The sequence below is a fragment of the Thermobia domestica genome, chromosome 5 (genome assembly GCF_964235325.1).
Source record: "Thermobia domestica chromosome 5, izTheDome1.hap1.1, whole genome shotgun sequence".
In the NCBI taxonomy this organism is placed as follows: domain Eukaryota; kingdom Metazoa; phylum Arthropoda; class Insecta; order Zygentoma; family Lepismatidae; genus Thermobia; species Thermobia domestica.
This window is the reverse complement of record NC_137458.1, coordinates 242,806,139-242,878,227: the sequence shown is the minus strand read 5'-3', so window position 1 is coordinate 242,878,227 and position 72,089 is coordinate 242,806,139. Positions and strand designations below refer to the sequence as shown.

Below are 72,089 nucleotides of genomic sequence, written 5' to 3'. Positions count from 1 at the left end.
GAATTATGCTCTCTGTTTTGTTTAGCACTAAAGATCAGTGTATTATTTCTAAAGAAAGAAATTATTTTAGTTATATATAATTCCAGGAATAAAAATGATGGAAGCCAATATGCTGACCACAAACAAAATAGCTGAAATCCATCTCGTTGGCCGTAGCTCTTTATGGACTATAATTGAAGAGAACTCAATTGAATTTTCAGCTGTAAAACTATTCCTTGTTCTTATTAATCAACAAATCTAGAGCGATGTGGAAATCACACCTAATCCTGGATCCTACCCTGTATATATATACAGGGATTTTCGGAGGGGGTGCACCAAATAACAGTCAGTACATTCCAATTAAATTTGAGTTTTTTGTAGTGTGAATTAGGAATTGCCCTGTAAATGCTCAGTGTCTGCTCTCGATGAATCCTCTTCCTTCAACTTTCAGAAAATTGACAGAAACTGTTGATTTCGCAAAACTCACTGCTAGCTTTTCACTTTCGGTAGTGTATATTTACAATGAAGGAGAGTGCACGTGCACCTTTGCACCCCCTAAGTCCGGCCCTGTATATCTGTATATATATATACAAGGTGTGTTCAAAAAGTATCGAGCTATCGATTGGCAAAATTACATTTATTGATTTGGAAATCCGAAATAGTAATCCCCTTCAAAGCATCTCCTTGGTAATGCACACACTTCTCCCAGCGTTTCCGACATTGTTAGACACACTTTTGGAACACAATTTTTGAAATGGTGAATAACCATGCCTTCGCATTCCACATGATGTCTTCTCTTGACTCAAATCGGGTCCCATTCAGTGGCATTTTCAGCTTGGGAAATAAACAAAAGTCACACGGAGTCATGTCGGGTGAGTAGGAAGCCTGACGATACAGGAATGTTGTATTTGGCGATGAAAGCCTGAATCAAATTTCGCGGACACTCCCCTAATGCCCTAATTCTTGTTCAAAATTGAATACACCGATCCTATTGAATGGTTTCCGTTTGAGTAGTTGAATGGCTCCGAGATTTTCGCAAAAATTGATGCAATCGCTGCTCAAGTTTTTCTGTCATTTTACAAAAACTAAAATCCGACGACCGCTCACTACACGTCTTCACTCATTGGCCGACAGACAACGAATGACGCTTTCTGCGAGCGGGAAAAAATGTACGACTCTGCATCGATGTTCCATCTACATCTATACTGAAGAAAGTCCCCGCGCTTCATTGGTTTACTTGGGAAAGAAATAAGGTTCCATACTTTTTGAACACACCCCGTATATATATATATATATATATATATATATATATATATATATATATATATATATATATATATATATATATATATATATATATATATGTGTGTGTGTGTGTGTGTGTGTGTGTGTGTGTGTGTGTGTGTGTGTGTGTGTGTGTGTGTGTGTGTGTGTGTGTGTGTTTGTATTGCTCTTGTCCTACCTGATAAATGAAGAAAATGCGACGAACATCCGAACACTGTCAGGAATTGTGTATGAACCTAATGAGCCATGGAACAAGGTGCAGCAGAATTCAAATGTTGCTAATAGTCGTATGTTTCAAGCTGTGAAAGAACGTAGTTTTATTTTCTTCTTTTTATTAAGTTTTATGGTATTTCTATAGTGTCTTGTGTGAACTGCAAAGAGAAGGATAATACACTTATTGATTCTATTAGGGATTGAACCTTTAAAACCTTTAAAAAGCGATGTGGTAGGAAGGTACGCACATCAGTTTCATGTCGAAAAACATGCACTTTCTTTTGTGACGGATAATACATTCTATCTTGTTCAAATTGTTTGAATGTTGCACGGAACCTAAAAATACTCCTCAAAACTGCGATGCCGTAAGGAGATACGATGCCTAATCCATAGAAATCAGACAACTTCCTTGTGAATCTAGTCGTGGATAAATTGTTGACAAGTCTGAATTAAGACTAGAAATGAATTGTGATGAAATTCTTTAATTGCTGTTTGTCTACATTCTGTTAATATCGTAATTCAACTGTGAATAATAATATTTAAGGTTCTTTCTGATTTATTGACATCTGTTCCACGAACAGAAGTCGTTACTCTACAAAATAGGATGGCAAATAAATAACGAATGGATGAGTTTCGTACAAATAAATAACCTTGAATTACCACAAAAAGGTAACTTTATGTCTTATATACCATTTTTTTCAAAAGAAGATTCACGATTCTAATAAACATTTTAAATTTTCGTTGAATAAAATAACTGAAATGTAAAACGAAGTTACGGTGTGTACATTTTAAACCATTAAAGGTAAAGAAGAAATACCAAAGCTAGGTTTTAGATGGATCTTTCTTTTAATTTTGTATATAACTATGTTTAAAAAGTGAAAATTTTTAATTGCAAATGTATGATATATCACTACAAAGCACGGAGTTAAGTCAGCATAAGTCATGTTTCTAACTTACAGTTACAGTAAAATGAGAGAGAAAATTCTCGGTGTTTAATTAAAAGTTTCATGTAGAGAAAATACCCACCATGAAATCTTATCTACTATTCACAAAAGGAAAGAAAGAAGGAAAGTGCAGCTCATTGTGCCATTGTGGGAAGAAGGTTTAAAAAAAGAAGTAATTTTGCAAGAGATAGAAAAATGTTAATACGAAGAAAGGAAAACGTAAGGCGAAGAGGCTCTGATTTATTAAATTCTTTAACAACATTCTTTCAGTTATTTTGTTGACAAAAGGAGAATCTTAGATATTATCATATTATCAAAAGGTTAAACTTCTCCTTTAACACAAAGAACTTTGCAAAAGGATATTGCATTTCCTTGGGTGGAATCCTCCTTATATGTTGTCACTTAGGAACGTTGGATTTTTTTAGTATTTATTATTAGTTGTATATATAAATTAGATAGATTTGAGTTTAGCTTTTCATTCAGCAGCAGGGCTATATGAGAGGTAGACCCACAGCTTAAAGTGGAATCCGAACCACATGACCTCCCACCCGGAATCTAACCCGAGTTTCCCACGTCAAAGGCGCATATGCTATCCAGATAGCCACGAGGAAGCTCAGTAACATTTGAAGACTTTGAGAGACCGTGGTGGCTCAGTGGTAAAGCGTTCACATCTGGTGCATGGGGTCCTTGTTTCGATCCCAGCTCGCACCAAGTAAGCTTTGTTGTGAACAAACACTCAGAATGACCACCGCTTGTACGTTCGTACTATCATAAATCTAGTATCTTTTATAATATTTTAGTGCTCTAGTACGTTCATCAACAAATCTAGTATTTTTCTCCCCCTCTTCTTTTAGCATAAATACATTTGGGAAAGAAAAAGGAATGTCATGAAAATTTGGCAATGTACGAAAATTTCACTGTTCTTATTAACTTTTTTCTGCCTTTTCTTAACAGTGGTGTTTAGAAAAGTGAAAGTATTACATAGATGAACTTCGGTCGCTGAATCTAACGAGAAGGAATTCTGGTAGAGCGTAGTTGTTCCTCGCTTGGTAATTCATAGGGCTCGGAAAACGAGATAATAGACCTAGTGCTTCTTTATGAATCGCAATCAACAATATTACATATTTGGTGATCCGTTTAAACAATAAGCTATTAAGGAATTAAATTTAGATTTTCTCAATAAGCCCATTTTATGATATTTCTTGTTTTCTCCCGGCATCCTCTATATTTGTCGTACTTGTGTTACTTTAATTGTTTTACAGTGAGGTATAATACGCTATAATACGACAATTAAGCAGGGATTCTGCCAAGATTTTTAGTTTGGGGGTGTAAAGTCAAAATTGGAGAGTGTAAGTAATTTGCAAGGTTTGTATCGAATTTTGACTGTAAAAAAAATAATAAAATTAAGGTTATTTCAAGAATGTGAAGGTCACTTCACCCAGAGCAGAGAGGGAGCTGTCGGAAACCTTCTAATACGATATTATATCCTAAAATGTCATAAATATGGTGAAACAGGAGCAGATGAAATTTTAGTACTTTCTCCCCAGATCTAGTACTTTTTTTCTGCATAGGTTAGTACGAAATATTTCTGCTGGGTGGTCACACTGCAAACATTGTGTGCGTGGGTTTTCTCTGGGTTCTCCCGTTTCCTCCTCCTTTCTTTATCCACCATTTCCTTCATTTCTCATCATCAGAGCCTCCTTTAGCTTACCTGACGTAAAATTTAAAGATTTCATTTCATTTCATGAAACTGTAAGATATTTTTTCAACAAATTCTATTAATTAGTAGGTGTCGAGCAAAAATAGCCAATTTACAATGCACCGTCGGGCAGGACAAAATAGTTGGGGTGTCAAGTAAATTAAAAATAAATAAACGGTAAACTTAGAACGATGAAAATTTAAGACATAGGCTTATATATAAAATATCCTACTTTGTAAATATTTGTTCTATTCCACATATCCTGCTTCTTGTTTCATGAATCTAGGCCAATTACAGCCTGGATAACGAATATTTCGACCCCCCAAACAAGGGACGTAAGTGTAAAAAGCCAGCTTTACAAGAGAGAGAAAACAAGAAAAGTACTTAAGTTTAAACCATAGTTATCCACAAAATAAAAATTTCTAATATCTCAGAAACGGTTAAGAATTTAGTTGTGCCACTTTGTGAAATGATAACGCACGTTATAGTGTGCTTGTAAGAGACGTATCTCAAAATCGTATTTTTTTAGTTACATCACCGTATTTGGAGGATCGATTTAATAGTCTCTTTGAAATCTTTTTTTTTTTTTTTTTCGAAAAATCTGGCTGATACCAACTCTTTTCCTGCAAAATGAACTTTAAAACCAAGTGTTTAGCTCTTGTTTGTTTCAGTGTCTGATGAAGGCAAGCTAGTTGGCGAAACTGTTACACATTTATTATTTTTAAATAAGGTTGTTTCTTTCAGTGATTTGTATTTGTAGTTTAGATTATTTAAGATAGCAAAGCTAGTATGAACCAGTTATTTATTCCTTTTTTGTTGGGTAATGGTTTCTTTTTTTTTTAAGGAATAACCCGAAAATTTAAATTTCACGGCGAAAGGGTTAAATGAAAAGTCTGAATACCAAATTTCATGTCTCTGATCTTAAGAAATTTCGAGGTATTGCCACTTCATTTTAACAACTGGAGCCTTCACTCTTTATCTTCTCGTCCTTTTTCTTCGCATTGTAGGGGAAACATCAGATATTGTTTTTTTTTTAAAAAAAAAAGTCTGATCATTTTAAATGAAAAGTCTAAATACCAAATTTCTAATCTATATCTAATCTTAAATGATTTCGAGATATGATCTTCTGTTCAATTCATTCAAGATGTCAAGAGAATATACATCCACAACTCGCTACACTCTACCAAAACCGGAAGTGGTTGAAACTTACAACTACTTCCGGTTTCAATAATGATTTCTATAGATCAAAGACGTTTCCAGAAGCAGTCCTTTGTAATCGATTAGGCTTTCCTAGAGTAGAGAGTAGATTTATCTTCTCAATTAATCTCATATTCAAACCGGAAGTGGTTCAAATTAACAAGTTTTTGGTTTCAATCTTTATCGCCATAGAACAGAAACAGTATGGCATAGTGTGTAATGGCTTTCTGATATGGATTCAGTGTCTCGAGGAATAGGTTCTATCTTTCATCTTATTAATTAATTGCAGCCAGTAGTTATAAAGTGATGCAACTGAAATACGAAGTGATGTAACTGAAAAAAATACGATTTTGAGATACGCCTTCTACAAGCACACTATAACGTGCGTTATCATTTCACAAAGTGGCATAACTAAATTCTTAACCGTTTCTGAGATATAAGAAATTTTTATTTTGTGTATAACCATGGTTTAAACGTAAGTGCTTTTCTTGTTTTCTCTCTCTTGTAAAGCTGGCTTTTTACACTTACGTTCCTTATTTGGAGAGTCGAAATATTCGTTATCCAGGCTGTAATTGGCCTAGATTCATGACACAAGAAGCAGGACATGTGGAATTAAACAAATATGTACTACTTCAAATTTGAGTATTGAATTCCCATAGTTTAGAAGCCTACCGTGGTTTCACACTATGAAACGAAACTCGCTCGTAGATTTATGTACTTATGAATGAAATAATATGCTATTCACTACAGCGAAATTAAACTACTGCTAATTTGAGTTTTTCTGCAATATCTTCAAAACAAATAAAAATATTCGAAAAGCAGAAACGTAGTGAACTAGACAATATGATTTTGAATGTGACACCGTTATCACAACTCATCTATCTGCTCTCGATTTGCAACTATAGATATATTTATATTAGCATTTTTTGCGGGTTCTGTAAATAGCGGTATATCAAAAGCAGATAGGAAAATTGTGATAAAGGCATCACATGCAAAATCGTATTGTCTAGTTCACTACATTTCTGCTTTTCAAATATTTTTGTTTGTTTTGAAGATATTGCAGAAAAACTCTAAAATTAGAGGTAGTTTAATTTCGCTGTAGTGAAGACCCTTAAGTGGCAGATTGCATCTTTTGTTCTTTGTTTTCTGCTGACGCTGACACACATACTTCTAGAACTGATGAACACAAATCTAACATTGATGGTCATACTACTTATAAAATGACTATCAAGGCTATCTGAAGGTATTTTTAATTGGATTGGGGAGCTTTAATCGGACATTCTCTTCATGAGATCCACTGTGCGTAGGTGAGATTTAAGGGTTTTTAAAATAAAGGAAAACAAGGAAAACCACTAAATACTTCCTTTATAACAATGTATTTTCCCTTCTGCTTGCACGATCAAGATACATTATCATCAGGATTTGCTTGCTCTTTGCAAAATTACTTTTAAGCGCACAACCGCTAGAAACCCACATGGAGGAACTTTGTAGGAGAATGACCTCTGATGCTAACCTGTGGAAACATACACAAACTTCTCAACTCCTGTGGCAGTCGCTACGCAGACAGTAGAGGTCATAAAGGTCATAAAGAGGTCTCAACACAAACATCACTCATTTCCTCCGACTATATATATATGTATCTTTTTCTCCTAATGCATTATATATATTCCTGCAACTTTAGTATTAACCAAGAGCAGTTTCGTGTTATAAATCAACACATGCATTTTGTGGTACGATTATTCCAACAAACATTGAAACAAAGAAGTGTTATCAAATTTATATATTAAAAAATTCTCATAATAAAAATAATATTTTAATATAACAAGGCAAAAAAACATTCAGATATATATATATATATATATATATATATATATATATATATATATATATATATTCAAAAATGTTCATTTGTAACTAACCTGAATTTTAGTTTTATCTCTGCTAAAGAGAATTATATATATATTCTCCTCGAACTATTGTCAGCGAAAAGTATGAGTGGGAGAAATGACATTATTAACTGCATTGAAAGTTTATTTCCATTGTTTACTTTCCTAGGAAATCTCGAGTCGAATAGCTGGATAATGTTAGCTAGTCTCAATTCGATCGTAGCCTGGTGTTTGAGGAAAACTATGAAAATTCCCAGCCACACCTGACATCTGACATCAACAATTTGATTTCCTTTGTGTTTTACTAATAGTTTTACAGTCATATTACTACTAAGAGAAATAAGTGTTCGTATTTAAAAAGTGAAATTGAAAATTGCTGTAATTTGTTGCCTTTACAAATGGATAATGTTAGAAATAGCGTTAAGACTTCATCTAAAAATTTTCTCATTAGAAAGATGTAGATTTTATTGACCTAAAAATTATAGTAAACAAAATGAAATTATTTTTTTTTTTCAAAAGTGGTCTTTAAATTAATGAAATATAGCCTTAAATTGGACAAAAATCTTATTAACAGAGTCGGATTAAGGGAGGCTTAGAGGGGACTGTAGACCCTGGCCTCAACTCTGATCAAAATCTCAACTGACTGTCTAAAAAGAATCATACAAGATACAATCATCATTATGAGATAAAATGTGATCAAAAATATGAAACAAATTTCTTTGTTTGCTACATCCACTGTCTTAATAAATTAGTTTTGGAAAAGAAGATCGAAGATAGTGTATGAGAATCGTGATTCATATTTTCTCGTTGAATAGACCTGTTCTGCGGTCTCATATGGTTATAGAATATCCGATCCATTCCCGTTCTGCCTAAAGGCCCTCTAGCACTTTGTAGAAAATATTTTCAATGATCTTATCTTTAATCTTTCGACACAGGGAATTTTATGCGGTGAGGATTTTTTTTTTTTTTTTTAGAGAAATGCAACACCGAAATCCTTCACTTCTTGTGTGTTTTTATGTAGTTCACTTTGTGGTGGACAAACACCGTGTGCGTGGGTTTTCTCGGGGTTCTCCCGTTTCCTCCCACTTTCTTCATTCCACCATTTCATTCATTACTCATTATCACCGTCTCCTTTAGCCTAACCGGCATAACCGTGGGACGTAAAACTCAAAGATTTCATTTCATTTTTTATGTAGTTCAGAACTCATGCATATAAATAATGGCTGTAGTAACGAGAGGGGGGGGGAGCAAAATCCAAGAAAAGTTCTGACCGCACGGACAAAATGCAAGGGACTTATATTGAATGTACCAGTGCATACCCTATATGATATTTTTTTCTTTGAACTATCATGGTATATATTCTAAATTGTTATCTCTAATTTTTCAATTTATTTATAAAACATTTTCCTTCTTTTTTTACTGAAAACCCAATAAAACGTAAAAATGTTATAATAAAAGCATAGATTGGCTTTCAATACTCTCACACACATCCATATGAAAAGTTCTGGGTACTCCTATTTATTATACATTTAATACATTTGAAATACGTTCAGCATATTACTGTATTACTGAAGACCATTTATTTTAATTATGAAAAGTGTGAGGTTATCTGATTTTTTTTTTAAATTTCGTTCTTACGGTGTAGCATACAACTGTCTTTTATTTTGAGTGTTGTATAAATATTTATTTTAATTCTGACATACTGATCAAGACTTCTTTTTAGCAAAGTTCAAAATGTGAAATATATACTTACTATAACCGTTTTACGTGTTTTATTGGATTTTCATTATATTTATAAAAAAAAGTCATTTAAATCAAGGGAAGAATTACAGATAATATTTTAGGTACATGACAGTTGAAGAAAAAGATAATCATTCTTTTATTAGGTTGCGCCTATGATTCTGTCCCTTGAATTTTATTCATTTTGTCAGAATTTTCCTTGGGTTTTGTCCTCTTGGATTTTGTCCTGCATTCGTAATTGTTTAATAATTCTAACAGATTCTGTAAGAAGAATAACTGTAGCTTGAAGTTTCATAATAAATTTTAGATGTTACTCTATTTGTTATCGGAAAAATACCTATGGTACAGTTCCTTAGGAGAGTTCCTCACCGTTGGTGCCAGTAGTTGAGTGTTGAAACTTTTGTCAAATAGGATAAATACTATTCTGTTTGTTACTTGGAAATTATGTGTTATGAATCGTCCCGTAACATTACCACCCTTATAGAATTATATCTTAAACGTCCCAAGATTTTCGCCAAAGCTACTCTCTTTAGTATTGCAGGGCAGCATTCCAACGCATCACGTGTTCTAGCCAATTGTCAGATGCCAGCTTTTCTTAACTGTACAGTACTAACAAATAAAAGGCTGATCCATGGACATAGTTTCTGTCTACTCTATTGTCATGTTTGTAGGGGATAAAGAAATAAACAAAATGCCGTGGTTGAATCAATCGTACACTCAAGTATAATGATAGTGTACGAGTGCCAAAGCAAAATAAACATTTGTTATACACAAAATTTTTCCATTTCTGAAATTGTTTCGTTTCATCATACAGAGTAAGATAAAAGTTGCTTTTCCACAAACAATTAGAAACGAAAGCAAACATAATTTATTACACATGTTTTTAATAATATTTTTTGAAGTTGAGAAAATTTTACATGATACACAACTCACAACGTTGAAGCAGTGAATTTCCGGATGACAAAATTACCTATTTTTCGATTAGAATCCAATCTTTGAAACAGCAGCTCGATCAACTGATGTAAATCCTTTCTGCAATTCGTGACCACAAGTTATGTCTATCGTGATGGCCCAGAGCATTAAATCAAGGATGTTAGGTTGCATAATGTGGCCCATTTTGTCAAGTGTTTACAGATTGTGCTCAGTAAGTACGCCAGAAATTTTTACTTGTGGGGGCTGTTCAAAATAAAAGGGGGGTACTCTCAGATTAGTAATATACATTTTTAAACAAACTCAAAGAAAACAGTATATTTTGTTGTGCAACTTTTGCAATACTACTACTACTACTACTACTACTACTACTACTACTACTACTACTACTAATAATAATAATAATAATAATAATAATAATAATAATAATAATAATAATAATAATAATAATAATAATAATATCAGCTCTTCGCAGTGGTAGGTTCAATAAAGGAAGTTCACACATTTGAGCATTTATTATTATTAAACTAAGTAATACAGTGAAACCTCTCAAAACGGACATCGGTGGAACACGATTATTTGTCCATAAATGAGAGGTGTCCCTAAAAGGAAGGGTTCTCTCTCATAACACCACACCACACATATTTATGGCATGGAAGAATAAAAAAAGTTTGTCCTCTTATGGAGGTGCCAACACTATTTTACCCAGTAATTACATATGAATTGATTACATACGAATTATTGTAATCATTTTGCAAAATTCGCCATTATTTCAATTTATTCACCCCCAGCAAGTTTTAGTTGGTATTTTTAAAAAATATATTAATTGGGAAAAAATTCCCTCGTCCCATGCTGAAATCACATTCGTTTAGTAATTAATACTGTACATAGTTGCAATTTCATTATTTTAATGTTCTAACCCTGTTGTTAACGTTAATGGTTGTAATATTATTTGATCTCTTAATCTTCGCTCCTGCCCCTTCCTGGCTACGTTATTGGCTCTGAATATCTTTCATAAGAAAATTATTCATTGATTTGTTTTCCAGAAATCCAGTTTTTCAATTTACAAATATTTTGTATCTTTCTGTTTTGTCTTTTTCTTAATATAGCCTAATTTTAATAATCCGCTCAATAATTTTACGTGAATAAAAATATAGCTACTTTACAAAAAATTAAGCTAGCGACAAATGCGTTCCTGCATAACACCAAACTCAGTCTAAAATATATATATATAATTCTTACTTCGATTTATCTCTTCATTTCTAGAAACGTTTTGACTACACCATTCTAACTTCCATCCATTGATACACCACTAGCGTATTTTCAGCGCGTATTTTCGGTCCGTAAAATGATGTCGTAAATTTCGGTCCGTAAGTTGGTCCATACACCTAGCGTAAAAGAAGAAGACAAAGAAGCGGTCATTTTTCGCTCTTCCTCTTGCCTGTTGTTTGAGCACATAGTCGTTTTCCAGTTTACTCAAGTTGCTTGAACAAGATTATCTATCTAAGGCCATGGTTTTAAGTGCAGGTGCTATAAACATTGTGTTGTTAAGTAAAAGAATAAAAAGAAAGCATAGAAGAAACAGACTGGGAGCCACGCCGAAGAGGATTAAAAATTCTTATCTATATTACGTCCAAGCAGCTCAATCCATTTGGCCTATTTTTGGTACAATCTTAGATCATTTACTTAGTGATCTGAGATCACTAAATATTTATATAAATCGTACTTCGAAGGAGGAGGACACAGGACAGGGAAAAAGTTATATTCAATTTTTTACGCTGTAGATTGCAAACATTTAAATTTCTAAACAGACACAATGAAGATTTAATACAATTTGAACGAATTTGATATGTGGTTTCCTCCGAAATAAGCCTATTGTTTGGAACTGCAGTTTACAAAGAATAAGGGAGTAAAGGAGTATTCCGATAGTTGAATAATTGATTGATTTTCTTGTTATACAATGTTTTAGACTGTTGACATTGGCCGTTAAAAAGTGGGCTACTGAATGATAAATTCAATTTAAAGAAAATATGATTTATTAATGGTTGCAGCTTTCGTTTTTTTTTTTTTTTTTTTTCTTTCTTACAAAATTAACGAAGAATATAGTAGTAACAAATAGAATAAATTATCCCCTCACGGGATACCAATTTTTACTACCTTATCCACAGCTCAAAAATAGGCCAGAAAGGAAAAACAAGACTTATACAACTACCTCTAGCCCCATTCTTTAGAAATAGTTTGATCCTTGTTAGCTCGGCTGTTGTAAGTTGAAGGGATCCTCCCCGCTACTTCCATCTACCTTTTTTTTATTACGAAGTTTATCTTGCCATTTAGTTTTTATCTAGTTGTTAAAAATCATTTAAATATTTATTTATTGAAAGGTTGGGTGTTAGCGGACTTAGGTAATTTCATCACCGGAATTTTCGTCACCGGTAATTTTGTCACCAAAATATTAGCATGTAGGTTATTTTGTCACCGGAATTTTCGACATAGTAATTTCGTCACTTGTAATTTTGTCACCAAAATATTAGCATGCAGGAAATTTTGTCATGGTCATTTTTTCACCTTTGTTGAACTAAGTAGAGACAAAGTAAATGACCGAAACAGCTGACCTTATCTTAATCAAAGTTGGAAAACAATTCAGTTGGTGTTCGACTCTGGAAAATCAAAGTTTCGGATACTCAAAGCAATAACAAACAGCAGTAAAATAACATAATATCAGTTTCAGCAAATGTTAAAAGCACAGGCAAAATGGGCCAGTAATGGATTTATATATCACTATTTACAAATAGTAAGTTTTGGCAATATTAAAATTTCAGAACAGAAAATTAGCAAACAAAATAAAACTTGTATTAATGCAATAAATGGTTTACATGTTCATTTTCTTCTATTCATAACATTATAGGAAACAACAAGCATTTTTTTTCAAACATTTAGTTCCAGGTTATACGTTACGCACAAAGACTAGAACTATTTCTGAAAAATCTGAAACACTCTTCTAGTTTGCTGTTTGGGTGGTTGCCTCACAGCATTTTGATGCAGCACAGCTGAAACCGTTGCTTCAACTTGTTGAATTTCATGAATAAGCTTCCAAATAGTTGCGTGGGACATTCCTACTAGATGATGAAACTTCTAGTTCCACAATTCACAAATATTATTTATCCTAGAATTGCTGTTAAAGGTAGCTTGGCGAACATTCCAATTGTCTGGGGGATATAGACGGGGCACATTACTCAAACAAATATTCCCAAACCGAGCTTTAACACGGCGATACGTGTTAGACACGTAAGTGCTATCAAAATAGTCCAGAAGTTCCAGCTCTTCGTCCGAAGTCACTTGTATTAATCGATGCACATCTGCTATTGGAAGAAATGCAAATCTGTTTATTTTCTCGCAAAATAGACGAAAATTTTCATTGCTCTTGTACCGTTCTAAGAGTCCAAGCTCTTGGACCTTCCTCCATGTTGACTGAGTCAGGTGAAAAAAGTAACGCTATAAACGAGTTGAATCTCCAAAAGTTGCATTTACAGTCAGCATTTACGCTATATCAAAATCCATTACCATAGTTACAGGTCCGGATAGTCACTAAATTCACTGCACTGATGCACCACCGCACGAAACAGTTCTTCATATGAATTTTGTGTCTTGGTCTACATTAGGGCGTATATCTAGTAAAGGAAGTCTCACCTCAAATAACATACACTTTTTTTTTTTTTTTTTTTTTTTTTTGAGCCATTGAAAAGTTGACGTTTACCATCCATGTTTCACTTTTTAATAGCTTCATAAGACTATATTTAAAGGACACATCCAGAAATATTTATACGTTTTTCTTCCTTTATAGAAATTTGTTCTCTTCACATATATCCAATAACAATTTGCCAATGTTTACTCAGAGTTGAAATATAATATAATTCTTTTAATAGCTCCTAAAAAAAGGCCACTCTTTTCAAATGACTCTGTTAACTTGGAAGGTCCAAGAGTTTGGGCTCAGAGAACGGTACTAGAACGATGAAAATTTTCGTCTATTCTGCGGGAAAATTAACCGATTTGCGTATATTCCCATATTTGTTTGCTATTTTCTGTTCTGAAATTTTGATATTCACGAAATTTAATATTTGTAAATAGTGAATAATGAACCCATTAGTGCCGCATGTTGCCTGTGCTTTTAACATTTGCTCAAACAGACATTATTTTCTTCTACTGGTGCTTGTTCTTGCGTCGAGTACCAGAAACTTCAATTTTGCAGAGTTCAACACCAACTGAATTGTTTTCTAAGTTTTATTAAACTAACGTAAGCTGTTTGATCGTTTGCTTTGTCTCTACTTAATTCAACAAAGGTGAAGAAATAACCGTGACAAAATTTCCTATATGACAATATTTCTGTGATAGAATTACTGGAAACTTTTATCTCTTGTCTCAAATACGATATCTAAAATATGTAACTCTTTATTTAATATTAATAATCTATTTTGATTATGCTGCATAGTTTTGCTTCAGTTGAAGATTAAAGAAAATAATTTCAAAAACTTTTTCGAGTTCATTCATTGTACTTGTATTATGTTCTAAAAGACACTGGTGATGAAATTATCGTGACATTATTTTCGGTGACGAAATTACCTATATGGTAATATTTTGGTGACAAAATTACCGGTGACGAAATTACCGTGACGAATTTTCCGGTGACAAAATTACCGCCGCCCGGTGTTAGCATGCGGGGTCAGGTTAAATTCAGTTCTACTCTGGTTTTCGTTTATTGCCAGTTTATCACTGTTTATTTTCATGTTTTCTTTAAATGTAGTCTTTACTAATTTACTGTATTAAAAAAATGTTTTAAACACTTAATGACTTTTTCTTCGTTCTTGCTGTCGGGTATGTGACATGAGGGTAAAATCCACCCGAACTTGAGGGTTTTCACATATACATACAAATCAATTGAGTAGTAGTAAGGGCGAACTCAACATCGGATAATTTTCTTTAAATTCAAGTGATAAGTTTCTAAACTTAATACTTTTATCAGATTTCCAAGGGAAGGTTTTCGAATTTTCTTCCTATCCCCCAAAATAAAGGAAGTTCACTGATAGATGAAAATAAAAAGACAAATGCAATTTTATCGAAAATGACTCGAACGATTCTGCTCATACATCAATATTTCATTACCACTTTTATTATCTGGCATAAGTTATTTCTGTGGTAAAAATACAAAAAGGTTAGTTTACTCTTGCCTGTGAGTTTTTTCGAGATATTTTCTCAAACACGAGTCAGTTAATTTTGTTCGTAATAATTTATAAATAAATGGTTTATTAATAACCGGACAATATGACATAACTAATTTTTCCTGAGAAGATCCACAACGGGTAGTTTACTCTTGAAGGAGATTTTTTTTCGAATTTCTGAAAAACGCCTAGGTGATAGTTCATATTTCATAAATAAATGTTTAATTAATAGCCTGCAGTATGGAAACATCCACACGAAGCAGTCGTGAAGATGAAATGAAATCTTTAAGTTTTACGTCCCACGGTTATGCCGGTTAGAATGAGAAATGAATGAAATGGTGGAATGAAGAAAGTGGGAAACAGGAGAACCCCGAGAAAACCCACGAGTACGGTGTTTGTCCACCACAAAGTCCACATGGCGCGAGCTGGGATTGAACCAGGGACCCCAAGCACCGGAGGTGAACGCTTTACCACTGAGCCACCGCGCCCCCTAGTCTTGAAGGTGAGTTTCTACTATGTTCAATATGTAATGTCTATGAAAAATATACACTATTAAGTAGCAGATCGCGTCAATTATGTCAATTCTCCTAATAATGATGCATATACTACTTACAAACATAGTAAAACGATTGAGTTGTTCGTGAAATAAATTATTTAAATGACAAGTATTGAGTGTTACATAATATTTTATGGCAATATATTTTAAGTTGGCATTTATCTAGGGAGGTTTGATAGTACTCCCAACACTGAGATTGAGAAATGCTTTAATAAGTTAACATAAATTTATGAGCGTATTTCCTGTAAATGGGTGTAATTTGCAATGATCTCTTTTGGGCTTACATCTATTGTACTTTTCAGGTAAGTGTTCGTAAACATGTCCCCATCATGATGAGATATAATACAATGTTGAAAAATATTCAACATGGCTGGTACCTCGAATTGAACCAGAACTTTTACGGCTGGGAAGCAACCACACACAAAAAAAGCTGTACAACGATTTGCTATTTGACTTAGTATGTAAGGATTAATGGTGAAATAGGATTATTATTAGATTTAAATATTTGCACAAACTGAGGTTTGGAATAATATACGAAGAAAGAAACATTATATCTCGTTTTTTATTAATTCTTTTTTTACGAGTAATGTCAAGATCGCGTGAAAAAATAGTTACTTTCTGAACCTATTTCGCTATAAATTCTTGTCAAGTTGAGAAAGTACTTAAAATAACAAGCAGCACATTGTCAAAATGGCAAGAATCGTCATCGAATTTCGATATTCAAACTCAATTATTTGCTCCGTGTTATCAGGGAAATATCGGATACTATCTTGTTCAAGGTCAGGATTACTACTACTTAAACTTACTTCGTAGGTAGCTATAGCTTTAATGCTGGTGATGCTTTCTTCGAATAATTTTTTCAGGGAAGCGTCGGATAAAAAAAAATGGATTAGTTGGTGAAGGAGTGTCCTGCACAATAGTGAAATGTAATTTATCTTTGTTATTGGGATCAAGTTTATTTGTGTTCGGCCGGAGGGAACCAAGTTCCTGAGAGTATGACTGGAAGAAACATTGTTGCTGGTTGCGGTAACCTTATCTTTCACTTTTCTTTTCTTCTCTTTTCTTTCTTTCTTTTTCTTTTTTCGTTTTGGTAAATAGCATGACATCATTTATTTGTTTATTTATAACAGGTTTCAGATACAGCACTAGGTCATTTTACTCTGAAACATTTTAACAATTTGATAACAATTTAATAACAATTTGAGGTCAAGATGGTACAAGACAACATCGACATTACAAAAATAGCTTATTTATAGATGATCTGAAAGTATACTCACTTGAAAAAACGTCTACAGTTTCTGGTAACTGATTATAGGTACTGATAATTTTGTTTAGAAGGGAACTTTGGACAATATTAACTCTCACCGCTCGAGTGTAAAAGAGATCACCAGACCGTGTTGTTCTAGCGGGTACGCGAAAATTGATCTGACTTAACAACTGTTCATATATGTGGCCATTTACAATTTTTTGCAAAAATGTTAGGTCAGAAATTTTGTTTCTCACTAGGAAAGGTTTGATATTGAGGGATTTTAAAACGTTATTTTTTAGAAGTGTTCGGAGGTGAGGTACTCGGTAGGATACAATGCCTAAAAAAAAATTAATTACGGAATTTAATTTTTTAAATGAGTAGGACAGGCCATAGACCAGATAGGAGAACAATACTCAATAGTAGGAGCAACATATGATTTATAGATAATTTTCAATTCGGCAAAAATTGGTCAAATGCTATTGACAGTCATATTTTTTTTTTAAATATCACAACAGAGGGCCACAGCGGCTCAGTGCTAAAGCACTTATCTCTGGTGCGTGGGGTCCCTGGTTCAATCCCCGTGCAAATAAGTTTGTGTGGGCAACATCATGTCCGTGGGTTTTCTCAGGGTACTCTCGTTTCCTCCCACATTTCATCCCACCACTTCTCTCATCATCATTCACTTGCCTTAATTATTGTATCCTTTAGTCTAAAGGGCATAATCGTCGGAAGTTAAACTCAAAGATTTTATTTCAGGGCACAACATGGGTAATTCTGAAGGTGTGACTTCATCTTTATATGCGCCTTTACATGTGTGGAAAAAAAAAAAACAAATGTCCAAATATTAAATTAAATCTTAAATTCCTAGTCGAAAGGCATCAGGTTCGATAAGTTTAGCGAGCCTATATGAGAAGTAGAACCCGAACCGCATAAGCTCCCGCCTAGAATCGAACAGGGCGCCCCGCACAGAGGACGCGTACGCTGACTATATAGCAACGCAGGAGCTCTCATAATTTGCGAATTCAGATTAGGAAGTATTGGATTTAAATACCTTTTTCTCTGTGCACTCAAAATTAATTATGAATTTTAATTAGGAAATAATGTATCGTTTTGTGCAATAGGAAATATTAGTTTAGCCAATGTTAACTTGAGAGCCGCATCACAAGCGCATTAATACATGTCGGCGCGCGAACCTTTTCACAGGGAAGCCTTTGTATGTGTGTGTGTGTGTTTTGGTTTGGCTCTCAATCGCCAGGGTTTCAACTGGTGCTGTTCTGAGTTTCAGCTGATTTGCGCGGAGCGATGATTTCTCGTCCTTTTCCTGCCGCTTACGAAAAATATTTTTCTTAGTTTATTTGTTTTAATAATTCATGAAGACACGACAATAGTAATAAATGTATTGGAAATTCGCAATTCATGTATTTGCAATCCTCACAATTAAAACCCGAGAGCATGAAAACTATTTTGCTTATTCATTTCAATTGATTAAAGCAAGAAAGGATAAGAAATGAAGTTATTCTCATATAGGCCCTATCTACCTGGAAATGGTCAATCATAAACAGAAACATACGAGCAGCCACCCTCCCATACAATAAATTAAAAATACGATTTCTTTTTTCCCTAAAAGCACAGCAACTCTACATTGACACTGAGTAAACCACAGCGAACCGGCAACAATCATATTAACAATTTCTTCAATAGTTGTGTCTGCATATTTTTCTCTCAGTCGAGCGTACAAATTGTTGGCAATTTACTTTGCTTGACTTTAAAGAGGTTTCCCTTCCTCGTGTTTGCGATAATACTGAGAAGATGATAATTCGGATTCATTCATGATTTCAATTTCGCGCTTAATACTGTCCATGGTTTCAGTTTCACTACACCCACGTACCCACACTAACGCACGCACGAAGACGATATTTGGCAGAGCAGTGTTACTCTTTGCACAAAAGTTACAGAAGTTACATGTGAGTCCCGTTCTTTGTTTTGTTTCATTTATCAGCAGGCATAGAAGTTTCTTACGGGGTAGCAACTCTAATTCATATATCATATAAAAATATTAAGCCATTTCCTATCCATTGTGGACGATTTCTAACATTGATCAATTAACTAATTTTACTGGTCCTCTGCTTTTGTTATAAGATTTTTCAAGTTTATAATCTTGCAACACTTGCAAGAGACTCGCATCTTAGCTGCCGGCTTTTCACTCCTTTCTTTTCTTCTCTCTTTCCGATTCTGAGTCGTGACGTCATTTTCATAACCCTTTACTAATAAATGTAGTATCATTTATTTTAAATATTGTTTCTGTATTGACATTTTTATATACTTGAACTCATTTAGCTCTTTGAATTGATCTCCTAAGTAATGTTTTACTTGTGTAACGGGAGGAACTATGTAATGTGCGCGGAGTCGCCTGAATTGAAGCTGTGTATCTCGGCTATCAGGATAAGGTCGCGGCAAGTATAGATAGGTATGATGATTTCTGGTGAGTCTACCAGCAAACCTCAGCAACGCTTCGCGAGGACAACACAAGAACAGGTTTTCTCTTCTGAAAACAATAAGACCAGACCGGGGAGAAGGCCGTGGAAAGGGCAAGAGACCACCTGCTGCTCGAAAACCCTTTCATCTGAGCCGTCTTTACGCGCCGTATTTACGCTCGAAGTTAAAAGCAGCCAGACTTTTCCAGCGTATAAAAATTCGGTACGTAAACGTACGCCAGGTCCCATACACTAACGTATTGACAGCTGCTAACAAGACTAACGCATGAAATTTTATGGCTACGGCGGAAAAATACGTCAGTGTATGGCCGGTGTAGCACTTACCAACTGAATCTGGTATATGTTTATATTGTCACATTTTTCCTTATTGAGGAGGAGGTAGGTGAATGACCTCTCAAGACGTTGCCAATTTCAGTCAACTGCATCTGTCCACCAATCTCTTTTCTCGGAAACGACCGCGGAGTCCAGGAGGGTAGGTATGAGCGGGTCTGTTTTATCAATTGTTTTGATCGAAACACCGCCCGAAACAATGAGGTCATGTGGTTCTCGAAGCCGTACATGAGAACGAGATCGCTTCGCATTTTGAAGTGAAATAAATAAATAAGAATATTGCTTTCTTTCCTAAACGCTAAACCTTTTTTTAACTTGATGTAATAAATAACCTATATGATACTGATTGATATAATTGGATTTGGGGGAGTATTCCTTTTCCATCCAGGGGTGTGTGTAAAGAAATTTGGGGGGGTTGCGGGGTGTAGATTACTCCCTGATTGTACTATAAGTAGCGGATTGAGCAATTTTTTTAAGTGCCCTCGCTACCAAAGTTTTAAATTGGGTGACACGCTACTTTTGGTGCTACTTTTAAGTATCTTCAGGGTATAACTCTTAAGAATATACGCTACTTTCTTATTTTCATATATGAAACCACAAATTATTAGTTTTATAATACAATAAAAGTTTTGTTTGTTGAGTGTTCTTTTGACAATGAACAAGAGTTTTACTAAAACCAACATGGTCGGTACTTGTTCAATTTTTGTTTTAGTACTTTTTAATCTCCAGTTCTGTCAACACTGGACTTGTGTAGAGTTTGCACTGTTGCAATCTCAGTTAATAACTAGACCTAATAGTTGAATGGAGCTGTATAAACGTGAATATTGCAAATTTAATTTTATTACTGTATTATGCATATCAACATAGTAAGTGGAGTACCTACAATAAAAACTTCCAAAATTCATAGCTCCTAGATAAAGGATTTAGTAAATGAATAAAAGAAGTAAGGAATAACCGTGAAAAGAATACTATAAACAGTGTAAAATGATTTCATAGACTCATAGTTCACAAAACTAACTTAAACCAACATGCATCCTTGGAAAAGGAAAAGTCGTCCGTTTTATTTTATTATCATTTCCTCAGTTCATTGTACAGCTGCAGTTCTAGTGGTCCTGATTTAGAATGGAGTTTGACCTAACACATCACTTCCAACAGCTCGTCCTGCGATTGCCGCCTGACTATTGCCAAATCAACTAACGTATTTCATTTTCTCCAGATGTTTCTATTAAATCAATAAGTGAAGTGTTTGCATATATATGTACTTTTGGAGCAAAACCTCGCTACTTTTAAGTCTTCAGTCTGGCAACATTGATTCTGTCGTCTGTGATGACAAATCCACTTAAGGAAATGCTGGTTGGTCAAGAAGCTTCTTACCTGTAGACCAATGGGAGATGCTTTACCAATGGGAGGACCTTTAAATGAAATGAAATGAAATCTTTTAAGTTTCACGTAACACGGTTATGCCGGTTAGGCTAAAGGAGACGGTGATGATAAGAAATTAATGAAATGGTGGAATGTGGGAGGAAACGGGAGAACCCCCAGAAAACCCACGAGCACGGTGTTTGTCCATCACAAAGTCACATGGCCCGAGCTGGGATCGAACGAGGGACCCCAAGCACCGGAGGTGAACGCTCTACCACTGAGCCACCGCGTCCCCGTGTTTCCTTTAAGTTGCATATTGACTATTTTTAAGTTCACGAATAACCACCTCTTGTGACATCTCAAGATATATATATATATATATATATATATATATATATATATATATATATATATATATATATATATATATATATATATATTGCTTGTAACTATAACGATATTATCCTTTACTGTATTCACTACTCTGTCTTCTCTACTTTGGAACAACTACTTGAAAAGTAATTATAGCTTGGAGAAAAGTCAAAAGTCGCATGTCTGGTGACCGGAATTTTGATAGGCATAGGATATTTTGTTTGGTCAGAAATTCTTAAATGAGATGAGCATCGGGTGGGATCCTGATCGTGATGAATCTGCCAGAACCTTGATCTTCACATGTCCAGTCTCTTGCAGCGACTTGCAGCGACGAAGATGACGAAAAGAGTAGTGTTGAGTGATTTCTTTTGTACCCTATCGAAAGTATTAGGGTGAATCATGTCATATAATAAAAAACAGTCAATATCACTTTTATCATCTTCTTGGCCAATGTATCTTTTTGAATGCGGATAATTGTGAAATTTCTACTGTGATACTTGATCTTGAGTTTCAAGATCATTCTCTTAATTTCACATGTCGTCATCAGTGACAATCAATTTCATAAAACTAGGATCAGAATCGGAAAATTGTAACAAATCTGTAGAAACCTAGAGACTGTATAACCGATACTCCTCAATCTGATATTTAGAAACAATCTTCGCTGTCATTCTGTGAATGCCCTATCTTGACCCAAACAAAGTAAGATTTGTTGAATGTAGAAACTACCCTCTTCTCCTTTAAGTACACACTCAATATTTAAATTGATTTTAGTCCAGCTTCGTATAATATTTGCTATAATATTATCTTTTCTCTCTTTTCAGCATGGATTATGGGGTGGCTGATTTGCAAAACCGTCCCTTACCTGCAAGGAGTATCTGTGAGCGCCTCCGTCAATACACTCGTCGCCATCTCAGTAGAAAGGTTTCTTGCCATTTGTTACCCAATGCGGTGGCAGATGACATCCAGAGCCTGTAAAATCATCATCCTCATCATCTGGGTATTCTCTCTTACCATCACTTTGCCTTGGGCCATTTTCTTCAGGCTGTTACCCATGGACCACGAGAGCAAAGTTCAGGTATGAACAACAGCACGTAATTCTCTTTTGTACTGCATTATTATTGTATACTTATATTTAAGATTGATATAACGAAAAAAACGACGAAAACATTTAAACACTGATCTGTTACATCAACTAAATCTTCCCCTATTCACTCTTACAGCCTGAGTGAATTCCTTTTATATAAGTAAAGTTAATTTGTTCTTTTTATAATATTCTACCGTCAAATAAGATTTTAGATCCCATCTCTTCCCATCAAAACCTTTTCAATTGTATTCAAGTTAGCAGACTTCAAGATGGTTGCGTGAGCACTCATCTCAAACACTGGACGAAACAACTAAAAGTCTGAGCAATATAAACTCAAATGAACTAATAAATAGAAAAGGTGTTCCACAAGGATCAGTTTTAAGACTTATACTCTTTCTTCTGTATCTTAATGATTTATCCTTAGCTGTAGAGAAGGGTTATATACTCCTTTTTTCTGATGACACAACAGTAATTGTAACTGAAAAATATAGAGATAGCTTGCAAGAAGCCATTGATCTTACAACATCCCAACTTACGCATTGGTTGTCTGCAAATAAATTTAAACTAAATGCAGATAAAACAAAGTGTATTTTCTACCATTTATCTCACAGAACACCAGACCAACTCACACAGATCTCATTAAATAATGAAGTATGTACATTTACTAATACTGTAAAATATTTAGGTATGTATCTAGATGATTTTTTTTATGGCAAGCACACGTAGAGAAACTAAGCAAAAAAAATTGGCCCAGGCTATGTACATAATACGAACTCTAGTCCCAATACTTAATCTGTAATCAATTCTTCCCTGCACTATGCCATATTCTATTCTCATATTAAATACGGAATTGCGTTCTGGGAGTCTTCGCCGAAGCTTCAGAATATATTTAAACAACAAAAATGTATCTTAAGAAACATTACTAAATCACCGAAACGCACCAGCTGTAACAAACTACTTGAATCACTGAATATAATGACAGTTCCTTCTTTATACATATTTGAACTTCTGAAAATTACCTGGGATCATTTAAATAATATTAAAAGAGATGGTGATACTCACAACTACCTTACGCGTAGAAAAGATAACTTATCATAGGACATCTGCATACGGAAAATCGCATATCTATAAGGGTGTAAAGTTGTATAATAAACTACCTGGTTACATAAAAAAATAGTCATGGAAAGAGTTTCTTTGTGAATTCAGTTCGCAAACTGCTATTAAAAAGCACATTTTATACTGAAAATGAATATCTGAATATCTTTAGCAGCAAATTTTGAAACACAAAAGTAATTACATTCCGATTGTATATATAGATGGTAGAATTAATTATATTATTATTATATAGATGGTAGAATTGATTTTGCCTATATCTATTTTCACAAGTTCTTAAAAACAAGAGCATTGTATTTGTTCTAAATATTGTATCGAATTTATGTACTGACGAGTTCTATACCATTTTGTACAAATGTACACTCGTGTCCAAAATTATTAACGCATGTCTATGTTGTAGGAATTTAATTTGATAACGAATTCGCCCAGTATTTCTTACAATGTTAGTAAGTTGGCGTGGGCCAATGAAAACTTGACCCACCACCCACCGTGACCCACGACCCACTGACCCACCACCCGCCGTGACCCACTCTAACCCACGACCCACCATGACCCACTGTGACCCACCATGACCCACCACCCACCGTGACCCACCATGAACCACCACCCACCATGAACCACTCTCATCCACTGTGACCTACTCTGACTCACCAAAATCCATCGTCATCAACTCTGAACACGATCCACGACCCCTTTTGTACTGACTAAAAAGTTTACACTTTTAATAAAACAAGACTGTGAAATTGTTACTAATCGGAGTTTGAATTTCTAGTCAATCGCTCATGCACCACTCTGTTACAATAATGGTGGATCTGACCTTTACGATATAAAATGGTAAAGTGTTTGTCAGTGAGGAAATTGAAGCACTTCGAGGTGGGGCGAAATTAGTGTATGCCTAAAATATACTTGTACTAAAAGAGTATTCTTGCAAGTGTTAATTTCTGAACACTTCCAAAAGAAACTCCTATTTGCAGGAAAATATCCCTGTACAATATGGAAAAGGTTATGGTTTCTCAGTTCACAGTATTTTTCTCACAAAAGACTTGAAAAATCAGTTTTTCATAGTGTATAAAGCTGTAAGTAAGCTGTAATCAGTAAGTGTATAAAGCTGTAATCAGTTTTTCATAGTGTAAACGCTCCATATAATAAATATAAGCTTCAGCAATTATTATAGTAGAAAGCAATGGATATATGAAGCCAAGCACTGTATTTTTTGTTTCTATTTTTTTATATAATATCGATCGTTTTCGATCCTTTTTACAAACCAACTCACTACAAATTCTCCATATATAGAAAGTCCCCCCCCCCCCATAAAGAAGAATTTTAAAAAATGCTAGGATGTTTATTTTCAATAAAGAGTTAATACACTGAATTTCAGCTCCGTAAGTTTAAAGGCTTGCGAGATACTCATATTTTTTTTTTTTTTTTTTGGGCAAAAATTCAGATTGTCACTACCTCCTTAGGATATTATGCATTATAATGAAAGCAATATAACATCCCAGTTTGGATTAAGGCCTGACAATATACCAAAAGTCATTTTATTTGACTTTGCAATTTGACCGTGATGATCAGGCACACATAATTACATTCATTTTTTAAATAATTTACATATTACAGTGATTCAAAGATGTATTTTTTTTTTTCAGTAGTTAGCTCCTCTAAAAACTCAGAGGCATCGAAAGCCAATTAGTAGTATAAGTCCTATTGCTATTATTACAATTACAAATATTAATATCCAAAAGTGCCTGAAGTTCTTTTTTTCACTTAAGAATACTCACCTTAGGTAAGTAGACAGAAACAAATGGAAAAGAAAGGGAAATGAAGGTCTTGAAAGTAAAATGAAGACAAATTTACCAGTCTTCAGAAGATCCTGTCTACAATGCAGTGAGCAGAGTGGGTCGGAAGATCATACTAAGTCGATGGGTCACAGTGGGTCACGGTGGGTGGTGGGTCACAGTGGGTCGCATGGTGTTGACCCACGACCCACTGACCCATTCAGAAAACTTGACCCACTTGACCAACTGACCCACTCCATCTCGGACAAAGACATGTAGGCAAATTTCATGTCAAAAGGGTAGTAAATAAGAACAATAAAATAAAAATAAAACTTTCTTGTTCACTTAGCAACATTTTGTTTTACTCATTCTAATTTTCGTATTTATAATTCTTTTTCTATGAAATTTACCACGAATATATATTTCCCGATTATACACATAGTATCAGTATTAAAAGTACTCTGCAAAACCATTATGAAATTGTATTCTTACAAGAAGACAGTTATAGATATGCGACAATTATTTTGGATATGAGTGTACTTGTAACATGATCCAGAGAATGATTAATAAATCTAATCTAAACCTCTAGTGCTTGGGGTCCTTGGTTCGATCGTGGCAAGTTTGTGGTGGACGTTGTGTCCGTGATTATTCTCCGGGTACTCCCGTTTCCTCCCACTTTCTTATTCCAATTATTCCATCATCATTCACCTGCTTTAATCATAGTCTCCCTTAGCTTAAAGGGCATAATCGCCAGACGTTAAACTGAAGATTTCATTTCAATTTTCCAAGATGGCCGCTATGATTGTCACATGCGCTCTTACGAGGAAGGTCCATAAACCATATGAGAGTTGAATTTTGATGAAAATTAGTGACAAGATTCAGTTCGAGTTGCTAAGTAACGTAATAATAGTCACTCGATGCGCAAATGCTTCGTTGAGCTGCTACACCGACGCCATCTTGAAATCCTGTAGGCAATGTCCAAAAATACCCTTTTAGCACAAAAATGAAAAAAGCTTTTGATAGATCTGACTTCAGTATTGTAAACCAAGGTAGATCATCTATATGTGAGAGTACTTCCAGTGCATGATAGCCATCTTGAAAGGCGCCATATTGAATCGCCGTCAAATGTGATAAATGGCAAGGGGATCATGTGGGGTATCAAATAGCACTAGAATTTGCTCCTGAATCCATTTCCGTAACCAAAGTTTACATATCTGTTTTCACTTCAGAGTTAAGAGCTCTCTCACTCACAGGAACATATAAAAACTGAGCAAGTAAAGTTCGTGTTATGAAATGCGGTCGTGCGAACACTTGCATGATTTTAACTAATGCAGTAGTAGTCATTTGATCTACAATAGCCATTATACTAATCAGATCTTGAGACTAGTGAGAGATATCGTTAATTAAATTGAAATGCCTGTAGTGAAAAATGGAATAACAGCACTGTAACAAATTATACCTATTTCAAAGTGCACTATATATATATGAGTCTGTGTGTGTTGCGATTATGCATAGCATTTAAATGCTGTAATATAAGTTAGGTGCAACGGTACATATAATTTTACAAGAATCTGTCTTGAAGTTATTAGAAAATTAATAGAAATAATAATAGAAAAATATTAGAAAAATAATATAAACTATTGCACATAAGCAAATATTAACCTACTAACCTTTTGCTCTTCATTGTGATTTGATGGAAATCCAAAACGTAGTGATTAGCACACAGCATCATGGAGCAGTGCAAACACTAAACAAATGCACTTTCGTCACAATCTTCATGACCGCAGACACTATTTTCTACTAGTCTTCAGAACATTTGTAAATGAACCAACTATTATTGCTCCTGTTACGTACTCACATTTCTGCTATGCATATGCAAGCATGTCCTTTAGGACTGGCGCACAAACTTGATGATACACAACATAATGCATTTTCTTTATGAAAATTCTGCCATATAACTTGTACACCGAACAAGTGAACACCTGCTACAATCAGTTATTTATCACAGTTTTGATATGAAAACTAGTCTTGCCCTTATCATAAGCAAGTGTTTTATCCTTAAAGGTGGAAAGATGCAGATATTTAATTATTTAATATCGAAGGGAAAAGCAAGAAGGAGGCTTGTTTTATGGATTGCAACTTGGAATTGAATCTTGTAATAATCTTTACTGCCACATATTCTTAGCAGGTGTGCATGCATTCTCTTATCACTAATAGGAGAACAGACAAAAGAAAAGTGAATTCTGTTTCCAGGTGTATCTTCTAAGAATTGACTGTGAACTGATAATTTAAATCTCCTTCATTGTTCAATGTGGCAGCAATAAATCGATTGTATTTGGAGAAAATGTCAATAAATACATTAAAGTATTTTAACTTCGTAATATACACGGTAAATTATAGGTTGTCAAGTATGTCTATGAGTATTGGAAAAGAATGCAATATTCTGCAACAATGATGGTCTTTGCGTAAGGTTTCTAGATTGGAGAAGAAAACTTAACACATTATAATGGACCACGTAAAATTGCCTAAAATAGATCTTTGGTTTGATACAATTCAACATCCCGCACGCCTGCTACGCTAAAGGAGACGTGGCCCTACTGATTATAGTGGAATCCGAACCATTTTGGTAGTTCAACTAATATGTACCAGTTTATAACATTCTTCTAATATATATCCGAACATTCCCTTTGGTATTCTCTGCTTGTCAATACTATTAGGCATGTGTTTCATCGACCAGCAGTCTATTCCATCGCACTTTGAAATAGGTATAACTTGTAGCATGCTGATATTCCATTTTCCAGTAGAGAAATTTCAATTTAATTGACGATTTCTCTTACTAGTCTCAAGATCTGATTGGTATAGTGGCTATTGTACTGCACTAACTACTGCATTAGTTAAAATCGTGCAAGTGCTCGCACAACCGTGTTTCATGACACAAGTTTAACTCGCACAATTTTTATATGTTTGTGTGGGTAAGAGATCTCTTAACTCTGAAGTGAAAACAGATATTTAAACTTTGGTTACGGAAATGGATTCAGAGTAAATTCCAGTGCTATTTGATACCCCACATGACCCCCTTGCCATTTATTATATTTGACGGCGATTCAATATGGCGATCATGCACTGGAAGTACTCTCACATATAGATGATCTACCTTGGTTTACAATAATGAAGTCAGATCTATCAAAAGCTTTTTCATTTTTGTGCTAAAAGGGTATTTTTGGACATTGCTTACAGGATTTCAAGATGGCGTCGGTGTAGCAGCTCAACGAAGCATTTGCGTATCGAGTGACTATTACTACGTTGCTTAGCAACTTGAACTGAATCTTGTCACAAATTTTCATCAAAATTCAACTCTCACGGTTTATGGACCTTCCTTGTTAGATACAGGACAACCACCTTCAACAGCCACAGCACAGATTTATATCCCGAGTTATTTTCAAATTACCACAAAAATATATTCAGACTTTTGAATCGTCCTAAAACTTTCCGAATTACCCTCTAACATAATATTCAGAATACCATCAGTACTACTTCAGTAATTTTTTGAGTAAATTTATATGGGATATTCTTAATATTTACTTTCCTCCAAGGTCAGGAACTTTAACTTATACGTGATAATTTGCATCTCCCGTGCTTCGCCATAAGACTTCAATTCATTTCTTAGATCTTTGCTCAAGGTTTTCAGTAATAGATTTTCAGTAAACTCCGTCGACTGTATAGGACAAGTACCTCAGTTTCTTTCATCTACCTTATACAACTTCTGTACAACTTCTGTTCTAGTATAGAAATAACTTCTCGTCAATACTAACTTGAAATATAATCTTCGCATACCAGCTACCTATATTTATATATAAAATTTACCTAATATTCTTCATGTAGTTTCCGTTTGTACATTATGCACAGATATATCTGCTCCTTGAAACTTCTTCAGAAGTTCGTTTTTTTTTTTTTTTTTTTATTCCGCCTCAAGAACATGCGAGAACTGTTTAGCAAACGAAATCTTACTATATTTGGTTTTGATAAAGTTTTTTAAATCTATTGTTAAGTATTTTATTTAACATGGACGCATAATATTTTTTTTATTTCTTTCTCATAAAATAGTCTATAGCTGCTACAGGAAAACTAAGCATATTTTAGCTGTTTTATTATTTCTACAATATTAAAATATTAGATCTTCAATATTAGTTCTAGCATTTAACAGGAAAAATAACCCTAGAAAAAGGTATGGTAATCAATATATCTTATTGAGATGATATGGCCAGAGTAAATTCTCATGCCTTATTTTCGAGAAGAATGATTTTTGAATCCTAAATAACTATATACAGGGTGTTATATAAATATGTCACAATACTTTGGGAACAGACACCACACATCAAAATAAGAGAAAAGTTCATATGGACCTGAGCTCAAAAGTAGGTGGTTTCGGAGATACAGGGTGCCGAAAAGTGAAATAAGTGAACTTTAAAAGTTTATGCTCCACTACTATGATATTTATCGTTGTCGGATCAAGACATCACTGGTATATGAACTATCCAAATATCCATGTTTAAGAATGCTCCAGCACTTGCACACTAATTTTTAGAGAGGTAGGTGGAGAGTGATCAAGTACTCCCAAACAGCATCTCTAAAAATGATTCTGCAAGTACCGGAGGTTCTGAAAGATGGATATTTAGATAGTTCACATTGCAGTTCCTCAGTAATGTCTTGACCCGACTATGATAGGTCCCATAGTAGTGGAGGTATGAACTTTTAAAGTTCACCTATTTCATGTTTTCGGCACCCTATAACTCCGAAACCATCTTTTTTTTAGCACAGTTTCATATGGAATAATATTTGTGCTGATGAAAATCGAATTTTAGTGGAATTCTTGTCAGTGGTGCTAGTGGAATTCTGTCACTCTTTTGTTTCAAACGAAGAAGACGCGGTGCTTTGAACGTCTCTTGCCTTGATTGTGTCTATTTTGTTTTTTCATCATTAGAAGATAAACACACTTCTAATAATGACATAAATAAGTCTAACAGTTACCATTACACTTCTAACAGTTACCTGTAAACTACTTGCAAGATCCTTTGAATAGAATTGTAAACGAAAAGGGTATACGAACACATCTAATTGACTCTTTCGCAGTGAGTCAGACAATTTAATAGTGTTGTAAATAGAAAAAAAAACGTTCGTATTTTTTCAGAAATGTACGTTTTTTTTAGAAAAAAAAAACATTGCCTCTCGTTTTTTTCTAAATTTCGTTTTTTTTTCAAATAGTCATTTGTAATGTATCTTACGTCCATTTAAGTATGAAATATTTTTATGTAGGTGTAATTACCGTAAAATGCAACATAAATTAAACGCTAGATATTGATACGCTACAAATAGTTTACAATTTATATGAATAGCATACCTACTAACAATTCGGGTTTCAGCAGTTTTCATCAATATCAACTTAGAAATAAAAGTAGAAATGATTTTTTTTTTTTTTTTGTGAAAGCAGGCCTTTAACAAGTACGAAAATAATGTCACGAACAGTATAAAAATCAAATAACTTGTCTAAAGGTAAAAGCTAATACTAATTTGTCTACTAGTATTTTTCTAAATATAATATATAAATAATTTTGTTGACTAGATATATATGATATGCAGAGCCGGCTCTACCATATGTGCAGCACGTGCATTTGCATGGAGCGGCAAGTTTGGAGGGTCCGGTAAAATCTGTCAGAAGTAGATTATTTAAATTAAATATTTCTTGTTGGAAACAGACTTCATGATGATGATAGTTACATTTACTAAGCTGATCTAATATTTGAATACTACATTCATAAATTATGTTTAGGTCGCATTAGTTTAATATAACATGGACAATGCTAAAGCAAATGGTCAGATAAATCAGAGCACAAATTGCTTCATTGTTGTCAAATGCAAGAACTCAATTCTCGAATAGTAGCGAATATCTGTTCCATTTAGTTAGTTATCACAGTTTTGATATGACAACTAGTCTTGTTTTTGTCACAAACAAGTTACTTATCATTGAAGATAGAAACAAGTTTTTTTAAAAAAATTTTAACAGATGTAGAAGAAAAATCAAGAAATAACGATAAAAGAGCTAGTTGCACTGGAATTGTAAACTGATACATTGAGAGTGAAGTTCGATATTGAATTCTGTAAAAAGGATTACCATCTTTCCTCTGCATGTGTGTTTCCTTTACCTCTCACTAACATTACAGATTAATATTTAAAGGGAAAAGAAACAAACACAAGGAGATTGTACTTTTAGTAAGTATTTAAGCCTTTCTCAGTGCGACTGCACTTATCCTCTCCTTCGTTGTTCATGCTGGAGTGACTTTCAAGATTTGTTCTTTCTGGAGAAAGGGGGAGGTTGCAAATTATGCCATTGCACGGGGCGACAAATTGCCTAGTGCTGGCCCTGATGATATGTATATATAAGACATGAATATAGGATGACTCAATTTGAAGTAATGCAGGGTGTTTAAAAATGAATAATAGAGTTTTGAAACTTTGTAGTATCTACCTAGGCATTACAATTAACTTACAATTATAAATATTATCAAATAAAAGAGCAACTCAAACAGTTATTTACGCACGCGTGCACATGCATTTTTTCCTCTGTCTGCCGTTAGAAAGAGCTAGTAGCAAAGATGGAAACTAGAGAGCAGAAAGCTGTTTGTGTTTTAATAAAGACTGAATCTGTAGTTACAGTGCAACCGTCTGTGTGAAGAATATTAAGGACTACGTCTTTATCGTTTGCAGGTGCTAAAGGTCCAAAGCCTACAGACTACGGTGTGCGTGCCAATTTCGCAAATGAATATTGCTGCATGACAATTGAGATTTTGTGGATCGTGTCGTCTTCAGTGATAAATCGACATTCCACCTAAGAGCTAATGTCAATACTCATAATGTTCGCATCTGGCGGTCAGCAAATGCTCAGGAGATGATACAACTGAAACGAGACTCCCCTAAATTGAATGTGTTTTGTGCTATATGGCGGAAAGTTTGAGCCGTTCTCGCCTATCGACTAAATGTCTGCCGTGTGACGAATGTATCTCACATCGAACACTTGTAGCAAAGACTGTTTGAGGTGCACTTTTACTTGATGTATTGTTTATAATTGTACGTAAAATGTAACAAGTACTACGAAGACTTAAAACCCCGATATTTGTTTTGAAACACCCTGCATTTCTCACCAACAGTGTTGGAAGTAAGATGTAAAAATTAGAGAAAATTTTCCTGTAAAGTTATTGTTTACGACAACGATGTTATTATTAGTCGAGACTATAACTACAACAGCAACATGGGTTAGTAGTCAAAAAAATCTAATCAAAGTGTACACTCGTAACCCTTTCGAACCCAGGTGGCCAAAGTGGCACACACGGGTGTGTCACTTTTTTCATCTGCTCCTGTGTAGACACTAATTAAGATATCGGGATATTTATTTTTGCCAAATATGGTTGGACCATAGTTTCTCATATTAATTTCTTTTTCTTCTGGTGTCGAATTCCCTTCTCAAATTTCACCCCAGTCAAAAATTCGAGAATTTTCGAATTTCCTTTACTTTTTTCCCCTGTAGCTTCCTTCATTGTAGAGAGACCTCCTTAAGACTTGTCAGGTAGATACCTCGGATGGATACCTAACTGTTGACATCAATTGGACGGGCCTGCGCACAGTGTTGCCAATCAGGGAAATTAAAATTTCCCTAAATTGGAGCAAAAAATTCGAAGTTTTTGATTATAAATTCGTACCTGTATGTCCGAGTGCAAGTCAGCTTACGCCAATCGAACATTTGTTCTTACTGAACAAACGCGCGTACAGATCGTTACAATGGGGTAATTAGGGGACGCACGAAAAATTGTATTTAAGTTGTAACCCTTGATTTTTCTAGTTTTTCCCCTACTTTTCTCTTTACCGTAATACATTTTTGGTAATTAGAAGCTTTGTTCATTAAATATCGCCATAATACTTCTAGGATATACTAGTGGTGTACCAGTGTTTAATTTAAGATAGTTTGCGTCTGTCTGGTAGCAGTGTTGCCAGCTACAGAATATTTTAATTCCAGATTTTAGGGGGAAATTTTGGGAAAATTATCTGTTTTGCCTCTATTATTTCCCTCTTGTTGGCTACATTAGAACAAACGTACCAGTGTCTAAAAGCCTCGCCCTTAGCCTACACAGCGCACGATGAAAAGTTTCACTCGAATAATTAGGGGAAGTACAGTTGAGGTTTACAATAAACCATGTTCTGTAAATGGTAAGAAAATGGTGAATTTCTGAGGTAGAATGAGATCTTTTTTTAAATTTTATGCTTACTTTGTTAGATATCGACATGATACTTGTAGGATATATTCTTGGGGTACTAAGGTCTATTTTCAGATAGTTTTCGTCTGTCTGATGGTAGTATTTCTAGCCAAAATAATTAATTCCTGATTTTAGGTGAAAAATTCGGAAAATTTCTCTTTCCTCCTCTATTATTACCCTCTTGCTGGCTACATTGAAACAAACGTACCACTACCTGAAAGCTTCCTCTTTGCCCTACAGAACGCACCATAAAAAGTTTCAATAGGATAATTAGAGAAGCTGTAGCCTCGGCATATCTGTTGATTTTTGCTTCTGAGGCATAAAAAGTGTCAAAATTTCATGTGTATGATGAAAGAGAATTTTTTGTTTCCCTCTTTGAATGGAAGCCAGCGACTTCAGGATTTCACTGTACCTTGTCAGCACACTAAAGAATTTTTTAGGTGACTTGAAGCCATATGGCAGCAGTGGTGCTAGATACAAAAAATTTTGAAATTCGGTTAGGGAATTGTTTGTAAATTTTCCGCCCTACATTTTCCCTCAATAATTTCGCACCCGTTGGCAATACTGCAATGTAACTTACACCAAAAATTAGCCACATCCGTTTTCTAAAAAACAAGGCCTTAACCATATCAATCAAATTAACGGTTTTTGAGCAATAAGTCACTAACTGAAAACGCCAAAAATGACCTGGGTCCGAAAGGGATAATCACACAATTTTGCTAGTATATAGGTACAAAGAAACAAACGATTTGTAAGTTACGAGGGCTTTGACTCAAGTTCTGTTGATTATTTCAATAATCTGCGACATAAATCAATAAATAATAGTTGCCTGAAAAAAAACAGACATTTGAAAGAAAACATGAAAAAGAACGATGTTTTTTATTGAAAAAAAACTTCACAGAAAAAAAAAACGTTTTTTTTACAACACTACAATTTAATGCAATTATCTTTCGCGGCACAGTTTTTTTCATTTTTTTTTTAAATTAAAGACATTCATCATACACCTGATAATAAGAAATATGTATTGACTTGAGAAATACTCCCTAATCGGTTATTTATTTATTTACTCAAATTTAAAAATGCTTGAAGAACTCAAAGGCAATGGCAAAATATTTTATGTTATCTAAAAGAGGATTCTTTGCTGTAGAAGATGTCACTGAAGCAATAGAGGAATATGATACTTCATTTTAACTCAATACGTAAAACATTGACTCGCTCTCAAAGATTACATTAAGTGAATAGATGTCCAGACTTTCTTCACCTGAAGTCTCTTAACGAGACATACGAAAGTTACAGACAATAAATTCTGCTAAGGACAAATGCGAAATGCACATGTTCGCTTAGATGTATATGTAACCGTAACTCTTACGTGCATTTTAAGGTTGCATAGCATTGTAGGAACTACCGTGACTATTCGAAACGCACAATTCTAAATGATTGGGGTATGGATAGCCGTAGTTAAAGTCACCGTTACCTACATATCGCAAAAAAAAAAATGGAATACAAAATTTCGCTTTCGTTCAAGAGTTATCGTATGGACTAATGAATAGACAGGTGTAGTAACCTTACAATTTTATAAGTCTCACTGTTATATTCTCATAACTGAAAATACAGAAAAACTCACATGATTATATTGATGATAGTTTCTTTATTTGTCTACATATTTGTCTGCTTTGTTTGTTACTAAGAATAGCCATAATTGCTATATTAGTTAATGACAGTTTACTCAAACCATGAGTAAAAATGAAAATGAATTGTTATTTTGAAAGCAAGACCTCCAGAGATAATTAGGATTAAGATTTTAGGATTTTAGATTTCTAGGATTTTAGATTTCGGCAGCGATGGCCATTTAGCCCCTCATGTATGAAGGATGACGTCTCTCTGCGAGCACACAATACGGGGAAAGGGAAGGAAGGAAGTGGCCTGGGACCTATAAGTTAGGTACCACCCCGGCATTTACCTGGTGTAAATGAGGAAAACCCAGGAAAACCTCATTCAAGATAGCTGACCTGAAAAAGCTCTTAAAGTTTTTCGACCGAGAGGCCCCCATCATCCAGAGGTAATGTAGATCCAGTGAAGTGTATCTCAGTTTAATATCCCAAGAGAATAGAAACTTCTCAAGCAATTTACTGAAGACTACTGAAGAAACTTTGAATATAATAATAATAATAATAATAATAATAATAATAATAATAATAATAATAATAATAATAATAATAATAATAATAATAATAAGAAGAAGAAGAAGAAGAAGAAGAAGAAGAAGAACATAATTGTATTTGTTTATGAGTATGGTTTCGAAAGTTCAAGTTCGATGCCCGATTTTGTGTACGTTTTTCTACAGATTAGGTTTTTAAATGCTGGTACATGTTGTCGAATAATGCTATTTCGAATTTAGGAATTTATTAGAAGGAACTAAGGAGAGTTCTAGCTACGTTCTTCAGGAAACTGAGAAATTACAAAGCAACTTACACAGTATTCAAAAATGTGTGACATCCTCCTTTATTTTGAAACTCACCCCCTGAGTAGAGAGTATTCGTAGTAGTAGAGATATATTTCAAATATTTTTTTCTGTAATACATATAACATACGACTTTAGTTTTAATCGTTCAGAAAAAGAACTTCTAATAATTTCGTGAGAACTAATATTGTGAGGATATTCATAAATTTTCTTCCATCAATTCTAACTGGGAAATTGTTCTAACGATCTGTATTATTATATCTGACATCACTAGCAAGATTTGGAAAATGTTTCAAAATGTTTTTACCTACAAAGAGTTTCGAAAAATGTTTTCGTTTCCTCTCTCTACTAGTACTTCATTTAAGTAATTTAGACTTCGTAAAGGGTAGTAATTGTCTCCCCCTGAGTTTCATATTTAAAGCCCCGATTATCCGCGGGCTTGCGTGGCAAGGGCAACATAGATACTGAAAATTGCGGATAACCAGAAAAAAGACTAAAAATAAGGTGGAAACATGAAAAATTAGCATAAAAATATGTTTTATTGTACAAAACATAATAAAACTTTTAAAATACGTACGGTACAGCAGTAACTTTTGTTCAAACATACAATAATGTACAGTATTTATTTTCATGTGGATTGTCAGTCCGCAGTGATGTGTATGAAAAATAATTAAGCTGGACTGCAGCAGGATAAAAAAAATCCAGGACATTGTCGGCTAATCGGGGCTTTACTATATATATATATATATATATATATATATATATATATATATATATATATATATATATATATATATACAGTAGTCGAAGTGAGACGGTATGCGGTGGTATGCCATACCGCCTCTGCTTTTTTCCACTTCCAACACTATATATATAATCAATAATATATATATAATATACTAATGGAAAACGTAAACTAAAATTCTACTTAAATCGGAGAGTTTTGCATCCTTCCCTCCCCGGAGCAAAATTTGAAATGACGTTACTAATAGCCTATAAATACACCAGAGAATCGCAATTGTATAATCAATGAGGCGTCCACCTACCAACTGGAATGCCTGAACACCTTGGTAGACCTGGAAATTGCTATCTTAGACTAATTTTGTTCCAGTGTTGGCCAGTGGTTCACCAAATCTCTATAAAATGAGTTCCAGGGAAAATATGTGTGTTAAAAGTAGCCGAAGTATGCTATTGACTAAATTACCTCCTGTATTTGCTGAAACTATTCTTAGGAAAAAACTTGTAAAGAAGACAGTGACTGGAAAATTATTTCTAACATATAGAGATAAAATTTTCATGAGCTGGAATGCCATTTTTATCTCCTCCGTTAATTTGAACTCCGAATGAGGTAAAATATTTAAGCCTTACTTAAATCTCAGGCTGCTGTCAGATTAAGATTAATGAGATTATGATCACAAGTAATTTCAGCAACCGCAGATTGTATAAGGATATAATATAATAACATCTATATACTGCAGATATAAGAAGACAGTCTCACTGAATATCATTAAAGGGTAAAATGTTGATACTTCAATGTATCAGTTTATTTATTTATTTATTTATTTTAATTTTTTACCTGAATTTTGTACATTTTCAGTGATCATTAGGATTTGTCGATATCTTCCAATTCTGTTTTCTACATGTGTTTTAGAAACAATAAGTCGAATTTCGTATACACTTAATTGTGTTTCTAAACGCGGAAAGAAGGTTACTGTTCTTAAGTGTTGCCAGAATATATTATGAAATGCAAAGTTATTCAATTTTAGCCGGTCTGAGTCAAGTTGTATTATGCTGTAGAACTACCTCATATGTCAGTTATTCGTACAAGAAAAATAGGCTTCATGAAAAAAAAAATTGATACATCTATTTGAACCACATGCCCTCTCTCCTCTTCGGTGCGTATTTGAATCGAATTGTTAAAAACTAAGTTAGATCCAAGTGGTAGCTAAGTTCAAAAATTAATTTTAAATGGTTCGTCTTTTGCCTCACTTTCACCAGTTTATGAATACAAAGGGGAAATTACATCATTGTATAAATATGTCATCTTTGTATATTTCTGAAAACGCTGGGACGTGTCAACTTGTTTTTAATAAGAAGTTTATGTACCGAGTTGCATTTGCTTAATGTAAAGGGTTATTAAGATACTCAATTTTTAGCTCTGTTTTTAGCATACATTTTTAACCTTTTTCCCTTCTTAGGATATGCATTTTTATGAAAGTAAGATGATAAAATCCCAGCCTGAGTCAAGTACTAACTATGTCTCAAAATTCATTTCAAACGGTTCAACCGTTTTTCCGTGGTGATGAGACAGACGGTCGATGTCATTCTTATACGATGTATTGACAAAAATGTAGAAATTGCTCTTCTTCCGCTCTTTAGAAGGTGAATTATCGTAAGCATTCGGACAAGTTAGGACTTATTTTTATTTTTATGATGAGTTTAGATACCAAGTTTTATCTGCTTACAATGGCGGATCCACATGTAGGGGATGAACACCCCCTCTAAAGTTTCTCTGTTTTTACATACAACATTAATTCATTTGGTATCAGAAATGTGATCTTTTTTTTTTCTGTCAATCCTGTCTGTGGGACAAAGCCTGTCAGAAACTAACCAAAATGTGTAAACACTGAATTTCCTGGTTCTAGTTCCTTGGACTGAACGCAATAAACCTTAAAGAAACACATTCTTTGCACGAATAACTAACTGTAAGGAAAGAGAGACAATGACTCAAACACTTTGAAATATAAACTTTATATTTTATTCTTGTAACTGGGTTGCAGAGCACGAAACACAAGTTTAGAATTTTGTTTATGATAAAATAATAATAATAATAATAATAATAATAATAATAATAATAATAATAATAATAATAATAATAATAATAATAATAATAGTGCAGTAAAACCTTCAACACTCTTACAGAAAATCTTATCAAATCTTAAACTTTCGAATTGATTGATTTATTTATATATACGCTCTTAGTCAATAGCGAGACAACATAGAATGAGAACTACAGTTTAATATTATATCAACAAGTACCATATGTATACAATATATTGCACCACTTCATTATATTTTGATGCAAACTTATATTTCACATATCGACTCCACATTCATCGTCCAGGAGGCAATTCGCTCCTCCCAAACGATTCTTCTGGATCCGCTAATGTCTAGTTAACATAAGATATTCTATTTTTTAGCATACATTTTGAACCTCCTCCCCGTTACAATAGGCACTTGAATGATAAAAATCCAGTTCGAAGTAAATATTAATAACCTATTATACAGTGACAGTATACTATCTTTGTTTAACGTCTCACGTTTATACTCTTTAGGCTAAGACAGACGATGATTACGGCAAGCGAATGATGATGGAAGAATTAGTGTAATGCGAATGTGGGAGGAAATGAGAGTACCCCCAACAAAACCCACAGAGATGATATTGTTCACACAAACTTGTGCGTGCTTAGCCGGGAATCGAACCAGGGACCTCACGTACCAGAAATAAGCGCTCTACAATTGAGCCATCGTATCCCCATAACAGTGTACTAGTATATTGTAAGACCATTGCGGTATTGATGTCTTTTGCAGTACTCCGAAGTAGAAAATAAATAAAATGAAGCATTGCATAACAGAAAAATCATACAATGACAAACAACACAGTAACATTAAAGGAAAAAAAGCTATTTTTCTGCTGTTTGTCAATAATCGATTGCAGAAACCAAACCAGTCAAAATCCGATTAGTTTTTTTTAAACAGGAAATTAACTACGATTTGGTTTCTCTTCGTATCCCCTACAATTCTCTTTCGAAGTGTCTGCTTAATGAGGTCATCTCCTATGGGGTCAAAAAACAATATTTTTCTATTCTTGTTTGTAATTTAAAATGTTCATTAACTTCCACTTTGTTTTCTCCACATTGAGACATTAAAATTCAAAATGTACTTGCCACTAGCTTCTTCATCCGATGAAAGAATAATGGCAAATACAGTATTGTAGAAGTATAGAACCTTCAATCTTAACGAAACTTCACGCGAACTCATTGGTTCTTCCCTCTAGTGATGGCATACAGGGACGTACGCAGGAATTTATTTCGGAAGGGGTCCAAAGTTTTTCGGGGGGTCTAAACACAATTTCAGACAAAATTATATTAAAAATTGTAAAATGGCCCTAAAATTAGACTAAATTTACAAAAAAAGTCCGGATTTCGGGGGAGGCCCAGACCCCCAGGACCCACCCTCTGCGTACGTTCCTGATGGCATATGTACGAGCTCCCTGGGTCGAGACCCGGTTTGTTTCGGCAATCCGAACAGACCCGGTATCCTTTATATTCTATACACAAGTTTTAAAGGTTCGTTCGATTAAATTTTGACATCCATCATAAGAAAACCATGGAGCTTTTCTTTCCTCTGATTCTTACTAGTATTGCCTACAAAATGAGACAAGAAATAAAGTTTTCTTGTTTCGTAAGTTATTTTTTGATGAATCATTGTCTCATCTCGTGTCGATTCTCAAAGAATACTTTGTCCTTTCGTCTCGTGTTGTAAATCTGTGTACAAAATTTATGCCCTTATTCATCTTAATTTCATGTAGAAGCTATCAGAATCTTTCTGTGTCACAAGTGATCCCCGAGAAGGTAGTATAAAAACATTTAAACCATATTGTAATAGCCTCTACAGATGACGTGCTCAACCATAAAAACAACACCCAGCAGGCGATAAATGTTATTATTCAATATGTGACCGAAGTGGACTACGACGTCAGCACCCACGAGGATCATCGAGAATTCACGAAGATTCGATATATATATATATATATATATATATATATATATATATATATATATATATATATATATATATATATATATATATACAAGGGCGGATCCAAGGGGGGCTATAGCTCCCCCTCCCTTGATCCCGCCACTGTATATATATTCATTATATATATAAAAGCCGCACCACCTTCAACAGCATCAGTCTCCCAAACTGATCACTCCTGTTCTCTTGGCTGCGTCTGAGCCCTAAGGTTCTTCCGAACCAGTCCTTTGGCCCAGGCTGGTCCTGGGTCCTGGAATAATCCAAATCATCTTTAATCAAATTAAGGGACATTATTAGTCTTAAGACCTTATTAGCCTTAGCCCTTGTTAAGGAATTATAGTGTAATCTGTAATTTATTCTAGTAAAGTTTTATAATAAACGGTTTGGGAGAAAGTTCAAATCCCGTGCAACATCCTTTAAATTATACCAGCCTAATTCTGGGAGAATTTTGTAATACTTATTATTAAACTATACCATTTAAGACTTGCATATCTTTAAACGTTGATAAATGCTCTCCATTGTGTCCGTAAGTCACTTTGTCGGCATATATATTCTCGTCTCTTCTGGAATGTGAATGTAAGTTACACTTCTTATCCCGAAAACGATACGATATGACAAATTACTCGATCGCGTTTCCATATAGTCTGATAGATCTTGTAGTTATCTTTGAGTGCATTGCAATGCTTTGATATTCACACAGACGTATATAATAAGTAGGGGATGCAGTGGCTCAGTGGTAGAGCGTTCACCTCTGGTGCGTGGGGTCCCGGGTTCGATCCCAGCTCGCGCCAACTGAATTTGGTGGTAGACAAACACCATATTTGTGGGTTTTCCCGTTTCCTTCCACTTTATTCATTCCACCATTGCATTCATTTCTTATCATCACTGTCTTCTTTAGCCGACATCTTCGTGGGACTTGTATATAGTAAGTATTTATAGGAACATTAGCCGGAGAATTAGATCAAAAATATGCATTTTAAATGTAAAAGCATGAAACTTGGTGTACGTGTTGTTTATATAGAATTAATAATTCTTAGCATTGTAGGCATGTGCGGAATACCCTTTGAGCCGCTATATTGCAAAATGGCGGCAAAAAATTGGGTTTAGCCTGTAATGTTGAAATGGATGGCTGGATTTTAAAATATATTTTTTCATGTTTTAAATCTCCTTTCAAGGCAAAACTTTTTTGTTATAACAAAGACTTCTCTAAACCTTAAGGAGTTAAGGATGTAGCACAATTTTCAAAAAACAAGATTTTTCGATGTACATGTTAAGCCATAATTTGAGCTACAGTTTCCTAAAAAATCGCCACTCAAAATAAGTGTTAAGCAAATTAATGATGCTCAGCATATGAAATATTCGAATTAGGAAGCTACTACCATGAAGTTACACGTATATCAAGCTTCATGATAGAATTGGCACGTAAATCTTTCGTTGATTGTGTGTTAAGTTCAACACATCCTACAGTATTTTCTTTTCCAAATAGTGTAATCAAGTTTTCTTTTGTTATTTTTTTATTAAGTTACCATATATTCAAGATTTATTTTATTTTGTTATATTTATACAAAACTTAATTTTCGTTTTTTTTTCTTTCTTTTTACATCTCCCAGGTATAGAGATATTAGCGGTAAAAACGAATTCTGGATTACGGAGCTGTAAAATCTACTACAAAGGTCTTCGCCCGGGAAGAAAAATCTTAGTAGATCCAACGAAATTCCGAAAGATAAAGAAACGATAAGAACATTCAAGTTAGTTGAAGGTGATAGCTTCTCATCTGCAAAACCAATAGTACAGACTGTGAAAATGAAATTTTTGCTAAAGAACAAGAGCAAAAGTGAGAGGGAACGCGAGGGAGGTCGTTCCTCCACCTCCAAAAAAGCATGTATGGCGTTCCCCCAACTTTCTAAAAAATGACAATGGGCAAAGATAGACAGAGGGGCAGAGTGACGTCATGCCACTACCTACTGTCTCCCTACCTTTTCAGATACACTTTTACCCTTGCTTACAAACAATTCAGTCTTCCTGAGGAGATAGGGTCACTTGAACAGCTGAACAGGGGAAGTGGTATTAGAACAACTCTTCTAAATAACAAAATTAATTTACACTGGAAGTGTAATTTACGTTATAATAAAAAGATAAGTTGATCGGCCTACTCAACGTTGGGCGAAAAAAGCAACTTAATGCGTTCTTCAGAAAGCAATAGTCCGGAACAACCAGCAATTAAGCAGAACGAACCTTCTACAAGCAGGGGTAAAAGTGGATCTGAAAAGGTAGAAGGAGTCTTGACGTCACGCCGTCATCCGTGCCTATCTTTGTCCATAGGTTTTTTTTTTTTTTTTTTTTTTTTTTTTTTTTTTTTTTTTTTTTTTAGAAAGTAGGTGACGCTATAAATACTTTTTGGAAGTGGGGGAACAACGTCCTCCCGCGTTTTCCCTAATTTTCACCCTTGTCTACAAGTCGTTATGCATGAGAAAAAAGTACATTCGCACATACCAAATCTGAAAAGACATGTTCTTTCTATGACAACAAAGATCCACTGCTGCCAAATAAAACCCTATTACTTTATACCAGTGCTTACCAACCGGTATGTTGCGACACACTGGTGTGTCCCGCAATCCCATACGGTACATCGTATATTCTGGAATTTCAGAATCATGAAGTATTTAATAATTAGTTTAATCAATTCTGACACAGACTGTACCAGTCAACACCTTCAGCGGTAATAACAATGTTCAGTGCTACACAAAGTCATTACATTATATAGAAACGTATAGGCTTACACTATTATACTTTATATTATTATTATTATTATTATACATTATATTTTTATTAATAAAAAACTCAAGTAAGTGTTGCGATATGGTGGCATTTAATAAAGCATGTCTCCAGTCGAAAAGGCTGAGAAATAATGTTTCATACGACCTTTAAAGTTGATAGCGAAGCGCACCAGTGTGCCATGAATTTCCAAGATGAATCTCTCATAACAAAATTAAGTGAGGGTGGCATGATCGCTAGAGATGCTATGTACCACGCCAAGTGTTTCACAAGGTTGTACAGTAGGAATAAACAACAAGCTCCGGGAAGAAAGATAATTCACAGAAATTCATACTCTGAAGCAGGGGCGTCATTTAGGGGGGGCAGGAGGGGGCAATTGCCCCCCCAAAAGTTTGAGGAATACATATACTTTAATCGATTGTGTGCTAATATACTAGTACAAAACGTAAAAGTCTTATGTCGGTGGTGCTCTTGCCCCCCTCAAGCGAAGGCTGAAATGACGCCCCTGCTCTGAAGTTCCTTTGCAAAGCATACTTTGCCTTGAATTCTGCCTTAAAAGTGAAGAAGAGACTCCAGTTTTGGTACTGAGTAAATTAAAGAGGATTTACTGCATAAGAATTGAGCAGCCCGGAGAAGCAGCATCTAACATTCATTCAAGTAGGTTAAAAGAACAAATAAAAGCTAACTTTACCAAACTCGAGGCTTGCTCAGAAGGTAGAGATGTTCTGATAGTCAGGGGTGCCCACAAGGGGGGGGCTATGACGCAAACTGCGTCATTGAAATATTTGGGGGGGGGTTAAAATCTATATAAATATGTTTGATGAGGGGGGGTAACATTAATCGAAAAGAAGATTTTTTCATGGAAGAACACCTACGGATAGACAATTGGGGGGGTGCGTCATAGACATAAGGGGGGGTGGGCACCACTGTGATAGTTATCAACAAAGAAATGGAACGTTCTCTGAGGCAAACTTGTGATCTGTACAGAAAGTCAGAGGAAGCTATCCTAGCTTGTACTGCTAGAATATTACGCAGAGATATTCTTAATCTGAGCAGTAGTCATTTAATGGATCATTTTCAGAAGGACGTCAACAAAGGTTAGTTCTTCCTATCTTGATGAATTTCCTGTTCATAATCATGCACGAACCTAGTATTCAAAGTGAGGAAACAGCCAACACATCAGAATCAAGCACACGTTAGCACAGTTGACCAGTTACTACACTTGCAAACACCGGCGTCGTACAACTATGGAAAGTAGACTTTGTCGAGTTCTAGATATATCATTTCCATTATTTTGTAAGAAGTAATATTCACTCAAAAATGCGTTCGAAGGTTGGTTGACCTTTTGTTTAACTTGGGAATGTCAATATTATATAATCAAATGTTAAGTTTGTTAGCTGATTTAGGTGACTCTGCCATACTTGTTTTTGCAGCATTGAAGCTGTAGTCCCTCCAAGTTTGAAGATTGGCATAGACCACATCCTAGTGCAACAAGCACAGAAGGTCCATCCCATGGTACTGGAATTTCTCTTTTTCAGCAACTTGAGAAGGCTAATACTAGTTTAAAACAAATAATCGATCGATTCCCGGCGGGTGCTCCTGTTATTCGGATTCCGGTAGTTCAGTCTCATAGCCTTGCTGCTGAAAGGAACGTTAAAGTCAACTCAACAATCAAATAATTAACTTCAGCATCAAGTCCAGCAAGAAAGTCATGAAACTGCCGAAAAGCAATTCAGCTGTACCTCCCATTTCGGTCACTGACTGTGAAGTTCTCACCCGAAAATCAAAGACTTTGATCGTTCATTAAAACAACTGGCAAATGAAAAGTGTTGAAAATAGATATTCCTGGTGCAAGTATGTTTCAGAGCTTGTTCACAAAAAAGAGAACTGCTGAAGAAAGAAGCAGCAATGCAAGCTCCACAGTTACAAGGAACTAGAAATCCAATATCAGTGACTAGAACTGCTCTTCTTACCCTATTTCAAGATGATCTTATCAGTTGGTATGTAGCGACATTCCATGAATGTCATTTAAAAAGCAACTGACATTGCTAATCCTGGACAAACGCCAGAGATTACGTAGACCAACCATTGTTCAAAATGATGAAGGAAGTACGATGGATTTGGCCTAATAACTACACATATCCTCCATCGCTTTCAGATGGTCAATCATTAAACTGTAAGGGTAAGTCTGACCTGATGAAATGTTTAGAGACTTCGCCTGCAAGAAAAGACAATAGTAGTCGTTAGTGTGTGATGATCCTGATGTTGGCGTGATTATTCTTGATGGACCTGCTGTTGTACATATGATTACGCCAAAGAAAAACGATTCATTGATAGATTATTTACAAGCACATTGCAAAACAGTTTCAGAAATATGTTTTATACAGAATAGACATCGTCTGAATTTTTGCGGTCGAGTTAAAAGAGGAAAAGGATCACGTCGTAGATGAGTTATGCCCCCCTACACACAATGAAGCTGATACCCGAATGTTTCTGCATTCAGCTCACGGTATTGCACACGGACGAAAAAAAAGTTCTCATAGGAAGTGTGGATACGAATGTTGGGTTTCAGCACCACATTATTTTAATGTTCTGGATTTGTCCATCTATGGATTGGTTTTGAAACAACAAGAACATAACACACCTTGACACAAGTGAAACGACTGAAGGACTGGGAAGAGAAAAAAGGCAAAACTCTACCAGCTTTCCATGTCATACCGGGCTATGATACCACTTCAAAATTTTCAGGAAGAGATAAAGTATCTAGCAGAGTAATATAGAAGAGCTACCTAGAAGTGGCACATGCACTCAGTGTTCTTGCCAGCTCAACTTCAGTTCAAGAAGTTGATGCTATTATGCCTTTTATCGAAAGGATTGTTATAATACTATATGATCGTTATAGCCAAGAAGCTAACGTGAACAAAGTCATATTTATATTATTTATACGGAAAAATAGCGAGTTGGGCAATGCTTAACGCCTTTAAACAACATATCCTCAGAATAACCTCCCATTTTTCATAATAGAGTAGTTTATCAATATGGTATATTTAAACATTAATTTATTATGTTCTTCTATGTAAGTAAACTTACTATAAACGGAAAATTTTCCGAGTGTTGTTAAAAACAAGCGGATAATGCATTCAAAATTTTAGAACCAGAAAGAATTTTCTCAATGATATTTTCCTTTTGATCAATGATTTCTGAGGAAACTGTAGCTCAAATTATAGCTTAACAGGTACCAATGGAAAGATCAATAAATTATCTTTTCTTTTATTCAGGGATTAAAGGTGGTTTTGTGCACCATAAAAAAGTTATGGAATGGAGCAATAGATTTTTATCGAAAAATCTTCTGTTTTTCTTTTAATTGTGCTGAACCTTTAACATTTAGAAAAATATTTTTTTTAACAAATTGCCTTGAAAGGAACTTTAGAACAAACAAGAAAGAAAATTTAAAATCGGACCATCTATTCAAAACTTACATGCTAAAAATTTAGTTTGACCGCCATTTTCCAATATGGGTGCTCAAAGTGTGTTCCGCGTATGCTTACAAAGCTCAAATTATTAATTCTTTATAAATCACACTTCATGCTTTTACATACAAAATGCACGATTCTCATAAAATTTTGTCTTAAGCCTCTTGTCTATATAGATTTACGAGGTGCACACCAAAAAAGTAGATGCCATTTCATTCTAATTTCCAACAAGGAAATACAGGGAACTAACTTGTGTCTATTTCTCAACAAAATATCCGTCTTTATTGAAACGCAGTTGCCATCTCCCCGTCCATTTTCTGTAGCATGTAGCATAGTCATCTTTGAGCGGTATGTTCCAGATATGAAAAAAAATGCATTGTCCATGTGGAGGATGAAATTGCCATTTGTCATTTGTAGTTGTTTCTCAGTCGATTTTGGCAAAAACCTGTATCCAAAAGTTTACGAAAATACTCGCCCGTAATTGTATGACTTTTCGGAACAATGTTGGACAATATTTCTCCCTTGGGAATCCCAGAAGATAGCGTATAGCACCTTGTCATTGGATGCCATCTGACGAAATTTTTGGTGGGGATGAACCGTGTGTTTCTACTGCATCCGTTTTGTTTCTAGATTGAATAAAGGAATCTGTGGTTTATCCATTGTCACAGAACTTTCCAAGAAACTGCGTCCTTCTCTTCTGCAATGTATCAAATTTGTAAAACTTGATCGAATCCTTGCCTCTTTTCGATCGTCATTAAGCTTTCATGAAATCCAGCGAGAACAAAATTTTCTTAGGCCTGGTTCATTTTTAATTATTCGTTCTACTGTTTTCATTGTTAGCCCCAATGTATCACAAATCTCTTACATAGGGACACATCTATCTTCCAGAATGAAATTTTCAACATGGGCAATGTTAGTGTCAGTTGATGCTGTTTCGGGACGTCCAATCCTCTGCTCATCTTTCACATTTGTTCGTCCTGCTTTGAACTCACGCATGCACTTCCTAACAGTGTTTTCTGCAAGAACACTATCATCTTACATATCCTCCAATTAATGATGAATATCGGCTGCACGACGTCCAGCTTCGGTGAAGAATTTCGCAACTACCCGTTGCTCATCAGCTGAAAATTCCATGTCCCCAGGTAGTGTCAGAAATCGTCTTATTCGTTCAGTCACTGTAATTCAACTGTTGCCACCGAGCAAAGAAAACTCGCACTACTTAGAGACGCAGAATAAAAGTCCGACGCTGCAGTTGCTTTCCTGAAATGATAAAAAAAAAAGTATGGATTTAGAACAAAACGGCACATACTTTTGGTGTGCACCTCGTAGTAAGAAGAAAGAAAGAGTGGGGGAGAGAATAGTTTTTTCTTAGAATTTCGTTAACAACTTCATACATATATATTCTACCGTATGTGACGTTTCGTCCTCTCTGGGTTATTAGAGCTCTCAGACGTTCTGGTTTAGTCGGGACAGTCCCGCATTTCCGGATTTACATCGTCTCCTCCCCTCCAAATTGTTTAAAAGTCCAAATGTCCCAGTTTTTCTCTAAAACATAAGTTAGTAATATTCGTGCGAAACTTAAAAAGTATGAGAGAATATGTAATGCCTAGGGTATTATTATTATTATTATTTGGCATCAGTTTAACCTCAAATATAAGATTATTTGGTTAAACCTAAATAAATATTGATGAGGTTAAAACCTCATATACTTGGCATATGTGAGGCTATATAATATTGACCGCTTCAACTACCAGCATAGATTAATTCATAAATGTGTCACGTGATAATCTGTACTGCCTTTACCAGAAATTATTCCACTCACTTGTACTATAAAACTAGGACCAACAAACTATTAATAACAGTACTCCTAAAGGCTGTTTGGGCACCTTCTCCATATTTGTCTCTCAGCCCATTGGTTTATACCGGGAAACATTCTTCTATTTTCTTTGACGATGTTGACGATTTGATTTTACTGATTTCTTCTTTTATTTTTTTTAAACATGTTCTTCACATTGCAAAAAATAAGTTCTGTAACAAGCGTTTTCAATATTCATAAATTAAATCTAATTTGGGTCATATTAAATTTGTATATAATGCAATTCATTTTGACAAAGCAATATGTAGCGTGGTCCCGGGTTCGACTACCGATACCTATACAATGGCCCTAAAAAGGAGAGTTTAAACACAAAACAGCCAACTAATGATTTCCGTTACATTAAGAAAGATGAAAAATACTATTACGTAAAATACTACTTTGTACTTTATTAATGTCTTTTTATTAGGATTCTAACAATTTTCTCGTTTTCGTTCCAGGTTTGCGTTGAAGCTTGGCCAACCCTAGAAAGCAGCAACATCTACTTCATAGTTGCTCACCTATTGATGTGTTATCTTCTTCCTCTAACCGTTATCTCCATCTGCTACTGCCTCATCTGGAGAAGAGTTTCCAGACGACAACTGCCCGGAGAGACACAGGATCATGGAGTCGAACAGATGATTCACCGCTCAAAAGTTAAAGTCATCAAGATGCTGTTGGTTGTGGTTATTCTATTTGCATTATCTTGGTTGCCGCTTTATGTACTGTTTACAATTTACAAGTTCAAGGAAATAACCGAAAATGAGTATAGTGTCATTCGAGCTGTACTTCCCGTCGCCCAGTGGCTTGGTACTTCCAATTCTTGTATCAACCCTATTCTTTACGCCTTCTTCAACAAGAAATTTCGTGCTGGATTTAAAGCAATTCTCACAAGTCGCTCTTGTTGTGGTACATTGAGGTATGACCTTGGAACCAAAAGTCAAAGTACAATCTACAGCAGCAGATCTCGAAGCCAAGGATCTCACAAGTCTAGCTTACTATCCAATGTTAGTTTTCATGTAACTGCATCAAGGAGCGTTACTTTTGCTGGGAAAGCTCGGCCAGGGACCATATCACATGATTATAGATTGAACGCAACTATTAGAGGCTATCCTAGAAATCTAATTAGCAATGGTACTACTTATCTGACAAACGGTAACATAACTCCAGTGTGACAATAGTGATCTACATTCGGAAGTTGCTATCTTCATGTTTATATACATGGTAATAGTCCGACTTGTTGCCACAAGCCGATTCTCACAATCAGAGTGGTTAGTTATCTTGCTTGATAGTAATCAAGTAGATATGTTCTTCAAGGTAATTTATACGGACTATACACAGAATGAAACGTACAAGCGACCTCAAACAATAACTGTCAATATATTTCTTTCCTGAATAGATAAATAACATCTCATTGTTAAGATATTTTTTCGAATACTTTATTTGTTGATAGTAAGGTTGCATTATACAAATACGAATAATAGAGTTGGATAAATAACGTTGTGGAAGGATTTCACAATGTTGAATGATAGAAGAACCACTAATTAGTAGAAAAAGATACTATTGTCTGTTACTAACAAGACAATGTCATATCGGATTAGTAAGGCAATTAAATGAAATGGAAAACACTATTGCTCTATAACTTTAATACGAGTTATCGTATCGAGAACTGGAGAATGGAAACTCCAGATACATTTAAACTAATTTCCTTTTTCATTAATTTGTCAATGTAATTGTAATACATTCATGAGTCTCGTAATCATATTAACAGATTTTTTCATGTAAAGTTAATGTATTTCTGGTGTTAAGTAATGTTTGGAAGATCTATAGTCATGTTAACCTTCAGTTCTCCAATTATAACTTTTTAAAAATTAATGTAATAATTCTTATCACATCTTATGAATATTTTAAATGAAGTAGATTGTTGTAAAATCATAGAGATTCGATAATACTTCGGATATAGAGGTCTGGTATTCCAGGCCTCCTGTCCAGTTTCCTCCTGTCCGACAGACTGAAAAAGGAAAGAATAACAAACCTAGCATTACCCTCCCGTCACTCTGAGTACTTAAGTAATAATTTTCAAATAATAAAATCAGAATTAATTTCCATATCAAAAATTAGTTCCAAAAGTATTGATATTCTTTTCATAGTTATCAAATATCAAATGTTAAGTCCATTAATAGAATCAAGAATAAACTTACACTACATATCATGTATTTTAAAACTAAGTTTTACTTTCGCGGTTGTTTGCAATTATTCCATACCGAATCAACTCTGTGAAATGTATTGTTCGATTTTTTTTTTCTTTTTTCATGTTTTCAAACAAACATTATGAGAATTTTCAAACTTCGTACATCAAAAGTAAAGCACCTCTCGATCTTTTATCATTGTTGTACTTACATATAACATGTTTTCAACGAGTTGAGAAAGCATAAATAAGTAAAAACAAAGAAACAACTACAATTTACAATGTTTTATTATTCGATACAATGGACAATCATTATAATATGTGCAGTCGTTTATGCATGATATTCTTCTCATTGGTACGGTAGACATTTCACATAATTTTCCTCATAATTCCTCATAATTCCACACAATTTTCCTCATAATTTTCCTCATAATTTTTCACATAATTTTCAAACATAATTTTCCTCAATCATTATTTGTAATTTTACTTTAATACGTACCTACTGGATTCATTTATTTTTTCCTTCTTAAATAATATTTAGAATTTAATTATACGGTAACGCGCTATTCATTATATTTTGTTTCATTTACTATAATACATAGACGTAGAATTTAAAAAATACGCTTTTAATTGTTGTTCAGATCGTGTTTTAGTTACTTAACATGACCGCTACGTTAACACAAAAAGGTTAGCGGTGAATCATAGAGAACAGAAGCTCCTAACTTTGCGGCAAGTGACTTGACACTAATGACAAAATACGTGTGATTACACAAAACATTTTCTTAAAAAATGTACGTTTCTTCGTTTACAATCAGCCACAAGTAATGTATTTAAAGGCAAAGGAAATATAGATTTACTGAGTATAATTTTGCCCGTGAATAAGGATAGAATGCCCAGGATTGATATAACTGTACTTCTGTTGCAAATGAATCACACAGCTACTTGAAATTATTACGATGAATATATATTATGTACTTTCAAAAATAAGTTAAACAGAAACGTAATATTAGATATGAATCAAACTTTTGAATATATATTGAAGTATCTCCAAAAAATCCATTATAATATTGTTCATGCTGATACAGGATATATTACACCCATATAATGTAGCAAGTAATATAACTTTGCATTAAGTAACAAACAAAGTTTCTGTAATTATCCCCCAGGTTTTGAATATTGTCACACCTATTAATCGTTGTTACATGAACTTTCCATACAATATGATAAGGTTCCTACAAATGTTACTTTTTTTAAAATAATAATAATAATAATAATTTGTCAATTTATGCAAAAACTATCACTACAATTTGTCGTAATTTTCTTTAATAACGTACAATATAACTAGAAATTACTGTACATCGTGTTTTTATGCGCTTTGGCGCAAGGAAGACTTCCGCCAGAATTTGGGAAGCAAGTGTCTTGATCTTCACGAAAATAACTACTTCGTGTGTAAACCACTGGTTTCCATGTATAAATTTCGTGCAGATCGTCCAGGTACGGGTGGCTTAGCCATAGGATAAGAATTTTTTTTGGCACTAACCCGTTATTGTTAGATAATTGGACAGTTACTGAGTGAAATGAGCCAAACTTTGAATAGTTTAGATTTATCTTTTCATTCTCATAGGGATTGTTTAAATTTCTCTGCTGATTTTTCTAATCTTCACGAAATACAACAACCTTCAGAATCAAATGTTTACAATAAATAATGTAACTGAAAGGATTTTTTCGACATGTTCAATCAAAAGAACGGTTAATCGACCCACAGGACTTAAAGTGAAATATGTAAATTACTTTTAGTTTCATAATACGAAAAACTGCGGTAGGCATTCGAACTAATGAAACCAGAAGTAGTCGATTTCTACAAATTCTATTTCAGTACAGAGGACGGGGATGTAAATTAATACATAGCATTGTTTAGAAGTCTATATTGAATACATGGGAAAAGTTATTTTCCTACTTCCTGTATAAAGAAGCAGACGATCGGAGATAAGGGTGTGACTACTTATTTGATTATACGGATTACACTTCCAAGTAAACAGAAAGTCTGATGGAATCAATTCGTGGAAGTTTTATGAAAATTCTCTGTCAAATATCTTGTAAATAGACCTGCCTACTTGGTGCAATTGTAATCTCATCTCTACCTAAGTAGATGTCATATTTCGCCCTTTTGATAAGGTTACTTGAAGTAACATAATGATTTGCATTTACCAATATCTATTTTGTAATACTAAATGACAGGTTGGTAACCAGTCATCTCTATTAATGATTTGAAGGTTAAAGTTTACCTCATATATATCCTATAATGAATATATACTGTATATGTGATTCGGATTCTTGAAATGTTCATGTTTTTAACATATCCATAGTAAATGTTAATGAAGATATCAGACGTTCATACGTGCAAAAGCACACTATAGAAAAAAGTGTACAACTATAACATCGGACACAAATGGAGATGACTCTCTCTGTCTTCGCAACTCTTTCAAATGCTCGTAAACTTGTTAACCGAATAGAGTTATTAAATATGTATTATAAACTAACCTCTATCATAAAGAAGCCATGCAATGGTCTCTAAAATTAAAAGAATTTATTACGTCACGATAATAATACTAATAATAATAATAAGCAGAAACTAACATATTGATGTGACAAAACATCAATTGGCATAATGTCATAACATGGACCACATAGATTTGTTGGTATTGTAGTTAATTAAAAAGTACTTCATACAGGGTATTATAATACCGCCCAATAAAAAAAAATATACGTAACTTCTATGTTAAGGTGTTATTGTTGTGTTTGTAATGTAAATGTTGTTTAGTATCTTGTTGACTAATATATCGTGTACTATATTATATATATATATGAAAATAATATGTATTAATCATGATGTTTTACACTGATTTTATCAGTGTTTCTATCCTACAAGCTGTGTTAACAAGGAACAAAATGGTTTAATATAAGTTACGCCATATGTAATATGTATATTAAATATATTTTAAGTAAGTGTCAATTTATTTGGTTTATTGCCACTTCATGTTAATTCCAGTGTAAAGCATTTTATTACCATCTTATATAGGTGTATGTTATATTATTATCTTAATAACAATGAATACATGTTTTTATTTTCAAATTAACAAGGAATGATCAAATCAAAGAAGCCTAAATTCAGGGTAGAACTATACCGTAATGATTAGAAAATAGTGGCGTAGCGTGACAATAGGTCTAGATAATATCAATTACTAAAATATTTGAAATGCTCTAATTTGATTAAGTAAAAACAGTACGTGAACAAACTAAATATCAATGCCTAGTACACGAAGTAAGAATGAATAATATACTAGAGAAAAGTCAAATTGGTTTATTGTCAAAACACTTTCTTCATTAATACACTTTCTTTTCCTTACGTAAACATTATCTGAACCTGGTAGTTCCAAATTGTTGTGGCTAATTCTGCAAACTTGCTATTCGTCTCTTATTGAAATGCTTTCACTTTTTAACCAACTTTAAAAATAAGGAGGTTCTCAATTCGATTCGGTTATATATATATATATATATTGTTAGTCTATGTTCAGACACATCTTCAATATAGGTGCAACGATTTTCAATATTCCTTTTTCTTTTGTTCAAAAGAGTATTCATTCTGGTAGTCCCGTATATACTTTATAAGGATCTAACTATAGTCCTCCTCAAGGGCTGACAGTGTCATTACTAATTATTCTATGTATGATCACTCATAACTTCAGCATAGGAGCACAAATTTGATAATTCTTATAATGTTTGAAATATTATGCTTTCGCGGTGGTTCAATGTAAATTTCATTGGGATCTAATGATAATCTTCGGAGTTAGATCATGAAGTTCTTCAACGGTTGACAGTGTTAATATAATTGACTTCATTGTATGTATGTTCTCGCATAACTTCAACACACATGTGGCGATTTTTTATTATTCTTTCTTAATATCAAAGAGTTTACTTTCTCGCAGATTCTACATAAATTTTATGATGATCTAATGAAAATCTTTGGAGATAGGCCGTGAAATTCCTCAACAGATGATAGTGTTAATACCATGTGTATGTTCACGTATAATTCCGTTACGCGTGGGTCGATACATATATTTCAAACTCGGTCCATTTTATAGGAAGTTAGTGTCCTTTCTTCATTTTAGATTATCAAACTAAACTAGTGAAAGTAACGAAAAATTGGAAAAAAATAGATAAAAGAAAAATAACCGATTTCAAGAACGCGCTAAAAGTAGAAAACATGAACTTCTTTTAAAAGGCAGCATTAACCAACTTCAACAAAAGCTGTAAATAACAACAGCGTTAAAAAAGCAGAAAATAATAATAATAGGCGCTTCACGGCTGAAAATAAATCATTATCACTATCTATATCATATCACGTCATTCACATTTTCCATGTAACATCTCCGGCCTATTTCCAGTTTCCAAAATTTTATGAGTTAGCGCTCAATACTTACACATATACAGAACCTTTGTCTTGACTTGTCTCTATGTTCTGTCCAACGATAGGTTCCAGTCCCTTATCTAGCTGAAGTTGCGGGGTTATTAAGCCAGTAGAAGGGAGTTAGGTTGAATAATTCCTTCCCATACTCTGTCATACAATGTAATAAAATTATGCTGATACAAGTTTTTCCCGTTAAATCCGCTCGATATAAATCACATGTGAACTTTTTCAAGGAGAATTATAAATTTCACGAATGAAGTTCGATGGCCCTCGTTGCACAGTACCAAAACTTGTTACTTGACAAATCAGTGCCTATCAGTATCATTTGCAAGGTAAATGAGAAGGAAACTGTTTTCTTCACTCATTGATGTAACAGACAGTGATACAGTTGTATGTGTTCTTACATATATAAATGTTTCTATGTTAAGAAACATTGCATAAGGACAGATATGTGGCGAAAAGTCAAACAATTTCTTCTGTATATATTTTTAGAGGAAATAGACAATCATAGTCATCGTCATCTCTAATGAATAAATTTATAAAGTATATTTTGTATTAGATACTAGATATATTTTGTATTTCTATCATAAAATACTGGTGCTATCATCTACCAACTCCAGTACTTTTACGAGATTGTCATGAAACTTACAGTATTTTTTAATTTGCTTTAATTGTAAGATAAATATAATTTTCATTAGTTGGCTTATTTATGATGAATAACACTATCCTTTACGTAAACCTATACAAAAATTACAATTTGTATGTTGTTATTTTCTTCGTTTATAGCCCTAATGATAAAAATATTCGCCAGTGTAAAAATAAACCATCCACGAATTTTAAAATTTCTTTTATTGATTTGATTCTATTTTATAATGATGAAACATGTAATAAAATAACTTAAAATTAAAATATTGCTTGCTTCAACATTCAATAGTGAAGTTAATCTGAGAGCAACCAAATGATGGGTATAAACATAGTCTCACTTCGCATAAAGATTACTCCTAATGCTATAAAAGAAATCTTGATTGCACTAGTAACTTTCCACTTTTTATAAGTGTATTTGCACGAGAAGATTTGTTTTTTTCTTAACCCGCTGGGTTACTGTTTACGGGAGCAAACGTAGGCAGGTACTAACAAGTAGAATACCAAAGGCACTGGCGAGCGCTTTTTAAAATTAATATGACCTTAAGTATATTGTACAGGCGTTAGGTGGTTTCCCTGGGAACCATACAAACATGAAAAATACTGTCAAACTTGAACTAATGTACGTACTGCCTTCTCATTGCATGTTAAACGATAACTAAACATTTTAACAATGAGTTTTCACAATCTCATGAATGCAGAAATGCAGAGGTCCTACTAAACGCTTGCAGAGACTTGGTTTTAGAAGTAAATGCAGACAAAACTAAATACATGGAAGTCCATCGAGATTGTAATACTGCAAATTATGGATGCGTTAAAATATCAAACAATACTTTCGATAAAGTGGATACTTTCAAATATCTAGGATCAATATTAACAGACCAAAATCATGTTCACGAAGAAATTAAATGTCATCTAAAAACAGGGAATTCGTGTTATTATTCAGTTCAAAATCTTTTGTCGTCGCGAATTCTATCGAGGAATTTGAAGCTTCAAATATATAAAACGATAATCATGCCTGTTGTCCTGTGCGGTTGCAAAACATGGTCGTTTACTCTGAGGGAAGAACATAGACTGAAAGTGTTTGAGAGCAAGATCCTAAGACGAATATTCATACCCAGAATTTCATAATGAGAAACTACATAATTTATATAGTTTACCAAACATTGTTAGTGTTATCAAATCTATGAGGCTTAGGTGAGCAAGTCATATAGCCAGAATGGAAGAAAAAGGAACGTTTTTAAAGTTTAACTGGAAATCCAATCGGAAAACGACCAATAGGAAGACCTAGGCACAGATGGGAGGACAATATTACGAGAAATAGGAATACAAAGTAGAAACTGGATCCAGTTGGCTAAGAATAGAATTCAATGGAGAGCTTTTGTGAACCTCTGGGTTCCATAGGCCATAGAGGTAGTTTTAGTTAGAGTTTTCACAATCTTTGCATTTGATTACGCCTGTAGATTGTTTCGCCTTTACTTCTTCTATCATTTATTGATACTTGATTATTTCAAAATGAATTATATTTATCAAAACAATCTTATGTGACACTAAGCATAAAAGTCATGATTCACACAGTTACAAATACAGATTTGATACAATTCGTTTTACAAATGGTACGGCGTGTCCCGGGCTTTCATTGCTTATTAGTTCCAGCTTATAACTTTATACCAGAGATTTGCAAGATGTGTAAGTTCCTTTGGCATTATTTTTTCTTTGTGATTTTTTTCTTAAGAAAAGTTGACTTCCACAGTTTTAGCTGTACCCATTTAATAATATATAATAGTAATGTGTAGTATCGAAAAACACAATTTCAAGGTAGATTAGCTGGCAGCATTATATTATAAAACTCCACCAATGATGTTGTCCATTCTTTGCCATATAACAATATTCCTAGGGACAATTACTGACTATATAATTTCACATTACATCTTGAATTAATTACATATGTTTAATGGAAATTTTGCAATACAATTTAGAACTGCGATTTCAAATTACTAAAATGTCAGCCATGTCCGGCCTTGTATTTCAGGGTTTCTACTGATCTGGATATATTATTTCCCTGACTTTCCCTGACCTTTGGCAGGAAATTCCATGACTTTCATGACGGGTATCGGATGACGTTGACACATAAATAAGCAATAAATAACGATGAATATTTATGTATGAGAACATTTATTCCATAGAGATAAATAGTAATCAATTGCTCATACGTATATTCCATTTACTTCCCATATAAATCTAAGCAACGTTCCATACTGTGATCATTAATATCTACCCACAAACATCTGACAATCAATTACTCTGAAGATAATATACTTCTTATACATTCATTTAATAATGACAAGGCTCTTATAAAATATTTATAACCAGTTTCAATAAAGATGTTACTTATACAAACTACAATTATTATATTATCTACGAACATCTGACATTGAATTACACATCACATATGAGACATCTTATACATTCATTAATAAACTGACAAGGCTACACTAAAATATCCACATTTTGTTTCAAATAAGTATTATAATAGTTGGCTAAACTGAAATTGGTGTACAATTAATGTAAAAATATTTTACAAAATTTCCCTGACTTTCGGTGATTTTCAGTTCTTTTTTCCTGAGCTTCCCTTATCTGCACCATTTTCCCTGACTTCTCTGACCAGTAGGAACCCCGTATTAACATCTAGACTGCCTAATTTCATATACACAGCTTTCTCGAGCAGTGCCACGTGTATGGTTCTCCATACACAAACAATACATTTCATTTCTGTCGCGTTTATTTTATAGGTGTGCATGCAATTACATACACATGGCTTAGAAATCAAAATTTAATGTGCACGCCCCATGTATGTAAACCATACACAGAGTAAAGCATACATCCATGTGCCTAAAATAAAGGTGAAAACAAACTATTATGGTGGCGCAAAGATGAAAAAGGTTAATATATATGGTGGCAGCCAAGATATTTTAATATAGGACACATATTTCTGGCAACTTATGTATGAAAATAACAACACTTAAAGTTAGGTTAACAAAGACTTAACAACGGTAATATTACATTTATAATGTAACTCGTATATGCTGGCTGCTGTAAATACTGTAGATTATACAGGTACAGTTGATATGATAAACAACTTTTTATAATAGATGCATTTTTAACACCAACAGACTCACGTACAAATTCGTAGTGGTTACACTACATTTAAAACTATATTACGGGGGGATCCCAAAAGTAATTTTTCTCCGGTTTTTTAGGAATACAGAGAAAAGTTTGTTTTCAATAACGTTTACATCACTTTAAAGCTTGTACATTTGTCTATTTTTGTACATAATCACTGTTTTAGACTATGCGGTTTTGAGGCGCTGTGGTAGTTTTGAAAGCCCAAGTCATACCAGCTCTCCGCCGTGTATTTGAGGAAACGCCACCTCGACGTCCTTGCTGAAGCGAGTTCTAACCAAATGTTCTTTCAATTTAGGAAACAGGTGCTCATCACTGGTTTGCTCAACCTTCGCGACTGCTTCGACGGAAATTGATGGTCTCCCGCTCCTTTCTTCTTCAGTACAATCAGCTGCAAACTCCTGACACTACTTGTGGACGTTTTTGACATTCATGCACAACTCACCATTGGCGCCAAATTTCAATTAGTTTAAGGTTTTTTTTACGTCTAAACACCAAATAACTGTGTGAACTTAGCAACGCAACCAGGAATTCCATCACAAACGGCTACCAAGCAAAGACTTTGGGTCCCAGCAAACTGCACGCAGACTTAACAGCCACACAAACAGTTTTCTTGATTTCCCAGTACTTTTGGAATTACCCTCGTAGTTGGTGAAATGTGTCCCCACTAAGAAACTCGTAGTATGTCTTATGCTAGAAGGATGAATAACGTGGAAAATCAGAATCCTTACTTCAAAGTTTGTGGTGGGTCATTCAAATGTAACCTATACCAGCAGATAAAATGTCACGTCTTCCATTGAAAGAGCTCTATACCAACTATACCAACATTTCAGTTCTTTCTAATCATTTATTTGTTCGGGAATTCCTAACATGCATGCTCTGCTGCACGAAGTAAATATACCACAATAGCTTCTACACCGATGGCTTGCACTTCATCATAAATTCGTAAAATTTTGTTGTAACTGGAACCAAATACAGCACAGCTTAACACAAACTGAAGAAACCAGCCGGCCGTTGCTGTCGATAGTAAGGTTTCAGTTCCTGTATATTTCCGGTTCCGGTGATAGTATTTCAGTGAATGACGGAAAATATCTCGTGAAGTTAAATGTGACTTCTCAACAAATATACCTAGCTCTGTATCTATTTCTTGCAGAACAATGGAAATATATTATCATGAAACGTATAATAGTATCACGAACTTCCAGCTATTAAGTATGTATTTATTTCCTCGCTCAATTCTATTCTTATTTGATACAAGGGCATTCAACAAGTTTTCCATAGATGAATATTGTTATTAGTTCCAATATGATGATGAAATTTTACATTATAGTAAAGTTAGATGAACATACTTTGATCCTTTGGCTACAAGATCGTGCCAAGTAGTCTCCATCTGCTGCATCTCGCCCGACGTTCTTCCTATGCCTTCAATGCACTTTGATTATCCAGTGACAAACAATACGCTGTCTTGTGGTTACACATCTGTCGTTTTGTGCTTTCTTGTTCATATCACTTACTGCACTTCATGGTCTACCATACCTTGGTTTGTCCAAAAGAATGAAATCACCATCTTTAAACCGCTGCAACCAACGTTGGATACTGGCGCAGTCCAATGTGAGATCCCCATCAACCGGAAGCAACTTCTTATGAATTGATGTTGCTGATTTATCACCGGTTTTGAATAGGAATTCCATTACCGACAGTTGCCGGGTTCTGATGTCTACTTCAGTGTCCATTGTGCTTTACCTGTGAGCAATAGGAAACAACGATTATTGCAATTTTGTCAAGTCAATGGATCAAAGTATGTTCATCTAAAATTTCATCATCATATTTCAGTTAATAAAAATATTATATCCATCTGTGCAAAACTTATTGAATGCCCTTTGGACTACACCGCTGTGCTTAAATTTATTGACCACCTCTACATAATTACTATGCTTTCATTCTTTCAGTGAATATGATCCAGATTTGTTACCAGTTCTTAGTCTTATTTATACAATTTTCCGATTGATTTCTTTACGCGTTGTCACAATGATGTTCACCTTATCTTGCACTGAACAAATAGCATCTATCTAATCCATATTATCAAAACATATATATATATATGACCAAGTGATTAAAATCCTAGTTTTCTATTGCTATGTTTAGTTTGCCTATTCATATAAAGTGTAACTTAAAAGTAATGAGGATACGTTCCCTGGGTCAGACCGCTAAGGATTTCTAAAACGAATTGACATACTAAATATAGAGTATTAAAACTGAAAACCACAATTAGATTTTTTTTTTAAATCTAATACAGTGATACCCTAGAATCCGAACTGCATTCGTTCAAGTACGCATTCGAATTCTAAAACATTTTTTCTTTCTTTAAAATAATAAAAGCGATTAATCCGTTCCTAAGTTCCAGGAACTTAAAAGTTTCGACATTATATTAAAAGTGATCTTTCTTAACTTTAAAAGCTTTCCTCTTACTCTTCTCTTGCTCACTATACCTATTAGAACCCACGGCGAATATACTAAATTAAGTATATATATACGCCGAACGCTGCTTTTAAACTCAAACGTCCAGCACGTTGGTCGTGCATATTGTCCATGTTTCCCCAGCATTTGGAACACCTATCATACGCTTTGTCGTTCAGTTCGTTGACCTCGGAAGGTGTACTCAGAGCATCTTGTGTGATTTTTATTGCTAATTTTATATTCGTATATATATATATATATACAACACTAGTATAAAATTAGCAATAAAAATCACAATAGTATATATATAGAAGCCTATGGGTGGTCCATGTGCTGGGGAAATGTACGAACAGCGTGCTAGGCATTCCAATTATAGCGTAGCGTTAGAATTCCGGAGGAAAGTTTGTTCGAATTTTACGTTCACGTTCCGCATTGTTCGAGTTTTCGGGCGTTCGGATTCCGGAGGCATTACTGTATTTTACTGAGTTAGTTACTTCTAATTATGGATTATATTCCTGGACATTCAGCATCTATGGCATTTTAAGCCTCGGCAATCACACTACCCGGGGAAGTGAGAAAGGAAGTGGCCAGAGACCTTGATGTTAGGTACCATTCCGGCATTTGCCTGGCGTAAATGAGGAAAACCTCGCTCAAAATGACTGGCCTAAAACCGGGTGTTCCCATCGGAACCGAACCCGGAACCACTCGTACCAAGACGATAGCGTTTATCAACTACGCTACGTTAATGAGGTACTTACAACAAATACAATTACATCTTAGACATGTCTAGTATTCTAAAACAATAAGACGAAATAATTACAAGATCACACTTCCCAACTATGAGCTCAATACTTAGTCTACAATGGCATGAATTAGTGTCATTATGTATATTTTAAAAAGGGACCGGGATTCAGATAAAGAAGAGAGCGGAAAACCTGGAGCATCACTAATATGTCAAGAGTTATAGATTGGATACTCTTAAAATATTAGTAAAACTTGCAAATGCTGCTGTTTCCACTTCTCTAGATTATAGTTTTCAGCTCGTTCCTTTATGATGAACAAGACAGGTGGAAGAATCATCACTATATTAAAACATTTCGTAACGTAGAAAAGTGCAACTAGAAAACAAAAAATTAAATAAAACTTTCATCATTATAACAGTATCATTGCACGCTACGCCACTTAACATCGATCTAGTTATTTGCATTAACTGCTACGATACACCATTACGCACAATAAATAGTACGTACGAATGTAAGAAAGAGCATATATATATATGTCTTTTTCTATCTTTTCCCTTATTTAAACCTAATATTTGTAGTGCTTGTTTACTGAAGTACTCAACATTATATGCCACTCTTTGAACAAACCGTGCTAATTATAGTCATTGATTTCTTTATTAGTTCAGCCAAACCTGAAAAGGCAAGAAAAATATTGTTTTGTGACCAAGCATGGACCAAAATATTAGATTTTTTTTAAAAAAAATTCTTTACTAAAGTGAACAACAGCATTATTTGTATCAGAATTAGTTATTTACATGTATCTGCTAGTCATCTATTTTTATAAATAAAGATAAATACACATTAATACAGCCTAGTAGAGAATCATACTTTCAAAGGATTAGAGAAAGTATGTGATTAAAAAATTGAATAATATAGAGATAAGGTCAGAATAGTGCTCAAAAATAAAGCTGCTGTACACAATCTTTCTTCATATCAATTACATATTTGTTTCAAAGGCATTTTTAGGAAGAACTAAAGTTTAAAAAATATATAACCAACGAAATAAAAATAACATTATTGCGTTCTGTACAATTTTGGAAAGTAAGCCGTGTTACACAAGATGTCACTAAATGAAAATTGTTTTTAAAAATTTAAATTCCTTCTCTTGTTGATCAAAAGTTGTTGAGCAACATACAAGGATCAAACTTTCTGTCTAGTAAGTGATAAATTCTCTGCCACTTACGACGTTGACGAAGTCGTCCTTTCCTTAGTCCCTTTGGGCTAAAGCAGATAGACAGACGGTTAATGAAAATGAATGATTCTGAAATTAAGTTTTTGTGCTCCCAACGGAAACCGAACATGGGATCACATGCAATAAAGACGCAGTGCATGCTAGCCACTAGACCAGTGGAGAGAACTCGTCCTTTCCTGATATCTTCCAAAATCCATTCTTGGTCTATCTCGACCGATTCTTCCTTCAACTTCTCGTTCCAGTATAGCACTTTTCTTCACCACCATTATATCATTAACCCATCTTGTGAAGTATCCATATACAGCTACATTCAGTATAAACCTCTTAATAAATCTTTTCCTTACAGTTACCGTATGTTCTTCGATGCAGGTACTCCTTTCTTTCTGCTTTACCCATCCAATGTGTCCGATTGCAAATACAGACCCAATAAGAAACAGTAAAAATATCTCGGCAACAAACAGCGACAAGATCGCCGGTAACATTTTTTCTGGAAGACAAAAATCATCAAGTTTTATCATCAACACAACAAAAGAAATTAAATGAATTATTTTAGTTTAACGTCCCATGATTATGCCCGTTAGGCTAAGGGAGACGGATGATTAAGGCAAGTGAATGATGAAAGAGCTGATGGGAAGAAATGGGAGTACCTTGAGAAAACCCACGGACACGATCTTGTCCACTACAAACTTACTTGGGCGGGGATCAGGCACAACAAAAGAATCACTACACTCACCTCAATAGATCTCCACGTACGCCTTTTTTGGTTGTTCGATACACGTAAAGACGGTACACAACTCAATTCAAGTATTACTTAAGATTTGTGTAACTGATTCACATGTAGCGATAATGGACTTTTTTTTTTCTGACCAAAAGTTTTACTTTAATAATTCCATCTTGTAGAACTAGTCTTCAATACAGCACTTGGCAAAAATCTCAAAAAAATATTTCTTACGGAGATACAAAGCGCCAAATAATAATAATAATAATGATAATAAAACGCTGCTTAAGTCAATAAAGAGAAATTATCTGTTTTGGCATGGTGTCGCACATCGCGTCTGCTCTCCAAGTTGTATTGTAAGCTTGAGGGAATGCTTTTATATTACAGTTTATTAATAAGAACGACAAATAAATTTAGTGGAATAGTAAAAGGGAAGTGGCAAAACAAGTAAAATACTGTATATAAAAATAACGTGTTAATAAGAGATGTTCTCCTAGTTTAAAATACACTAAAAACCATCTACAATATTCTATCAATACAAATATTTTAGATATATATATATATATATCAGCAGGATTACTTGATTATTGTGTTAGACCAGAAATATTTGGAACTACTATATCAAGTAAAATTAAAAATAAATCAGTCACAGATTGAGAATATCCAGGCCACCATATTACAGATACAAATATAGCTTTTATTTATTCTCAAAACTTACCTTCCAATGCTTTCAAAGTTCATGTTCTATTGTCATCTATACACTTCTACCACTCTTAATCGTACACATTGAACATTTGTTGGCATACATATCAACCAAATATAACACTTTTTACTCCAAAAAGTTCTTAATGTTACTCTTTTTGAGAATTGTTTCCACATTCACTGTACATATTTGCAGTTGGTCATTATACATCATTGTTGCAATTGGTTTTGCTTTGGGAATATTCGAAATTTAATACTATTAGAACTAGTATTATATTAGAATCTTTATTGTCTTACTCAGGGGTAAAAGTGGATCTGAAAAGGTAGGGGGACGCATAACGCCACGTCGTCCACCGTGCCTATCTTTGCCCATTGTAACTTTTAGGAAGTCGTGGGACGCCATAGATTTTTTTTGTAAATGGGGTAACGGTGTCACCGCGTTCCCCCTCACTTTTACCCCTGGTTTTACTTTGTTTCTATATGGCAAAATGCTTTCGTGACCATCGTGGTAATTTGGATCTAAAAGAAAGCGATAGCAAAGACAAACTAATAATACCGATGGTTAGGCGACCGAAAGAGCATGAATAAAAGCAGTGTTCTACAGGTTTTCTTCTTCCATAGTGATAAAAATTCAATTTGATACGCAAACCTACAATATTTTGAATTTAAATTGTCTAGTTGCCAGACTCGTATTTTTTGCTCTCATGGCGTCCTGGTGCTCGGAGTTTTTCGACCTCTAAACAAGAGTAGTAGAAATTCATTAAGTGCCTCATATGTTATTAATTTGATAATTTAACTTTTTCTTTTGAATAGCCTCACACGAAATGAAATTCTGTGCATACGAATATTTGTAATTTCTCTCACAAAAGTTCCGAATAAGGTTTAGTATGGTGATATATGTACTTATGAAATATTACACCTTAAAAGTATTGTATTTGGTAGTTCTATGAGGTTCACAAGAAAAAAAAATCATACAAGCAACTGTTTTAAGTTTCGCTATTGTAGGTTGGTTTCCCTTGTATTGCTTCAGTTGCTAGCACAGAATATTGTGTATTATTACTCGTCATATCACAAACGTGGATGGATCAGTGGTAGAGCGCTCACCTCTGGTGGAAACCCCTAGTTCGATCCCAGGCTATACGAGTTTGTGGTGGACAACATCGTGTCCATGAGTCTAATCGCAGTTCTGGTGTCTCCTCCCTCATGATCATTCCATTAATTTTTATAATCATTCACTTTCATTAATCATCCGTCTCTCTTAGCCTACAAGGCATAAAAGTGGGACGTGAACAATTAATCCACTAATCAGAGAATTGAACTAGTTTGTTATCATTACTATGTTTATTTGCTTATGTAAATGTTAACTCGTGTGCAGTCGACCTGTAAATTTTCACATGGATTACTTACCGAACTACCAATTATACCATCGCTTTCTATACAGAAGAGTGTAACTTATAATTTTGGAGTTTTTTTTTTTTTTTTTTTTAACTCTTCCGATGATGTTGACCTCCCTACTAGCTGACAAATTTTGGTGGCTGTTCGTTGAACCGTTCAGCTATGAACGGTGACATTCAATGGCAGAGCCGTAGCTAGAGATTTCGGCGCCCGGGGCGAAGTAGAATTCGGCGCCCCTACACTTATCTTACAAATCTTACCAATCATTATATATATATATATATATATATATATATATATATATATATATATATATATATATATATATATATATATATATATATATATATATATATAAGAAAAGCAGCTTTGGTTGTTATGCTACGCTGAATTTTTATAAATCTTCTTGGAAAGACCATTGCAACAACTAAAAATGATCATTATGTAACCTTTTTCAAATAAGAGCTGTTTTCAAGAGTCTTATTTTGGGCTTTTTCTTAAGATTGACAAAACTACGTTTGGTTGTATACAAATTCATTAGAACAGTTCAGGAAAATTACTACTATGTACAACGTTTAATACTATCGATAAGAAATTATATTTCAATACATTAAAAACTATGTGCTTCTAAATTGTTCAAAATGGGTGACAGTATTAATTTCCAATAATAATTGTAAACATTTTAATTTTATTCTGTATGTGACTACATCAATAGGATTTTAATTTCGATCTATTTACGGTAAAAAATATTTTGTGAAATGTAATGGAAATTCAGAAGGAGCCTTCTTTGTGAATTTCTAAATATTGATCGATGGAGGTGAAGAATATGTTCAATGTTTGTACTTAAAATCCAAAATATACTTTGGCTACTATATATGTCTGAAATTATAGTAATTACTTAATTTTTTAATGAATGAAAGTTCCGAATTTAAGCTACTTATTATTAATTAACATATTAAAATACATGAACACGTACTTATATTAAGAGTGTGCCTACTTATGTTTTGTATGTATGTAGATAGATAAAAACATCACACAACTAAACACGTATGCACAAAATAATATGCTGACAATACAAAAAGTTGATGAAAAAATGACCCAAATAAATTCCTTCAAACTGGAAGAATTTCATATGTTAATGGAATTTAAAAATAAATCATTGGTAGTGATTAGTATCTAAAAAAGTTGAACTTCTTTGGGCTGAGTTCTGATCCCTTAAGTCCCTATTCTACAACTGCTTGAAGTTCGAAAATGTTATTGTTCCCCTCGTTTGCCTTTATTTTTAATATTATCGCACAAACAGCAGCTTGAATGTGTCTCTTCACTCTTCTCAATTTCAGTCATTCTCACCGTCGCACAGTGGGACCAAACCAGGCAATTCTTAGCAAAAACTCGAAGAATGAAGTAAAAGATTGACTTGATATAATTTGTTATAATGAAGCCTTAATAGTGTACACGTAAGATAATGTGCAGGAAAATAAGTGATAGCAACTTACAATGAACTCATGGGACGTGTAAATTTGGTTATCCGCTGAAGCCGGAGGGAAGATAAGAAATTGATTTTGAACGCGACTATTTCTACATTGCGTGTAGATATTCAGTGACTGGTAAACATACACGACCGACATGTATGTATCGTTTTGTATATTGAGATTATTGATGTGATGTGTAGTCAATAATCATATTAGCAATGATGCTAATATCATTATCATATCCTTATGATAATCCCCTACTTAATATCATATTTGGAAAATGCTGTGGTACTGAAAGCATATAAAGTATGGTCAAACGATAGAATGGCATTTTACTAGAAAATGTGGCATGATATGTCTGTGATTTTTTAATATGTCGTAACAGAAACATTGTTCTTACTGTATGCAAAGAGAAAACCTGCACATATTTGCACGTTTGGAAAATATAGCACATGAAAATGTTTGAGGAAAACCGCATTCTGGATGCAATGCTGCTTTTGAATTGAGCTGGGATGAATGTGAGAACAAGTGTTAGGTTATTAGACATACACGCAGTGACAAAGTTGAATATAGGTCGATTCTGGGAATTTTGCCCCCAGACCCATCTTGTTTCCAACATCTAGTCATACTTCTCTGTCATTCACCAACAGAACTAAACTCTAGTCAAACATATTTGATTAATGGTGGCGACATTTTGAAACGCCAATGCTAAACAATCTATGAACCATATTAAAATGGTGTTGATCAATTCAGTATTGTGCTTTTGTGATGCATGCACAGAAGTGACATTGGAATCAACTGTAATGAGCCTCCGCTCGCTCCAGCTCAGAGTGTTCCAATCAAGCTATAAAATGAGCTCACGTAATGCACGATGCAATATATGAAACAACCTGAACAGGTTACTGATGCTTGTAAATCATAATATGTTTAATGTATCTGATAATATATTCATATCGAGAACTTGTGATGAGATAATTTTTATGTATTGAAGGTCCTTGCATCTTCATTGTCATAACGAATCCTCCACAACTTTGAAATAATTTTGAGAAACAAGAACTTTTCTTCAATTTTATTACTCTTCAGTTGTAAAATGAATAAGTACACTCTTTCCTTTCATACATAAGAATATAAGCCAATCGTAAATTGCCAAATCAAAGCATATTGCCCACGCGTTTCTTTATGCCAATCATATAATCTGTTATATAATTTAGGCGCGAATATAAGGGATATTTCCTTTTATGATTAAAACTATGTTTTTGATTAAATAATGTCGAAATAACATTATTGTAGCCACTGCATACGCCGAACTAATTGATTTCAATTTTCCGCTTCATATTGCGAATTCTTATTTTTGCCAAGAATTCAGTGCTTTGGCCCCACTGTGCGTCGTGATTAATCCGATTGGGTAGAAAAACGTTTTGAAGTCAGCAAATTCATCACTGTCAAAACGCCGAACACGACTTTGCTCGTTTCTGATTTTGAAAATGCTCATGCGTACATTATAAGTCATTACTCGGCACCTTGTATACCACATGTCATTAAGAAATCATGTATAATAAATCTTCAAGCAATAAGTAAAAACTTGTTGTGACTTATTTAAACTCTTGCATTGCGAGCGAAGCGAGCAAGAAAATTTTTAAGAAATTATGTATTTCATTGATAACCTACAGCAATATTTATCTAATAGGGCGCCAATACTTTCTGGGGGCGACTCGTCTTTTACTCATGTTCAACACCACTTTTTCTTTTTCCTTGCTCGTGCGGCGCCCCCTTGCTGTCAGCGCCCGGGGCGGGCGCCCCGCTGGCCCCCCCTTAGCTACGGCTCTGTTCAATGGGCGTTAGGAGAAAAGTAAGCAATTTGTACGGTACAAAGCATAAGGGTTTAAATGCTTCCACCACGCCCTTCTGTAATGGTCGATCTGAGTACACAATGGCAATGTCTGGGTTTGGTCACTTTGTATGTAAATGACGCCACGGTGCTTATTATTGTTTATTGACTTATATATATCACACATCATTGGTCAGCACACACTGTTGTTACAACTGGTTCTGTTTTAGGCATATTCGAACCTTAATGCTATTAGAACTCGTATTATATTAGTATCTTTACTATTTTAGACGATATTTTCATAAACAAGAGCAGTGCTCTACAGGTTTCCTTCTGATCTAGGTGCCATAATAGTAAAAATTCAACTTGATAACGACTGATATATACATAAAATTGAAACAGCAAGTGAACCGAAAAGGAAGCAACTGAATTAAGGATAAAACCCATATAGTGATTTGTTTCGACATAAAACATATGTCTTAACATTATCATCCTGCATAACAGGAGTATTGCATTACGTAAAAGAAAGAAAAAAAAAGTTTATGATTTATGATCTTGGTACTCATGAGGCTATTGTTACTTCTGAGATGAAACAAAAGGAAAGAACTGTTCACATAAAATTGCATTGTGTCTTCTGAAATACTCACGGCAGTTGCCAACGTATGTTGAATATGTAACTATGTATTCTGGTGCTGACGAGGACAAAATTAAAAAGAAATGTTTATCAATGTGCTACTATGCTGTAACATTACTATACAAAGAACTGACTCCATAAACTTCTTGAACCAAGACACGCCGAAATGGAAAATCTTTCAGTTTAACGTCCCCGATTTTGCTTTTTTGCCTACAGGAAGCGATGATTAAAGGAAGTAAATAATGATGAAAGAATTGGTGAAATGAGAAAGTGGGAGGAAACGGGCGTGCCCCAAGGAAACCAACGGACATGATATTTTCTACCACAAACTTACTTGGCCGAGGATACATCGAAATGGAAGTTGATTCAATGGACAATGTGAAAAGTAAATATAGATGTTTATATTCCAACCTTTTGTACCAGATACACTCGATGATAAAAGAAGACTGCAAGGAAGCACACAAAAAATTCTTCTGCCTAATGTTAGCAAAGATGAAAGGGGCAACAACATTGGATGGAGACGATGTTTAAAACACGATTGAATCACGAATTCTCCACACTTTCTATACGCAAAGGCTCTGTGAGAAGTTGTATACTGTCCCGGTACAAACTCTAACCTCGGTATTCCTTCTTTGACCTATTTTACAGCGAAAGAAGATAGATTTGGAAAAATTGTGCAATATAGGAGATACCTGTACCGAGAGATTATCACGCATATTTCAAGAATCTTCAATGTGATGAAAATATCGATTTTGCTTACATTATTTGGTAAAAGTACTTTATTTCGTTTCAATAAACTAATAATGGCTTTAGAAATATTTAAAGACAGATTGAATTATCAATAAATAGTGTTTAGCCAAAGTTACAATTTTCATACAAAACAACCTACATGTAAGGACATAAGAAAAAAAATACTAATTTATGTATAACTAAAATGAAAAAAATATATTATTAATGTTCATTAGTACACATGATAAAAACTTATTGTAACATACGCCACATTTTTACTTAAACCTCTAGAGAAAAATCTACATCTATTCATAGGAAAAGGGCCTAAACACACAAACAGTTGAAAAGAAACATCTAAGAGTAGAAAAAATTAAACCACCTCTCAAAGTAGTAAAAGAGTTATGATGATTTGAACATATCACTAAATCTTATTTTGCTTTTGTAGAATTCTGAAAATGTTAGATACGCCCTTCTGTATTGAATGAGAAGTTATCAATTATATACATTTCATGGACTAATATAAACAATTTACAAGTATGTTCCATTGGCTAAAGAAGATGGAAATCGCGAAAACATTATGGTGAAATAAGTATTAT

General features: G+C 34.3%; 1 protein-coding gene across 1 annotated transcript; it reads left to right on the top strand.

Moving 5' to 3' along the window:
• The first annotated feature begins 22,276 nt into the window (after window positions 1-22,276).
• Window positions 22,277-56,562, top strand: LOC145686511 (neuropeptide SIFamide receptor-like). Its single transcript, XM_081759893.1, has 2 exons — window positions 22,277-22,524; window positions 49,565-56,562. Exons 1-2 carry the CDS (start codon window positions 22,279-22,281, stop codon window positions 50,276-50,278), a joined length of 960 nt encoding a protein of 319 aa, XP_081616019.1. The 5' UTR covers window positions 22,277-22,278; the 3' UTR covers window positions 50,279-56,562.
• The last annotated feature ends 15,527 nt before the right edge of the window (window positions 56,563-72,089 follow it).

Excerpts from the sequence above, each read along its gene's own strand:
- LOC145686511 (XM_081759893.1), top strand. The coding sequence starts at position 22,279 with ATGGGGTGGCTGATTTGCAAAACCGTCCCTTACCTGCAAGGAGTATCT. Across the intron at positions 22,525-49,564 it reads ACCACGAGAGCAAAGTTCAG|GTTTGCGTTGAAGCTTGGCC; the intron begins GTATGAACAACA and ends TTTTCGTTCCAG.